The sequence below is a fragment of the Diuraphis noxia genome, unplaced genomic scaffold (assembly GCF_037042655.1).
Source record: "Diuraphis noxia isolate RWA-SAM2 unplaced genomic scaffold, SU_Dnox_SAM2 contig0004, whole genome shotgun sequence".
Classification (NCBI taxonomy): domain Eukaryota; kingdom Metazoa; phylum Arthropoda; class Insecta; order Hemiptera; family Aphididae; genus Diuraphis; species Diuraphis noxia.
Genome location: NW_028301714.1, coordinates 76,148,841 through 76,220,929, shown reverse-complemented (window position 1 = coordinate 76,220,929; position 72,089 = coordinate 76,148,841).

Below are 72,089 nucleotides of genomic sequence, written 5' to 3'. Positions count from 1 at the left end.
TAAAATTATATGAACTAAACGATAAAAATATAAAATGTATGATTAGTTCTATATAAATGACTTTAAACGATATTTAGCGGAATTATCACCTGTTTTTCAAAATTTTTTTACCACCTTTTATATTAACCCAAATGTATTGTAAAGACGTGTTTTAGATGTAAAATTATGTGAACTTAACGTTTAAAATATAAAAAGTATGATTAGTTTAATAGAAATGACTTAAGACGATATTTAGCGGATTCATCACCTGTTTTTCAAAATTTTTTTACGACCTTTTATATTCACCCAAATGTATTGTAAAGACGTGTTTTAGATGTAAAATTATGTGAACTTAACGATAAAAATATAAAAAGTATGATTAGTTTAATAGAAATAACTTTAAACGATATTTAGCGGAATTATCACCATTTTTTACCAAATTTTTTCCCAAATTTTTTTTCTATTTTTTGTATTCACCCAAATGTATTGTAAATACGTGTTTTAGATGTAAAATAATGTGAAATTAACGTTAAAAATATAAAAAAGTATGATTAGTTTAATAGAAATGACTTAAGACGATATTTAGCGGATTCATCACCTGTTTTTTAAAATTTTTTTATGACCTTTTATATTCACCCAAATGTAATGTAAAGACGTGTTTTAGATGTAAAATAATGTGAACTTAACGTTAAAAATATAAAAAGTATGATTAGTTTAATAGAAATGACTTAAGACGATATTTAGCGGATTCATCACCTGCTTTCAAAATTTTTTTACGACCTTTTATATTCACCCAAATGTAATGTAAAGACGTGTTTTAGATGTAAAATTATGTGAACTTAACGATAAAAATATAAAAAGTATGATTAGTTTAATAGAAATGACTTTAAACGATATTTAGCGGAATTATCACCATTTTTTACCAAATTTTTTCCCAAATATTTTTTCTATTTTTTGTATTCACCCAAATGTATTGTAAATACAAGTTTTAGATGTAAAATAATGTGAACTTAACGTTAAAAATATAAAAAGTATGATAAGTTTAATAGAAATGACTTAAGACGATATTTAGCGGATTCATCATCTGTTTTTCAAAATTTTTTTACGACCTTTTATATTCACCCAAATGTATTGTAAAGACGTGTTTTAGATGTAAAATTATATGAACTAAACGATAAAAATATAAAATGTATGATTAGTTCTATATAAATGACTTTAAACGATATTTAGCGGAATTATCACCTGTTTTTCAAAATTTTTTTACCACCTTTTATATTAACCCAAATGTATTGTAAAGACGTGTTTTAGATGTAAAATTATGTGAACTTAACGTTTAAAATATAAAAAGTATGATTAGTTTAATAGAAATGACTTAAGACGATATTTAGCGGATTCATCACCTGTTTTTCAAAATTTTTTTACGACCTTTTATATTCACCCAAATGTATTGTAAAGACGTGTTTTAGATGTAAAATTATGTGAACTTAACGATAAAAATATAAAAAGTATGATTAGTTTAATAGAAATAACTTTAAACGATATTTAGCGGAATTATCACCATTTTTTACCAAATTTTTTCCCAAATTTTTTTTCTATTTTTTGTATTCACCCAAATGTATTGTAAATACGTGTTTTAGATGTAAAATAATGTGAAATTAACGTTAAAAATATAAAAAAGTATGATTAGTTTAATAGAAATGACTTAAGACGATATTTAGCGGATTCATCACCTGTTTTTTAAAATTTTTTTATGACCTTTTATATTCACCCAAATGTAATGTAAAGACGTGTTTTAGATGTAAAATAATGTGAACTTAACGTTAAAAATATAAAAAGTATGATTAGTTTAATAGAAATGACTTAAGACGATATTTAGCGGATTCATCACCTGCTTTCAAAATTTTTTTACGACCTTTTATATTCACCCAAATGTAATGTAAAGACGTGTTTTAGATGTAAAATTATGTGAACTTAACGATAAAAATATAAAAAGTATGATTAGTTTAATAGAAATGACTTTAAACGATATTTAGCGGAATTATCACCATTTTTTACCAAATTTTTTCCCAAATATTTTTTCTATTTTTTGTATTCACCCAAATGTATTGTAAATACAAGTTTTAGATGTAAAATAATGTGAACTTAACGTTAAAAATATAAAAAGTATGATAAACTTAATAGAAATGACTTAAGACGATATTTAGCGGATTCATCATCTGTTTTTCAAAATTTTTTTACGACCTTTTATATTCACCCAAATGTATTGTAAAGACGTGTTTTAGATGTAAAATATTGTGAACTTAACGTTAAAAATATTTAAAGTATGATTAGTTTAATAGAAATGACTTAAGACGATATTTAGCGTATTCATCACCTGTTATTCAAAATTTTTTTACGACCTTTTATATTCACCCAAATGTATTGTAAAGACGTGTTTTAGATGTAAAATTATGTGAACTTAACGTTAAAAATATTTAAAGTATGATTAGTTTAATAGAAATGACTTAAGACGATATTTAGCGTATTCATCACCTGTTATTCAAAATTTTTTTACGACCTTTTATATTCACCCAAATGTATTGTAAAGACGTGTTTTTGATGTAAAATTATGTGAACTTAACGTTAAAAATATTTAAAGTATGATTAGTTTAATAGAAATGACTTAAGACGATATTTAGCGTATTCATCACCTGTTTTTCAAAATTTTTTTACGACCTTTTATATTCACCTAAATGTATTGTAAAGAAGTGTTTTAGATGTAAAATTATGTGAACTTAACGTTAAAAATATAAAAAGTATGATTAGTTTAATAGAAATGACTTAAGACGATATTTAGTGGAATTATCACCATTTTTTACCAAATTTTTTCCCAAATATTTTTTCTATTTTTTGTATTCACCCAAATGTATTGTAAATACAAGTTTTAGATGTAAAATAATGTGAACTTAACGTTAAAAATATTTAAAGTATGATTAGTTTAATAGAAATGACTTTAAACGATATTTAGCGGAATTATCACCATTTTTTACCTAATTTTTTCCCAAATTTTTTTTCTATTTTTTGTATTCACCCAAATGTATTGTAAATACGTGTTTTAGATGTAAAATAATGTGAACTTAACGTTAAAAATATAAAAAGTATGATTAGTTCAATACAAATGACTTTAATCGATATTTAGCGAAATTATCACCATTTTTTACCAAATTTTTTCCCAAATTTTTTTTCTATTTTTTGTATTCACCCAAAGTATTGTAAATACGTGTTTAAGATGTAAAATAATGTGAACTTAACGTTAAAAATATAAAAAGTATGATTAGTTTAATAGAAATGACTTAAGACGATATTTAGCGGATTCATCACCTGTATTTCAAAATTTTTTTACGACCTTTTATATTCACCCAAATGTATTGTAAAGACGTGTTTTAGATGTAAAATTATGTGAACTAAACGATAAAAATATAAAATGTATGATTAGTTCTATATAAATGACTTTAAACGATATTTAGCGGAATTATCACCTGTTTTTCAAAATTTTTTTACCACCTTTTATATTAAACCAAATGTATTGTAAAGACGTGTTTTAGATGTAAAATTATGTGAACTTAACGTTTAAAATATAAAAAGTATGATTAGTTTAATAGAAATGACTTAAGACGATATTTAGCGGATTCATCACCTGTTTTTCAAAATTTTTTTACGACCTTTTATATTCACCCAAATGTATTGTAAAGACGTGTTTTAGATGTAAAATTATGTGAACTTAACGATAAAAATATAAAAAATATGATTAGTTTAATAGAAATAACTTTAAACGATATTTAGCGGAATTATCACCATTTTTTACCAAATTTTTTCCCAAATTTTTTTTCTATTTTTTGTATTCACCCAAATGTATTGTAAATACGTGTATTAGATGTAAAATAATGTGAACTTAACGTTAAAAATATAAAAAAGTATGATTAGTTTAATAGAAATGACTTAAGACGATATTTAGCGGATTCATCACCTGTTTTTTAAAATTTTTTTATGACCTTTTATATTCACCCAAATGTAATGTAAAGACGTGTTTTAGATGTAAAATAATGTGAACTTAACGTTAAAAATATAAAAAGTATGATTAGTTTAATAGAAATGACTTAAGACGATATTTAGCGGATTCATCACCTGCTTTCAAAATTTTTTTACGACCTTTTATATTCACCCAAATGTAATGTAAAGACGTATTTTAGATGTAAAATTATGTGAACTTAACGATAAAAATATAAAAAGTATGATTAGTTTAATAGAAATGACTTTAAACGATATTTAGCGGAATTATCACCATTTTTTACCAAATTTTTTCCCAAATATTTTTTCTATTTTTTGTATTCACCCAAATGTATTGTAAATACAAGTTTTAGATGTAAAATAATGTGAACTTAACGTTAAAAATATAAAAAGTATGATAAGTTTAATAGAAATGACTTAAGACGATATTTAGCGGATTCATCATCTGTTTTTCAAAATTTTTTTACGACCTTTTATATTCACCCAAATGTATTGTAAAGACGTGTTTTAGATGTAAAATAATGTGAACTTAACGTTAAAAATATTTAAAGTATGATTAGTTTAATAGAAATGACTTAAGACGATATTTAGCGTATTCATCACCTGTTATTCAAAATTTTTTTACGACCTTTTATATTCACCCAAATGTATTGTAAAGACGTGTTTTAGATGTAAAATTATGTGAACTTAACGTTAAAAATATTTAAAGTATGATTAGTTTAATAGAAATGACTTAAGACGATATTTAGCGTATTCATCACCTGTTATTCAAAATTTTTTTACGACCTTTTATATTCACCCAAATGTATTGTAAAGACGTGTTTTAGATGTAAAATTATGTGAACTTAACGTTAAAAATATTTAAAGTATGATTAGTTTAATAGAAATGACTTAAGACGATATTTAGCGGAATTATCACCATTTTTTACCAAATTTTTTCCCAAATATTTTTTCTATTTTTTGTATTCACCCAAATGTATTGTAAATACGTGTTTTAGATGTAAAATAATGTGAACTTAACGTTAAAAATATAAAAAGTATGATTAGTTCAATACAAATGACTTTAATCGATATTTAGCGAAATTATCACCATTTTTTACCAAATTTTTTCCCAAATTTTTTTTCTATTTTTTGTATTCACCCAAAGTATTGTAAATACGTGTTTTAGATGTAAAATAATGTGAACTTAACGTTAAAAATATAAAAAGTATGATTAGTTTAATAGAAATGACTTAAGACGATATTTAGCGGATTCATCACCTGTTTTTCAAAATTTTTTTACGACCTTTTATATTCACCCAAATGTATTGTAAAGACGTGTATTAGATGTAAAATTATGTGAACTTAACGATAAAAATATAAAAAGTATGATTAGTTTAATAGAAATGACTTTAAACGATATTTAGCGGAATTATCACCATTTTTTACCAAATTTTTTCCCAAATATTTTTTCTATTTTTTGTATTCACCCAAATGTATTGTAAATACAAGTTTTAGATGTAAAATTATGTGAACTTAACGTTAAAAATATTTAAAGTATGATTAGTTTAATAGAAATGACTTAAGACGATATTTAGCGTATTCATCACCTGTTTTTCAAAATTTTTTTACGACCTTTTATATTCACCTAAATGTATTGTAAAGAAGTGTTTTAGATGTAAAATTATGTGAACTTAACGTTAAAAATATAAAAAGTATGATTAGTTTAATAGAAATGACTTAAGACGATATTTAGCGGAATTATCACCATTTTTTACCAAATTTTTTCCCAAATATTTTTTCTATTTTTTATATTCACCCAAATGTATTGTAAATACAAGTTTTAGATGTAAAATAATGTGAACTTAACGTTAAAAATATTTAAAGTATGATTAGTTTAATAGAAATGACTTAAGACGATATTTAGCGGATTCATCACCTGTATTTCAAAATTTTTTTACGACCTTTTATATTCACCCAAATGTATTGTAAAGACGTGTTTTAGATGTAAAATTATATGAACTAAACGATAAAAATATAAAATGTATGATTAGTTCTATATAAATGACTTTAAACGATATTTAGCGGAATTATCACCTGTTTTTCAAAATTTTTTTACCACCTTTTATATTAACCCAAATGTATTGTAAAGACGTGTTTTAGATGTAAAATTATGTGAACTTAACGTTTAAAATATAAAAAGTATGATTAGTTTAATAGAAATGACTTAAGACGATATTTAGCGGATTCATCACCTGTTTTTCAAAATTTTTTTACGACCTTTTATATTCACCCAAATGTATTGTAAAGACGTGTTTTAGATGTAAAATTATGTGAACTTAACGATAAAAATATAAAAAGTATGATTAGTTTAATAGAAATAACTTTAAACGATATTTAGCGGAATTATCACCATTTTTTACCAAATTTTTTCCCAAATTTTTTTTCTATTTTTTGTATTCACCCAAATGTATTGTAAATACGTGTTTTAGATGTAAAATAATGTGAAATTAACGTTAAAAATATAAAAAAGTATGATTAGTTTAATAGAAATGACTTAAGACGATATTTAGCGGATTCATCACCTGTTTTTTAAAATTTTTTTATGACCTTTTATATTCACCCAAATGTAATGTAAAGACGTGTTTTAGATGTAAAATAATGTGAACTTAACGTTAAAAATATAAAAAGTATGATTAGTTTAATAGAAATGACTTAAGACGATATTTAGCGGATTCATCACCTGCTTTCAAAATTTTTTTACGACCTTTTATATTCACCCAAATGTAATGTAAAGACGTGTTTTAGATGTAAAATTATGTGAACTTAACGATAAAAATATAAAAAGTATGATTAGTTTAATAGAAATGACTTTAAACGATATTTAGCGGAATTATCACCATTTTTTACCAAATTTTTTCCCAAATATTTTTTCTATTTTTTGTATTCACCCAAATGTATTGTAAATACAAGTTTTAGATGTAAAATAATGTGAACTTAACGTTAAAAATATAAAAAGTATGATAAGTTTAATAGAAATGACTTAAGACGATATTTAGCGGATTCATCATCTGTTTTTCAAAATTTTTTTACGACCTTTTATATTCACCCAAATGTATTGTAAAGACGTGTTTTAGATGTAAAATAATGTGAACTTAACGTTAAAAATATTTAAAGTATGATTAGTTTAATAGAAATGACTTAAGACGATATTTAGCGTATTCATCACCTGTTATTCAAAATTTTTTTACGACCTTTTATATTCACCCAAATGTATTGTAAAGACGTGTTTTAGATGTAAAATTATGTGAACTTAACGTTAAAAATATTTAAAGTATGATTAGTTTAATAGAAATGACTTAAGACGATATTTAGCGTATTCATCACCTGTTATTCAAAATTTTTTTACAACCTTTTATATTCACCCAAATGTATTGTAAAGACGTGTTTTTGATGTAAAATTATGTGAACTTAACGTTAAAAATATTTAAAGTATGATTAGTTTAATAGAAATGACTTAAGACGATATTTAGCGTATTCATCACCTGTTTTTCAAAATTTTTTTACGACTTTTTATATTCACCTAAATGTATTGTAAAGAAGTGTTTTAGATGTAAAATTATGTGAACTTAACGTTAAAAATATAAAAAGTATGATTAGTTTAATAGAAATGACTTAAGACGATATTTAGCGGAATTATCACCATTTTTTACCAAATTTTTTCCCAAATATTTTTTCTATTTTTTGTATTCACCCAAATGTATTGTAAATACAAGTTTTAGATGTAAAATAATGTGAACTTAACGTTAAAAATATTTAAAGTATGATTAGTTTAATAGAAATGACTTTAAACGATATTTAGCGGAATTATCACCATTTTTAACCTAATTTTTTCCCAAATTTTTTTTCTATTTTTTGTATTCACCCAAATGTATTGTAAATACGTGTTTTAGATGTAAAATAATGTGAACTTAACGTTAAAAATATAAAAAGTATGATTAGTTCAATACAAATGACTTTAATCGATATTTAGCGAAATTATCACCATTTTTTACCAAATTTTTTCCCAAATTTTTTTTCTATTTTTTGTATTCACCCAAAGTATTGTAAATACGTGTTTTAGATGTAAAATAATGTGAACTTAACGTTAAAAATATAAAAAGTATGATTAGTTTAATAGAAATGACTTAAGACGATATTTAGCGGATTCATCACCTGTATTTCAAAATTTTTTTACGACCTTTTATATTCACCCAAATGTATTGTAAAGACGTGTTTTAGATGTAAAATTATGTGAACTAAACGATAAAAATATAAAATGTATGATTAGTTCTATATAAATGACTTTAAACGATATTTAGCGGAATTATCACCTGTTTTTCAAAATTTTTTTACCACCTTTTATATTAACCCAAATGTATTGTAAAGACGTGTTTTAGATGTAAAATTATGTGAACTTAACGTTTAAAATATAAAAAGTATGATTAGTTTAATAGAAATGACTTAAGACGATATTTAGCGGATTCATCACCTGTTTTTCAAAATTTTTTTACGACCTTTTATATTCACCCAAATGTATTGTAAAGACGTGTTTTAGATGTAAAATTATGTGAACTTAACGATAAAAATATAAAAAGTATGATTAGTTTAATAGAAATAACTTTAAACGATATTTAGCGGAATTATCACCATTTTTTACCAAATTTTTTCCCAAATTTTTTTTCTATTTTTTGTATTCACCCAAATGTATTGTAAATACGTGTTTTAGATGTAAAATTATGTGAACTAAACGATAAAAATATAAAATGTATGATTAGTTCTATATAAATGACTTTAAACGATATTTAGCGGAATTATCACCTGTTTTTCAAAATTTTTTTACCACCTTTTATATTAACCCAAATGTATTGTAAAGACGTGTTTTAGATGTAAAATAATGTGAACTTAACGATAAAAATATAAAAAGTATGATTAGTTTAATAGAAATGACTTTAAACGATATTTAGCGGAATTATCACCATTTTTTACCAAATTTTTTCCCAAATATTTTTTCTATTTTTTGTATTCACCCAAATGTATTGTAAATACAAGTTTTAGATGTAAAATAATGTGAACTTAACGTTAAAAATATAAAAAGTATGATAAGTTTAATAGAAATGACTTAAGACGATATTTAGCGGATTCATCATCTGTTTTTCAAAATTTTTTTACGATCTTTTATATTCACCCAAATGTATTGTAAAGACGTGTTTTAGATGTAAAATTATATGAACTAAACGATAAAAATATAAAATGTATGATTAGTTCTATATAAATGACTTTAAACGATATTTAGCGGAATTATCACCTGTTTTTCAAAATTTTTTTACCACCTTTTATATTAACCCAAATGTATTGTAAAGACGTGTTTTAGATGTAAAATTATGTGAACTTAACGTTTAAAATATAAAAAGTATGATTAGTTTAATAGAAATGACTTAAGACGATATTTAGCGGATTCATCACCTGTTTTTCAAAATTTTTTTACGACCTTTTATATTCACCCAAATGTATTGTAAAGACGTGTTTTAGATGTAAAATTATGTGAACTTAACGATAAAAATATAAAAAGTATGATTAGTTTAATAGAAATAACTTTAAACGATATTTAGCGGAATTATCACCATTTTTTACCAAATTTTTTCCCAAATTTTTTTTCTATTTTTTGTATTCACCCAAATGTATTGTAAATACGTGTTTTAGATGTAAAATAATGTGAACTTAACGTTAAAAATATAAAAAAGTATGATTAGTTTAATAGAAATGACTTAAGACGATATTTAGCGGATTCATCACCTGTTTTTTAAAATTTTTTTATGACCTTTTATATTCACCCAAATGTATTGTAAAGACGTGTTTTAGATGTAAAATTATGTGAACTAAACGATAAAAATATAAAATGTATGATTAGTTCTATATAAATGACTTTAAACGATATTTAGCGGAATTATCACCTGTTTTTCAAAATTTTTTTACCACCTTTTATATTAACCCAAATGTATTGTAAAGACGTGTTTTAGATGTAAAATAATGTGAACTTAACGATAAAAATATAAAAAGTATGATTAGTTTAATAGAAATGACTTTAAACGATATTTAGCGGAATTATCACCATTTTTTACCAAATTTTTTCCCAAATATTTTTTCTATTTTTTGTATTCACCCAAATGTATTGTAAATACAAGTTTTAGATGTAAAATAATGTGAACTTAACGTTAAAAATATAAAAAGTATGATAAGTTTAATAGAAATGACTTAAGACGATATTTAGCGGATTCATCATCTGTTTTTCAAAATTTTTTTACGATCTTTTATATTCACCCAAATGTATTGTAAAGACGTGTTTTAGATGTAAAATTATATGAACTAAACGATAAAAATATAAAATGTATGATTAGTTCTATATAAATGACTTTAAACGATATTTAGCGGAATTATCACCTGTTTTTCAAAATTTTTTTACCACCTTTTATATTAACCCAAATGTATTGTAAAGACGTGTTTTAGATGTAAAATTATGTGAACTTAACGTTTAAAATATAAAAAGTATGATTAGTTTAATAGAAATGACTTAAGACGATATTTAGCGGATTCATCACCTGTTTTTCAAAATTTTTTTACGACCTTTTATATTCACCCAAATGTATTGTAAAGACGTGTTTTAGATGTAAAATTATGTGAACTTAACGATAAAAATATAAAAAGTATGATTAGTTTAATAGAAATAACTTTAAACGATATTTAGCGGAATTATCACCATTTTTTACCAAATTTTTTCCCAAATTTTTTTTCTATTTTTTGTATTCACCCAAATGTATTGTAAATACGTGTTTTAGATGTAAAATAATGTGAAATTAACGTTAAAAATATAAAAAAGTATGATTAGTTTAATAGAAATGACTTAAGACGATATTTAGCGGATTCATCACCTGTTTTTTAAAATTTTTTTATGACCTTTTATATTCACCCAAATGTAATGTAAAGACGTGTTTTAGATGTAAAATAATGTGAACTTAACGTTAAAAATATAAAAAGTATGATTAGTTTAATAGAAATGACTTAAGACGATATTTAGCGGATTCATCACCTGCTTTCAAAATTTTTTTACGACCTTTTATATTCACCCAAATGTAATGTAAAGACGTGTTTTAGATGTAAAATTATGTGAACTTAACGATAAAAATATAAAAAGTATGATTAGTTTAATAGAAATGACTTTAAACGATATTTAGCGGAATTATCACCATTTTTTACCAAATTTTTTCCCAAATATTTTTTCTATTTTTTGTATTCACCCAAATGTATTGTAAATACAAGTTTTAGATGTAAAATAATGTGAACTTAACGTTAAAAATATAAAAAGTATGATAAGTTTAATAGAAATGACTTAAGACGATATTTAGCGGATTCATCATCTGTTTTTCAAAATTTTTTTACGACCTTTTATATTCACCCAAATGTATTGTAAAGACGTGTTTTAGATGTAAAATTATATGAACTAAACGATAAAAATATAAAATGTATGATTAGTTCTATATAAATGACTTTAAACGATATTTAGCGGAATTATCACCTGTTTTTCAAAATTTTTTTACCACCTTTTATATTAACCCAAATGTATTGTAAAGACGTGTTTTAGATGTAAAATTATGTGAACTTAACGTTTAAAATATAAAAAGTATGATTAGTTTAATAGAAATGACTTAAGACGATATTTAGCGGATTCATCACCTGTTTTTCAAAATTTTTTTACGACCTTTTATATTCACCCAAATGTATTGTAAAGACGTGTTTTAGATGTAAAATTATGTGAACTTAACGATAAAAATATAAAAAGTATGATTAGTTTAATAGAAATAACTTTAAACGATATTTAGCGGAATTATCACCATTTTTTACCAAATTTTTTCCCAAATTTTTTTTCTATTTTTTGTATTCACCCAAATGTATTGTAAATACGTGTTTTAGATGTAAAATAATGTGAAATTAACGTTAAAAATATAAAAAAGTATGATTAGTTTAATAGAAATGACTTAAGACGATATTTAGCGGATTCATCACCTGTTTTTTAAAATTTTTTTATGACCTTTTATATTCACCCAAATGTAATGTAAAGACGTGTTTTAGATGTAAAATAATGTGAACTTAACGTTAAAAATATAAAAAGTATGATTAGTTTAATAGAAATGACTTAAGACGATATTTAGCGGATTCATCACCTGCTTTCAAAATTTTTTTACGACCTTTTATATTCACCCAAATGTAATGTAAAGACGTGTTTTAGATGTAAAATTATGTGAACTTAACGATAAAAATATAAAAAGTATGATTAGTTTAATAGAAATGACTTTAAACGATATTTAGCGGAATTATCACCATTTTTTACCAAATTTTTTCCCAAATATTTTTTCTATTTTTTGTATTCACCCAAATGTATTGTAAATACAAGTTTTAGATGTAAAATAATGTGAACTTAACGTTAAAAATATAAAAAGTATGATAAACTTAATAGAAATGACTTAAGACGATATTTAGCGGATTCATCATCTGTTTTTCAAAATTTTTTTACGACCTTTTATATTCACCCAAATGTATTGTAAAGACGTGTTTTAGATGTAAAATAATGTGAACTTAACGTTAAAAATATTTAAAGTATGATTAGTTTAATAGAAATGACTTAAGACGATATTTAGCGTATTCATCACCTGTTATTCAAAATTTTTTTACGACCTTTTATATTCACCCAAATGTATTGTAAAGACGTGTTTTAGATGTAAAATTATGTGAACTTAACGTTAAAAATATTTAAAGTATGATTAGTTTAATAGAAATGACTTAAGACGATATTTAGCGTATTCATCACCTGTTATTCAAAATTTTTTTACGACCTTTTATATTCACCCAAATGTATTGTAAAGACGTGTTTTTGATGTAAAATTATGTGAACTTAACGTTAAAAATATTTAAAGTATGATTAGTTTAATAGAAATGACTTAAGACGATATTTAGCGTATTCATCACCTGTTTTTCAAAATTTTTTTACGACCTTTTATATTCACCTAAATGTATTGTAAAGAAGTGTTTTAGATGTAAAATTATGTGAACTTAACGTTAAAAATATAAAAAGTATGATTAGTTTAATAGAAATGACTTAAGACGATATTTAGTGGAATTATCACCATTTTTTACCAAATTTTTTCCCAAATATTTTTTCTATTTTTTGTATTCACCCAAATGTATTGTAAATACAAGTTTTAGATGTAAAATAATGTGAACTTAACGTTAAAAATATTTAAAGTATGATTAGTTTAATAGAAATGACTTTAAACGATATTTAGCGGAATTATCACCATTTTTTACCTAATTTTTTCCCAAATTTTTTTTCTATTTTTTGTATTCACCCAAATGTATTGTAAATACGTGTTTTAGATGTAAAATAATGTGAACTTAACGTTAAAAATATAAAAAGTATGATTAGTTCAATACAAATGACTTTAATCGATATTTAGCGAAATTATCACCATTTTTTACCAAATTTTTTCCCAAATTTTTTTTCTATTTTTTGTATTCACCCAAAGTATTGTAAATACGTGTTTTAGATGTAAAATAATGTGAACTTAACGTTAAAAATATAAAAAGTATGATTAGTTTAATAGAAATGACTTAAGACGATATTTAGCGGATTCATCACCTGTATTTCAAAATTTTTTTACGACCTTTTATATTCACCCAAATGTATTGTAAAGACGTGTTTTAGATGTAAAATTATGTGAACTAAACGATAAAAATATAAAATGTATGATTAGTTCTATATAAATGACTTTAAACGATATTTAGCGGAATTATCACCTGTTTTTCAAAATTTTTTTACCACCTTTTATATTAACCCAAATGTATTGTAAAGACGTGTTTTAGATGTAAAATTATGTGAACTTAACGTTTAAAATATAAAAAGTATGATTAGTTTAATAGAAATGACTTAAGACGATATTTAGCGGATTCATCACCTGTTTTTCAAAATTTTTTTACGACCTTTTATATTCACCCAAATGTATTGTAAAGACGTGTTTTAGATGTAAAATTATGTGAACTTAACGATAAAAATATAAAAAGTATGATTAGTTTAATAGAAATAACTTTAAACGATATTTAGCGGAATTATCACCATTTTTTACCAAATTTTTTCCCAAATTTTTTTTCTATTTTTTGTATTCACCCAAATGTATTGTAAATACGTGTATTAGATGTAAAATAATGTGAACTTAACGTTAAAAATATAAAAAAGTATGATTAGTTTAATAGAAATGACTTAAGACGATATTTAGCGGATTCATCACCTGTTTTTTAAAATTTTTTTATGACCTTTTATATTCACCCAAATGTAATGTAAAGACGTGTTTTAGATGTAAAATAATGTGAACTTAACGTTAAAAATATAAAAAGTATGATTAGTTTAATAGAAATGACTTAAGACGATATTTAGCGGATTCATCACCTGCTTTCAAAATTTTTTTACGACCTTTTATATTCACCCAAATGTAATGTAAAGACGTATTTTAGATGTAAAATTATGTGAACTTAACGATAAAAATATAAAAAGTATGATTAGTTTAATAGAAATGACTTTAAACGATATTTAGCGGAATTATCACCATTTTTTACCAAATTTTTTCCCAAATATTTTTTCTATTTTTTGTATTCACCCAAATGTATTGTAAATACAAGTTTTAGATGTAAAATAATGTGAACTTAACGTTAAAAATATAAAAAGTATGATAAGTTTAATAGAAATGACTTAAGACGATATTTAGCGGATTCATCATCTGTTTTTCAAAATTTTTTTACGACCTTTTATATTCACCCAAATGTATTGTAAAGACGTGTTTTAGATGTAAAATAATGTGAACTTAACGTTAAAAATATTTAAAGTATGATTAGTTTAATAGAAATGACTTAAGACGATATTTAGCGTATTCATCACCTGTTATTCAAAATTTTTTTACGACCTTTTATATTCACCCAAATGTATTGTAAAGACGTGTTTTAGATGTAAAATTATGTGAACTTAACGTTAAAAATATTTAAAGTATGATTAGTTTAATAGAAATGACTTAAGACGATATTTAGCGTATTCATCACCTGTTATTCAAAATTTTTTTACGACCTTTTATATTCACCCAAATGTATTGTAAAGACGTGTTTTAGATGTAAAATTATGTGAACTTAACGTTAAAAATATTTAAAGTATGATTAGTTTAATAGAAATGACTTAAGACGATATTTAGCGGAATTATCACCATTTTTTACCAAATTTTTTCCCAAATATTTTTTCTATTTTTTGTATTCACCCAAATGTATTGTAAATACAAGTTTTAGATGTAAAATAATGTGAACTTAACGTTAAAAATATTTAAAGTATGATTAGTTTAATAGAAATGACTTTAAACGATATTTAGCGGAATTATCACCATTTTTTACCTAATTTTTTCCCAAATTTTTTTTCTATTTTTTGTATTCACCCAAATGTATTGTAAATACGTGTTTTAGATGTAAAATAATGTGAACTTAACGTTAAAAATATAAAAAGTATGATTAGTTCAATACAAATGACTTTAATCGATATTTAGCGAAATTATCACCATTTTTTACCAAATTTTTTCCCAAATTTTTTTTCTATTTTTTGTATTCACCCAAAGTATTGTAAATACGTGTTTTAGATGTAAAATAATGTGAACTTAACGTTAAAAATATAAAAAGTATGATTAGTTTAATAGAAATGACTTAAGACGATATTTAGCGGATTCATCACCTGTATTTCAAAATTTTTTTACGACCTTTTATATTCACCCAAATGTATTGTAAAGACGTGTTTTAGATGTAAAATTATGTGAACTTAACGATAAAAATATAAAAAGTATGATTAGTTTAATTGAAATGACTTAAGACGATATTTAGCGGATTCATCACCTGTATTTCAAAATTTTTTTACGACCTTTTATATTCACCCAAATGTATTGTAAAGACGTGTTTTAGATGTAAAATTATATGAACTAAACGATAAAAATATAAAATGTATGATTAGTTCTATATAAATGACTTTAAACGATATTTAGCGGAATTATCACCTGTTTTTCAAAATTTTTTTACCACCTTTTATATTAACCCAAATGTATTGTAAAGACGTGTTTTAGATGTAAAATTATGTGAACTTAACGTTTAAAATATAAAAAGTATGATTAGTTTAATAGAAATGACTTAAGACGATATTTAGCGGATTCATCACCTGTTTTTTAAAATTTTTTTATGACCTTTTATATTCACCCAAATGTAATGTAAAGACGTGTTTTAGATGTAAAATAATGTGAACTTAACGTTAAAAATATAAAAAGTATGATTAGTTTAATAGAAATGACTAAAGACGATATTTAGCGGATTCATCACCTGCTTTCAAAATTTTTTTACGACCTTTTATATTCACCCAAATGTAATGTAAAGACGTGTTTTAGATGAAAAATTATGTGAACTTAACGATAAAAATATAAAAAGTATGATTAGTTTAATAGAAATGACTTTAAACGATATTTAGCGGAATTATCACCATTTTTTACCAAATTTTTTCCCAAATATTTTTTCTATTTTTTGTATTCACCCAAATGTATTGTAAATACAAGTTTTAGATGTAAAATAATGTGAACTTAACGTTAAAAATATAAAAAGTATGATAAGTTTAATAGAAATGACTTAAGACGATATTTAGCGGATTCATCACCTGTTTTTCAAAATTTTTTTACGACCTTTTATATTCACCCAAATGTATTGTAAAGACGTGTTTTAGATGTAAAATAATGTGAACTTAACGTTAAAAATATTTAAAGTATGATTAGTTTAATAGAAATGACTTAAGACGATATTTAGCGTATTCATCACCTGTTATTCAAAATTTTTTTACGACCTTTTATATTCACCCAAATGTATTGTAAAGACGTGTTTTAGATGTAAAATTATGTGAACTAAACGATAAAAATATAAAATGTATGATTAGTTCTATACAAATGACTTTAAACGATATTTAGCGGAATTATCACCATTTTTTACCAAATTTTTTCCCAAATTTTTTTTCTATTTTTTGTATTCACCCAAACGTATTGTAAATACGTGTTTTAGATGTAAAATGATGTGAACTTAACGTTAAAAATATAAAAAGTATGGTTAGTTTAATAGAAATAACTTTAAACGATATTTAGCGGAATTATCACCATTTTTTACCAAATTTTTTCCCAAATTTTTTTTCTATTTTTTGTATTCACCCAAATGTATTGTAAATACGTGTTTTAGATGTAAAATAATGTGAACTTAACGTTAAAAATATAAAAAAGTATGATTAGTTTAATAAAAATGACTTAAGACGATATTTAGCGGATTCATCACCAGTTTTTCAAAATTTTTTTACGACCTTTTATATTCACCTAAATGTATTGTAAAGACGTGTTTTAGATGTAAAATAATGTGAACTTAACGTTAAAAATATAAAAAGTATGATTAGTTTAATAGAAATGACTTAAGACGATATTTAGCGGATTCATCATCTGTTTTTCAAAATTTTTTTACGACCTTTTATATTCACCCAAATGTATTGTAAAGACGTGTTTTAGATGTAAAATAATGTGAACTTAACGTTAAAAATATTTAAAGTATGATTAGTTTAATAGAAATGACTTAAGACGATATTTAGCGTATTCATCACCTGTTATTCAAAATTTTTTTACGACCTTTTATATTCACCCAAATGTATTGTAAAGACGTGTTTTAGATGTAAAATTATGTGAACTTAACGTTAAAAATATTTAAAGTATGATTAGTTTAATAGAAATGACTTAAGACGATATTTAGCGTATTCATCACCTGTTATTCAAAATTTTTTTACGACCTTTTATATTCACCCAAATGTATTGTAAAGACGTGTTTTTGATGTAAAATTATGTGAACTTAACGTTAAAAATATTTAAAGTATGATTAGTTTAATAGAAATGACTTAAGACGATATTTAGCGTATTCATCACCTGTTTTTCAAAATTTTTTTACGACCTTTTATATTCACCTAAATGTATTGTAAAGAAGTGTTTTAGATGTAAAATTATGTGAACTTAACGTTAAAAATATAAAAAGTATGATTAGTTTAATAGAAATGACTTAAGACGATATTTAGCGGAATTATCACCATTTTTTACCAAATTTTTTCCCAAATATTTTTTCTATTTTTTGTATTCACCCAAATGTATTGTAAATACAAGTTTTAGATGTAAAATAATGTGAACTTAACGTTAAAAATATTTAAAGTATGATTAGTTTAATAGAAATGACTTTAAACGATATTTAGCGGAATTATCACCATTTTTTACCTAATTTTTTCCCAAATTTTTTTTCTATTTTTTGTATTCACCCAAATGTATTGTAAATACGTGTTTTAGATGTAAAATAATGTGAACTTAACGTTAAAAATATAAAAAGTATGATTAGTTCAATACAAATGACTTTAATCGATATTTAGCGAAATTATCACCATTTTTTACCAAATTTTTTCCCAAATTTTTTTTCTATTTTTTGTATTCACCCAAAGTATTGTAAATACGTGTTTTAGATGTAAAATAATGTGAACTTAACGTTAAAAATATAAAAAGTATGATTAGTTTAATAGAAATGACTTAAGACGATATTTAGCGGATTCATCACCTGTATTTCAAAATTTTTTTACGACCTTTTATATTCACCCAAATGTATTGTAAAGACGTGTTTTAGATGTAAAATTATGTGAACTAAACGATAAAAATATAAAATGTATGATTAGTTCTATATAAATGACTTTAAACGATATTTAGCGGAATTATCACCTGTTTTTCAAAATTTTTTTACCACCTTTTATATTAACCCAAATGTATTGTAAAGACGTGTTTTAGATGTAAAATTATGTGAACTTAACGTTTAAAATATAAAAAGTATGATTAGTTTAATAGAAATGACTTAAGACGATATTTAGCGGATTCATCACCTGTTTTTCAAAATTTTTTTACGACCTTTTATATTCACCCAAATGTATTGTAAAGACGTGTTTTAGATGTAAAATTATGTGAACTTAACGATAAAAATATAAAAAGTATGATTAGTTTAATAGAAATAACTTTAAACGATATTTAGCGGAATTATCACCATTTTTTACCAAATTTTTTCCCAAATTTTTTTCCTATTTTTTGTATTCACCCAAATGTATTGTAAATACGTGTTTTAGATGTAAAATAATGTGAACTTAACGTTAAAAATATAAAAAAGTATGATTAGTTTAATAGAAATGACTTAAGACGATATTTAGCGGATTCATCACCTGTTTTTTAAAATTTTTTTATGACCTTTTATATTCACCCAAATGTAATGTAAAGACGTGTTTTAGATGTAAAATAATGTGAACTTAACGTTAAAAATATAAAAAGTATGATTAGTTTAATAGAAATGACTTAAGACGATATTTAGCGGATTCATCACCTGCTTTCAAAATTTTTTTACGACCTTTTATATTCACCCAAATGTAATGTAAAGACGTATTTTAGATGTAAAATTATGTGAACTTAACGATAAAAATATAAAAAGTATGATTAGTTTAATAGAAATGACTTTAAACGATATTTAGCGGAATTATCACCATTTTTTACCAAATTTTTTCCCAAATATTTTTTCTATTTTTTGTATTCACCCAAATGTATTGTAAATACAAGTTTTAGATGTAAAATAATGTGAACTTAACGTTAAAAATATAAAAAGTATGATAAGTTTAATAGAAATGACTTAAGACGATATTTAGCGGATTCATCATCTGTTTTTCAAAATTTTTTTACGACCTTTTATATTCACCCAAATGTATTGTAAAGACGTGTTTTAGATGTAAAATAATGTGAACTTAACGTTAAAAATATTTAAAGTATGATTAGTTTAATAGAAATGACTTAAGACGATATTTAGCGTATTCATCACCTGTTATTCAAAATTTTTTTACGACCTTTTATATTCACCCAAATGTATTGTAAAGACGTGTTTTAGATGTAAAATTATGTGAACTTAACGTTAAAAATATTTAAAGTATGATTAGTTTAATAGAAATGACTTAAGACGATATTTAGCGTATTCATCACCTGTTATTCAAAATTTTTTTACGACCTTTTATATTCACCCAAATGTATTGTAAAGACGTGTTTTAGATGTAAAATTATGTGAACTTAACGTTAAAAATATTTAAAGTATGATTAGTTTAATAGAAATGACTTAAGACGATATTTAGCGGAATTATCACCATTTTTTACCAAATTTTTTCCCAAATATTTTTTCTATTTTTTGTATTCACCCAAATGTATTGTAAATACAAGTTTTAGATGTAAAATAATGTGAACTTAACGTTAAAACTATTTAAAGTATGATTAGTTTAATAGAAATGACTTTAAACGATATTTAGCGGAATTATCACCATTTTTTACCTAATTTTTTCCCAAATTTTTTTTCTATTTTTTGTATTCACCCAAATGTATTGTAAATACGTGTTTTAGATGTAAAATAATGTGAACTTAACGTTAAAAATATAAAAAGTATGATTAGTTCAATACAAATGACTTTAATCGATATTTAGCGAAATTATCACCATTTTTTACCAAATTTTTTCCCAAATTTTTTTTCTATTTTTTGTATTCACCCAAAGTATTGTAAATACGTGTTTTAGATGTAAAATAATGTGAACTTAACGTTAAAAATATAAAAAGTATGATTAGTTCAATACAAATGACTTTAATCGATATTTAGCGAAATTATCACCATTTTTTACCAAATTTTTTCCCAAATTTTTTTTCTATTTTTTGTATTCACCCAAAGTATTGTAAATACGTGTTTTAGATGTAAAATAATGTGAACTTAACGTTAAAAATATAAAAAGTATGATTAGTTTAATAGAAATGACTTAAGACGATATTTAGCGGATTCATCACCTGTATTTCAAAATTTTTTTACGACCTTTTATATTCACCCAAATGTATTGTAAAGACGTGTTTTAGATGTAAAATTATGTGAACTTAACGTTTAAAATATAAAAAGTATGATTAGTTTAATAGAAATGACTTAAGACGATATTTAGCGGATTCATCACCTGTTTTTCAAAATTTTTTTACGACCTTTTATATTCACCCAAATGTATTGTAAAGACGTGTTTTAGATGTAAAATTATGTGAACTTAACGATAAAAATATAAAAAGTATGATTAGTTTAATAGAAATAACTTTAAACGATATTTAGCGGAATTATCACCATTTTTTACCAAATTTTTTCCCAAATTTTTTTTCTATTTTTTGTATTCACCCAAATGTATTGTAAATACGTGTTTTAGATGTAAAATAATGTGAACTTAACGTTAAAAATATAAAAAAGTATGATTAGTTTAATAGAAATGACTTAAGACGATATTTAGCGGATTCATCACCTGTTTTTTAAAATTTTTTTATGACCTTTTATATTCACCCAAATGTAATGTAAAGACGTGTTTTAGATGTAAAATAATGTGAACTTAACGTTAAAAATATAAAAAGTATGATTAGTTTAATAGAAATGACTTAAGACGATATTTAGCGGATTCATCACCTGCTTTCAAAATTTTTTTACGACCTTTTATATTCACCCAAATGTAATGTAAAGACGTATTTTAGATGTAAAATTATGTGAACTTAACGATAAAAATATAAAAAGTATGATTAGTTTAATAGAAATGACTTTAAACGATATTTAGCGGAATTATCACCATTTTTTACCAAATTTTTTCCCAAATATTTTTTCTATTTTTTGTATTCACCCAAATGTATTGTAAATACAAGTTTTAGATGTAAAATAATGTGAACTTAACGTTAAAAATATAAAAAGTATGATAAGTTTAATAGAAATGACTTAAGACGATATTTAGCGGATTCATCATCTGTTTTTCAAAATTTTTTTACGACCTTTTATATTCACCCAAATGTATTGTAAAGACGTGTTTTAGATGTAAAATAATGTGAACTTAACGTTAAAAATATTTAAAGTATGATTAGTTTAATAGAAATGACTTAAGACGATATTTAGCGTATTCATCACCTGTTATTCAAAATTTTTTTACGACCTTTTATATTCACCCAAATGTATTGTAAAGACGTGTTTTAGATGTAAAATTATGTGAACTTAACGTTAAAAATATTTAAAGTATGATTAGTTTAATAGAAATGACTTAAGACGATATTTAGCGTATTCATCACCTGTTATTCAAAATTTTTTTACGACCTTTTATATTCACCCAAATGTATTGTAAAGACGTGTTTTAGATGTAAAATTATGTGAACTTAACGTTAAAAATATTTAAAGTATGATTAGTTTAATAGAAATGACTTAAGACGATATTTAGCGGAATTATCACCATTTTTTACCAAATTTTTTCCCAAATATTTTTTCTATTTTTTGTATTCACCCAAATGTATTGTAAATACAAGTTTTAGATGTAAAATAATGTGAACTTAACGTTAAAAATATTTAAAGTATGATTAGTTTAATAGAAATGACTTTAAACGATATTTAGCGGAATTATCACCATTTTTTACCTAATTTTTTCCCAAATTTTTTTTCTATTTTTTGTATTCACCCAAATGTATTGTAAATACGTGTTTTAGATGTAAAATAATGTGAACTTAACGTTAAAAATATAAAAAGTATGATTAGTTCAATACAAATGACTTTAATCGATATTTAGCGAAATTATCACCATTTTTTACCAAATTTTTTCCCAAATTTTTTTTCTATTTTTTGTATTCACCCAAAGTATTGTAAATACGTGTTTTAGATGTAAAATAATGTGAACTTAACGTTAAAAATATAAAAAGTATGATTAGTTTAATAGAAATGACTTAAGACGATATTTAGCGGATTCATCACCTGTATTTCAAAATTTTTTTACGACCTTTTATATTCACCCAAATGTATTGTAAAGACGTGTTTTAGATGTAAAATTATGTGAACTTAACGATAAAAATATAAAAAGTATGATTAGTTTAATAGAAATGACTTAAGACGATATTTAGCGGATTCATCACCTGTATTTCAAAATTTTTTTACGACCTTTTATATTCACCCAAATGTATTGTAAAGACGTGTTTTAGATGTAAAATTATATGAACTAAACGATAAAAATATAAAATGTATGATTAGTTCTATATAAATGACTTTAAACGATATTTAGCGGAATTATCACCTGTTTTTCAAAATTTTTTTACCACCTTTTATATTAACCCAAATGTATTGTAAAGACGTGTTTTAGATGTAAAATTATGTGAACTTAACGTTTAAAATATAAAAAGTATGATTAGTTTAATAGAAATGACTTAAGACGATATTTAGCGGATTCATCACCTGTTTTTTAAAATTTTTTTATGACCTTTTATATTCACCCAAATGTAATGTAAAGACGTGTTTTAGATGTAAAATAATGTGAACTTAACGTTAAAAATATAAAAAGTATGATTAGTTTAATAGAAATGACTAAAGACGATATTTAGCGGATTCATCACCTGCTTTCAAAATTTTTTTACGACCTTTTATATTCACCCAAATGTAATGTAAAGACGTGTTTTAGATGAAAAATTATGTGAACTTAACGATAAAAATATAAAAAGTATGATTAGTTTAATAGAAATGACTTTAAACGATATTTAGCGGAATTATCACCATTTTTTACCAAATTTTTTCCCAAATATTTTTTCTATTTTTTGTATTCACCCAAATGTATTGTAAATACAAGTTTTAGATGTAAAATAATGTGAACTTAACGTTAAAAATATAAAAAGTATGATAAGTTTAATAGAAATGACTTAAGACGATATTTAGCGGATTCATCACCTGTTTTTCAAAATTTTTTTACGACCTTTTATATTCACCCAAATGTATTGTAAAGACGTGTTTTAGATGTAAAATAATGTGAACTTAACGTTAAAAATATTTAAAGTATGATTAGTTTAATAGAAATGACTTAAGACGATATTTAGCGTATTCATCACCTGTTATTCAAAATTTTTTTACGACCTTTTATATTCACCCAAATGTATTGTAAAGACGTGTTTTAGATGTAAAATTATGTGAACTAAACGATAAAAATATAAAATGTATGATTAGTTCTATACAAATGACTTTAAACGATATTTAGCGGAATTATCACCATTTTTTACCAAATTTTTTCCCAAATTTTTTTTCTATTTTTTGTATTCACCCAAACGTATTGTAAATACGTGTTTTAGATGTAAAATGATGTGAACTTAACGTTAAAAATATAAAAAGTATGGTTAGTTTAATAGAAATAACTTTAAACGATATTTAGCGGAATTATCACCATTTTTTACCAAATTTTTTCCCAAATTTTTTTTCTATTTTTTGTATTCACCCAAATGTATTGTAAAGACGTGTTTTAGATGTAAAATTATGTGAACTTAACGTTAAAAATATAAAAAGTATGATTAGTTTAATAGAAATGACTTAAGACGATATTTAGCGGATTCATCACCTGCTTTTCAAAATTTTTTTACGACCTTTTATATTCACCCAAATGTATTGTAAAGACGTGTTTTAGATGTAAAATTATGTGAACTTAACGTTAAAAATATAAAAAGTATGATTAGTTTAATAGAAATGACTTTAAACGATATTTAGCGGAATTATCACCCTTTTTTACCTAATTTTTTCCCAAATTTTTTTTCTATTTTTTGTACTCACCCAAATGTATTGTAAATACGTGTTTTAGATGTAAAATAATGTGAACTTAACGATAAAAATATAAAAAGTATGATTAGTTCAATACAAATGACTTTAAACGATATTTAGCGGAATTATCACCATTTTTTACCAAATTTTTTCCCAAATTTTTTTTCTATTTTTTGTATTCACCCAAATGTATTGTAAATACGTGTTTTAGATGTAAAATAATGTGAACTTAACGTTAAAAATATAAAAAGTATGATTAGTTCAATACAAATGACTTTAATCGATATTTAGCGAAATTATCACCATTTTTTACCAAATTTTTTCCCAAATTTTTTTTCTATTTTTTGTATTCACCCAAAGTATTGTAAATACGTGTTTTAGATGTAAAATAATGTGAACTTAACGTTAAAAATATAAAAAGTATGATTAGTTTAATAGAAATGACTTAAGACGATATTTAGCGGATTCATCACCTGTATTTCAAATTTTTTTTACGACCTTTTATATTCACCCAAATGTATTGTAAAGACGTGTTTTAGATGTAAAATTATGTGAACTAAACGATAAAAATATAAAATGTATGATTAGTTCTATACAAATGACTTTAAACGATATTTAGCGGAATTATCACCATTTTTACCAAATTTTTTCCCAAATTTTTTTTCTATTTTTTGTATTCACCCAAATGTATTGTAAATACGTGTTTTAGATGTAAAATAATGTGAACTTAACGTTAAAAATATAAAAAAGTATGATTAGTTTAATAGAAATGACTTAAGACGATATTTAGCGGATTCATCACCTGTTTTTTAAAATTTTTTTATGACCTTTTATATTCACCCAAATGTAATGTAAAGACGTTTTTTAGATGTAAAATAATGTGAACTTAACGTTAAAAATATAAAAAGTATGATTAGTTTAATAGAAATGACTTAAGACGATATTTAGCGGATTCATCACCTGCTTTTCAAAATTTTTTTACGACCTTTTATATTCACCCAAATGTATTGTAAAGACGTGTTTTAGATGTAAAATTATGTGAACTTAACGATAAAAATATAAAAAGTATGATTAGTTTAATAGAAATGACTTTAAACGATATTTAGCGGAATTATCACCATTTTTTACCTAATTTTTTCCCAAATTTTTTTTCTATTTTTTGTACTCACCCAAATGTATTGTAAATACGTGTTTTAGATGTAAAATAATGTGAACTTAACGATAAAAATATAAAAAGTATGATTAGTTCAATACAAATGACTTTAATCGATATTTAGCGAAATTATCACCATTTTTTACCAAATTTTTTCCCAAATGTTTTTTCTATTTTTGTATTCACCCAAAGTATTGTAAATACGTGTTTTAGATGTAAAATAATGTGAACTTAACGTTAAAAATATAAAAAGTATGATTAGTTTAATAGAAATGACTTAAGACGATATTTAGCGGATTCATCACCTGCTTTTCAAAATTTTTTTACGACCTTTTATATTCACCCAAATGTAATGTAAAGACGTGTTTTAGATGTAAAATTATGTGAACTAAACGATAAAAATATAAAATGTATGATTAGTTCTATACAAATGACTTTAAACGATATTTAGCGGAATTATCACCTGTTTTTCAAAATTTTTTTACCACCTTTTATATTAACCCAAATGTATTGTAAAGACGTGTTTTAGATGTAAAATTATGTGAACTTAACGTTTAAAATATAAAAAGTATGATTAGTTTAATAGAAATGACTTAAGACGATATTTAGCGGATTCAACACCTGTTTTTCAAAATTTTTTTACGACCTTTTATATTCACCCAAATGTATTGTAAAGACGTGTTTTAGATGTAAAATTATGTGAACTTAACGATAAAAATATAAAATGTATGATTAGTTTAATAGAAATAACTTTAAACGATATTTAGCGGAATTATCACCATTTTTTACCAAATTTTTTCCCAAATTTTTTTTCTATTTTTTGTATTCACCCAAATGTATTGTAAATACGTGTTTTAGATGTAAAATAATGTGAACTTAACGTTAAAAATATAAAAAAGTATGATTAGTTTAATAGAAATGACTTAAGACGATATTTAGCGGATTCATAACCTGTTTTTTAAAATTTTTTTATGACCTTTTATATTCACCCAAATGTAATGTAAAGACGTGTTTTAGATGTAAAATAATGTGAACTTTACGTTAAAAATATAAAAAGTATGATTAGTTTAATAGAAATGACTTAAGACGATAATTAGCGGATTCATCACCTGCTTTTCAAAAATTTTTTACGACCTTTTATATTCACCCAAATGTATTGTAAAGACGTGTTTTAGATGTAAAATTATGTGAACTTAACGATAAAAATATAAAATGTATGATTAGTTCTATACAAAAGACTTTAAACGATATTTAGCGGAATTATCACCATTTTTTACCAAATTTTTTTTCTATTTTTTGTATTCACCCAAATGTATTGTAAATACGTGTTTTAGATGTAAAATAATGTGAACTTAACGTTAAAAATATAAAAAGTATGATAAGTTTAATAGAAATGACTTAAGACGATATTTAGCGGATTCATCACCTGTTTTTCAAAATTTTTTTACGACCTTTTATATTCACCCAAATGTATTGTAAATACGTGTTTTAGATGTAAAATAATGTGAACTTAACGTTAAAAATATAAAAAGTATGATTAGTTTAATAGAAATGACTTTAAACGATATTTAGCGGAATTATCACCATTTTTTCCCAAATTTTTTCCCTAATTTTTTTTCTATTTTTTTTATTCACCCAAATGTGTTGTAAATACGTGTTTTAGATGTAAAATAATGTGAACTTAACGATAAAAATATAAAAAGTATGATTAGTTCAGTACAAATGACTTTAATCGATATTTAGCGAAATTATCACCATTTTTTACCAAATTTTTTTTCTATTTTTTGTATTCACCCAAATGTATTGTAAATACGTGTTTTAGATGTAAAATAATGTGAACTTAACGATAAAAATATAAAAAGTATGATTAGTTCAATACAAATGACTTTAAACGATATTTAGCGGAATTATCACCATTTTTTACCAAATTTTTTTTCTATTTTTTGTATTCACCCAAATGTATTGTAAATACGTGTTTTAGATGTAAAATAATGTGAACTTAACGTTAAAAATATAAAAAGTATGATAAGTTTAATAGAAATGACTTAAGACGATATTTAGCGGATTCATCACCTGTTTTTCAAAATTTTTTTACGACCTTTTATATTCACCCAAATGTATTGTAAAGACGTGTTTTAGATGTAAAATTATGTGAACTAAACGATAAAAATATAAAATGTATGATTAGTTCTATACAAATGAGTTTAAACTATATTTAGCGGAATTATCACCATTTTTTACCAAATTTTTTCCCAAATTTTTTTTCTATTTTTTGTATTCACCCAAATGTATTGTAAATACGTGTTTTAGATGTAAAATAATGTGAACTTATCGTTAAAAATATAAAAAAGTATGATTAGTTGAATAAAAATGACTTAAGACGATATTTAGCGGATTCATCACCTGTTTTTCAAAATTTTTTTACGACCTTTTATATTCACCTAAATGTATTGTAAAGACGTGTTTTAGATGTAAAATTATGTGAACTTAACGTTAAAAATATAAAAAGTATGATTAGTTTAATAGAAATGACTTAAGACGATATTTAGCGGATTCATCACCTGCTTTTCAAAATTTTTTTACGACCTTTTATATTCACCCAAATGTATTGTAAATACGTGTTTTAGATGTAAAATAATGTGAACTTAACGATAAAAATATAAAAAGTATGATTAGTTCAATACAAATGACTTTAAACGATATTTAGCGGAATTATCACCATTTTTTCCCAAATTTTTTCCCTAATTTTTTTTCTATTTTTTTTTATTTACCCAAATGTGTTGTAAATACGTGTTTTAGATGTAAAATAATGTGAACTTAACGATAAAAATATAAAAAGTATGATTAGTTCAGTACAAATGACTTTAATCGATATTTAGCGAAATTATCACCATTTTTTCCCAAATTTTTTTTCTATTTTTTGTATTCACCCAAATGTATTGTAAATACGTGTTTTAGATGTAAAATAATGTGAACTTAACGTTAAAAATATAAAAAAGTATGATTAGTTTAATAGAAATGACTTAAGACGATATTTAGCGGATTCATAACCTGTTTTTTAAAATTTTTTTATGACCTTTTATATTCACCCAAATGTAATGTAAAGACGTGTTTTAGATGTAAAATAATGTGAACTTTACGTTAAAAATATAAAAAGTATGATTAGTTTAATAGAAATGACTTAAGACGATAATTAGCGGATTCATCACCTGCTTTTCAAAAATTTTTTACGACCTTTTATATTCACCCAAATGTATTGTAAAGACGTGTTTTAGATGTAAAATTATGTGAACTTAACGATAAAAATATAAAATGTATGATTAGTTCTATACAAAAGACTTTAAACGATATTTAGCGGAATTATCACCATTTTTTACCAAATTTTTTTTCTATTTTTTGTATTCACCCAAATGTATTGTAAATACGTGTTTTAGATGTAAAATAATGTGAACTTAACGTTAAAAATATAAAAAGTATGATAAGTTTAATAGAAATGACTTAAGACGATATTTAGCGGATTCATCACCTGTTTTTCAAAATTTTTTTACGACCTTTTATATTCACCCAAATGTATTGTAAATACGTGTTTTAGATGTAAAATAATGTGAACTTAACGTTAAAAATATAAAAAGTATGATTAGTTTAATAGAAATGACTTTAAACGATATTTAGCGGAATTATCACCATTTTTTCCCAAATTTTTTCCCTAATTTTTTTTCTATTTTTTTTATTCACCCAAATGTGTTGTAAATACGTGTTTTAGATGTAAAATAATGTGAACTTAACGATAAAAATATAAAAAGTATGATTAGTTCAGTACAAATGACTTTAATCGATATTTAGCGAAATTATCACCATTTTTTACCAAATTTTTTTTCTATTTTTTGTATTCACCCAAATGTATTGTAAATACGTGTTTTAGATGTAAAATAATGTGAACTTAACGATAAAAATATAAAAAGTATGATTAGTTCAATACAAATGACTTTAAACGATATTTAGCGGAATTATCACCATTTTTTACCAAATTTTTTTTCTATTTTTTGTATTCACCCAAATGTATTGTAAATACGTGTTTTAGATGTAAAATAATGTGAACTTAACGTTAAAAATATAAAAAGTATGATAAGTTTAATAGAAATGACTTAAGACGATATTTAGCGGATTCATCACCTGTTTTTCAAAATTTTTTTACGACCTTTTATATTCACCCAAATGTATTGTAAAGACGTGTTTTAGATGTAAAATTATGTGAACTAAACGATAAAAATATAAAATGTATGATTAGTTCTATACAAATGAGTTTAAACTATATTTAGCGGAATTATCACCATTTTTTACCAAATTTTTTCCCAAATTTTTTTTCTATTTTTTGTATTCACCCAAATGTATTGTAAATACGTGTTTTAGATGTAAAATAATGTGAACTTATCGTTAAAAATATAAAAAAGTATGATTAGTTGAATAAAAATGACTTAAGACGATATTTAGCGGATTCATCACCTGTTTTTCAAAATTTTTTTACGACCTTTTATATTCACCTAAATGTATTGTAAAGACGTGTTTTAGATGTAAAATTATGTGAACTTAACGTTAAAAATATAAAAAGTATGATTAGTTTAATAGAAATGACTTAAGACGATATTTAGCGGATTCATCACCTGCTTTTCAAAATTTTTTTACGACCTTTTATATTCACCCAAATGTATTGTAAATACGTGTTTTAGATGTAAAATAATGTGAACTTAACGATAAAAATATAAAAAGTATGATTAGTTCAATACAAATGACTTTAAACGATATTTAGCGGAATTATCACCATTTTTTCCCAAATTTTTTCCCTAATTTTTTTTCTATTTTTTTTTATTTACCCAAATGTGTTGTAAATACGTGTTTTAGATGTAAAATAATGTGAACTTAACGATAAAAATATAAAAAGTATGATTAGTTCAGTACAAATGACTTTAATCGATATTTAGCGAAATTATCACCATTTTTTACCAAATTTTTTTTCTATTTTTTGTATTCACCCAAATGTATTGTAAATACGTGTTTTAGATATAAAATAATGTGAACTTAACGTTAAAAATATAAAAAGTATGATTAGTTTAATAGAAATGACTTAAGACGATATTTAGCGGATTCATCACCTGCTTTTCAAAATTTTTTTACGACCTTTTATATTCACCCAAATGTATTGTAAAGACGTGTTTTAGATGTAAAATTATGTGAACTTAACGATAAAAATATAAAAAGTATGATTAGTTTAATAGAAATGACTTTAAACGATATTTAGCGGAATTATCACCATTTTTTACCTAATTTTTTCCCAAATTTTTTTTCTATTTTTTGTACTCACCCAAATGTATTGTAAATACGTGTTTTTGATGTAAAATTATGTGAACTTAACGATAAAAATATAAAAAGTATGATTAGTTCAATACAAATGACTTTAAACGATATTTAGCGGAATTATCACCATTTTTTACCCAATTTTTTCCCAAATTTTTTTTCTATTTTTTTTATTCACCCAAATGTATTGTAAATACGTGTTTTAGATGTAAAATAATGTGAACTTAACGATAAAAATATAAAAAGTATGATTAGTTCAATACAAATGACTTTAAACGATATTTAGCGGAATTATCACCATTTTTTACCAAATTTTTTTTCTATTTTTTGTATTCACCCAAATGTATTGTAAATACGTGTTTTAGATGTAAAATAATTTGAACTTAACGTTAAAATTATAAAAAGTATGATTAATTTAATAGAAATGACTTAAGACGATATTTAGCGGATTCATCACCTGTATTTCAAAATTTTTTTACGACCTTTTATATTCACCCAAATGTATTGTAAAGACGTGTTTTAGATGTAAAATTATGTGAACTTAACGATAAAAATATAAAATTATGATTAGTTCAATACAAATGACTTTAAACTATATTTAGCGGAATTATCACCATTTTTTACCCAATTTTTTCCCAAATTTTTTTTCTATTTTTTGTATTCACCCAAATGTGTTGTAAATACGTGTTTTAGATGTAAAATAATGTGAACTTAACGTTAAAAATATAAAAAGTATGATTAGTTTAATAGAAATGACTTAAGACGATATTTAGCGGATTCATCACCTGTATTTCAAAATTTTTTTACGACCTTTTATATTCACCCAAATGTATTGTAAAGACGTGTTTTAGATGTAAAATAATGTGAACTTAACGATAAAAATATAAAAAGTATGATTAGTTCAATACAAATGACTTTAAACGATATTTAGCGGAATTATCTCCATTTTTTACCCAATTTTTTCCCAAATTTTTTTTCTATTTTTTGTATTCACCCAAATGTATTGTAAATACGTGTTTTAAATGTAAAATAATGTGAACTTAACGATAAAAATATAAAAAGTATGATTAGTTCAATACAAATGACTTTAATCGATATTTAGCGAAATAATCACCATTTTTTACCAAATTTTTTTTCTATTTTTTGTATTCACCCAAATGTATTGTAAACACGTGTTTTAGATGTAAAATAATGTGAACTTAACGTTAAAAATATAAAAAGTATGATTAGATTAATAGAAATGACTTAAGACGATATTTAGCGGATTCATCACCTGTATTTCAAAATTTTATTACCTTCTTTTATATTCACCCAAATGTATTGTAAATACGTGTTTTAGATGTAAAATAATGTGAACTTAACGATAAAAATATAAAAAGTATGATTAGTTCAATACAAATGACTTTAAACGATATTTAGCGGAATTATCACCATTTTTTACCCAATTTTTTCCCAAATTTTTTTTCTATTTTTTTTATTCACCCAAATGTATTGTAAATACGTGTTTTAGATGTAAACTAATATGAACTTAACGTTAAAAATATAAAAAGTATAATTAGTTTAATACAAATGACTTTAATCGATATTTAGCGAAATTATCACCATTTTTTACCAAATTTTTTTTCTATTTTTTGTATTCACCCAAATGTATTGTAAACACGTGTTTTAGATGTAAAATAATTTGAACTTAACGTTAAAATTATAAAAAGTATGATTAATTTAATAGAAATGACTTAAGACGATATTTAGCGGATTCATCACCTGTATTTCAAAATTTTTTTACGACCTTTTATATTCACCCAAATGTATTGTAAAGACGTGTTTTAGATGTAAAATTATGTGAACTTAACGATAAAAATATAAAATTATGATTAGTTCAATACAAATGACTTTAAACTATATTTAGCGGAATTATCACCATTTTTTACCCAATTTTTTCCCAAATTTTTTTTCTATTTTTTGTATTCACCCAAATGTGTTGTAAATACGTGTTTTAGATGTAAAATAATGTGAACTTAACGTTAAAAATATAAAAAGTATGATTAGTTTAATAGAAATGACTTAAGACGATATTTAGCGGATTCATCACCTGTATTTCAATATTTTTTTACGACCTTTTGTATTCACCCAAATGTATTGTAAAGACGTGTTTTAGATGTAAAATTATGTGAACTAAACGATAAAAATATAAAATGTATGATTAGTTCAATACAAATGACTTTAAACGATATTTAGCGGAATTATCACCATTTTTTACCCAATTTTTTCCCAAATTTTTTTTCTATTTTTTTTATTCACCCAAATGTATTGTAAATACGTGTTTTAGATGTAAACTAATATGAACTTAACGTTAAAAATATAAAAAGTATAATTAGTTTAATACAAATGACTTTAATCGATATTTAGCGAAATTATCACCATTTTTTACCAAATTTTTTTTCTATTTTTTGTATTCACCCAAATGTATTGTAAACACGTGTTTTAGATGTAAAATAATTTGAACTTAACGTTAAAATTATAAAAAGTATGATTAATTTAATAGAAATGACTTAAGACGATATTTAGCGGATTCATCACCTGTATTTCAAAATTTTTTTACGACCTTTTATATTCACCCAAATGTATTGTAAAGACGTGTTTTAGATGTAAAATTATGTGAACTTAACGATAAAAATATAAAATTATGATTAGTTCAATACAAATGACTTTAAACTATATTTAGCGGAATTATCACCATTTTTTACCCAATTTTTTCCCAAATTTTTTTTCTATTTTTTGTATTCACCCAAATGTGTTGTAAATACGTGTTTTAGATGTAAAATAATGTGAACTTAACGTTAAAAATATAAAAAGTATGATTAGTTTAATAGAAATGACTTAAGACGATATTTAGCGGATTCATCACCTGTATTTCAAAATTTTTTTACGACCTTTTATATTCACCCAAATGTATTGTAAAGACGTGTTTTAGATGTAAAATAATGTGAACTTAACGATAAAAATATAAAAAGTATGATTAGTTCAATACAAATGACTTTAAACGATATTTAGCGGAATTATCTCCATTTTTTACCCAATTTTTTCCCAAATTTTTTTTCTATTTTTTGTATTCACCCAAATGTATTGTAAATACGTGTTTTAAATGTAAAATAATGTGAACTTAACGATAAAAATATAAAAAGTATGATTAGTTCAATACAAATGACTTTAATCGATATTTAGCGAAATAATCACCATTTTTTACCAAATTTTTTTTCTATTTTTTGTATTCACCCAAATGTATTGTAAACACGTGTTTTAGATGTAAAATAATGTGAACTTAACGTTAAAAATATAAAAAGTATGATTAGATTAATAGAAATGACTTAAGACGATATTTAGCGGATTCATCACCTGTATTTCAAAATTTTATTACCTTCTTTTATATTCACCCAAATGTATTGTAAATACGTGTTTTAGATGTAAAATAATGTGAACTTAACGATAAAAATATAAAAAGTATGATTAGTTCAATACAAATTACTTTAAACGATATTTAGCGGAATTATCACAATTTTTTACCCAATTTTTTCCCAAATTTTTTTTCTAGTTTTTGTATTCACCCAAATGTATTGTAAATACGTGTTTTAGATGTAAAATAATGTGAACTTAACGATAAAAATATAAAAAGTATGATTAGTGCAATACAAATGACTTTAATCGATATTTAGCGAAATTATCACCATTTATTACCAAATTTTTTCCCAAATTTTTTTTCTATTTTTTGTATTCACCCAAATGTATTGTAAATACGTGTTTTAGATATTAAATAATGTGAACTTAACGTTAAAAATATAAAAAGTATGATTAGTTTAATAGAAATGACTTAGGACGATATTTAGCGGATTCATCACCTGTAATTCAATATTTTTTTACGACCTTTTGTATTCACCCAAATGTATTGTAAAGACGTGTTTTAGATGTAAAATAATGTGAACTTAACGATAAAAATATAAAATGTATGATTAGTTCAATACAAATGACTTTAAACGATATTTAGCGGAATTATCACCATTTTTTACCCAATTTTTTCCCAAATTTTTTTTCTATTTTTTTTATTCACCCAAATGTATTGTAAATACGTGTTTTAGATGTAAACTAATATGAACTAAACGTTAAAAATATAAAAAGTATAATTAGTTTAATACAAATGACTTTAATCGATATTTAGCGAAATTATCACCATTTTTTACCAAATTTTTTTTCTATTTTTTGTATTCACCCAAATGTATTGTAAACACGTGTTTTAGATGTAAAATAATTTGAACTTAACGTTAAAATTATAAAAAGTATGATTAATTTAATAGAAATGACTTAAGACGATATTTAGCGGATTCATCACCTGTATTTCAAAATTTTTTTACGACCTTTTATATTCACCCAAATGTATTGTAAAGACGTGTTTTAGATGTAAAATTATGTGAACTTAACGATAAAAATATAAAATTATGATTAGTTCAATACAAATGACTTTAAACTATATTTAGCGGAATTATCACCATTTTTTACCCAATTTTTTCCCAAATTTTTTTTCTATTTTTTGTATTCACCCAAATGTGTTGTAAATACGTGTTTTAGATGTAAAATAATGTGAACTTAACGTTAAAAATATAAAAAGTATGATTAGTTTAATAGAAATGACTTAAGACGATATTTAGCGGATTCATCACCTGTATTTCAAAATTTTTTTACGACCTTTTATATTCACCCAAATGTATTGTAAAGACGTGTTTTAGATGTAAAATAATGTGAACTTAACGATAAAAATATAAAAAGTATGATTAGTTCAATACAAATGACTTTAAACGATATTTAGCGGAATTATCTCCATTTTTTACCCGATTTTTTCCCAAATTTTTTTTCTATTTTTTGTATTCACCCAAATGTATTGTAAATACGTGTTTTAAATGTAAAATAATGTGAACTTAACGATAAAAATATAAAAAGTATGATTAGTTCAATACAAATGACTTTAATCGATATTTAGCGAAATAATCACCATTTTTTACCAAATTTTTTTTCTATTTTTTGTATTCACCCAAATGTATTGTAAACACGTGTTTTAGATGTAAAATAATGTGAACTTAACGTTAAAAATATAAAAAGTATGATTAGATTAATAGAAATGACTTAAGACGATATTTAGCGGATTCATCACCTGTATTTCAAAATTTTATTACCTTCTTTTATATTCACCCAAATGTATTGTAAATACGTGTTTTAGATGTAAAATAATGTGAACTTAACGATAAAAATATAAAAAGTATGATTAGTTCAATACAAATTACTTTAAACGATATTTAGCGGAATTATCACAATTTTTTACCCAATTTTTTCCCAAATTTTTTTTCTAGTTTTTGTATTCACCCAAATGTATTGTAAATACGTGTTTTAGATGTAAAATAATGTGAACTTAACGATAAAAATATAAAAAGTATGATTAGTGCAATACAAATGACTTTAATCGATATTTAGCGAAATTATCACCATTTATTACCAAATTTTTTCCCAAATTTTTTTTCTATTTTTTGTATTCACCCAAATGTATTGTAAATACGTGTTTTAGATATTAAATAATGTGAACTTAACGTTAAAAATATAAAAAGTATGATTAGTTTAATAGAAATGACTTAGGACGATATTTAGCGGATTCATCACCTGTATTTCAATATTTTTTTACGACCTTTTGTATTCACCCAAATGTATTGTAAAGACGTGTTTTAGATGTAAAATAATGTGAACTTAACGATAAAAATATAAAATGTATGATTAGTTCAATACAAATGACTTTAAACGATATTTAGCGGAATTATCACCATTTTTTACCAAATTTTTTCCCAAATTTTTTTTCTATTTTTTGTATTCACCCAAATGTATTGTAAAGACGTTTTTTAGATGTAAAATAATGTGAACTTAACGTTAAAAATATAAAAAGTATGATTAGATTAATAGAAATGACTTAAGACGATATTTAGCGGATTCATCACCATTTTTTACCCAATTTTTTCCCAAATTTTTTTTCTATTTTTTGTATTCACCCAAATGTATTGTAAATACGTGTTTTAGATGTAAAATAATGTGAACTTAACGGTAAAAATATAAAAAGTATTATTAGTTCAATACAAATGACTTAAATCGATATTTAGCGAAATTATCACCATTTTTTACCAAATTTTTTCCCAAATTTTTTTTCTATTTTTTGTATTCACCCAAATGTATTGTAAACACGTGTTTTAGATGTAAAATTATGTTAACTTAACGATAAAAATATAAAAAGTATGATTAATTCAATACAAATGACTTTAAACGATATTTAGCGGAATTATCACCATTTTTTACCCAATTTTTTTTCTATTTTTTGTATTCACCCAAATGTATTGTAAATACGTGTTTTAGATGTAAAATAATGTGAACTTAACGATAAAAATATAAAAAGTATGATTAGTTTAATAGAAATAACTTTAAACGATATTTAGCGGAATTATCACCATTTTTTACCAAATTTTTTCCCAAATTTTTTTTCTATTTTTTGTATTCACCCAAATGTATTGTAAATACGTGTTTTAGATGTAAAATAATGTGAACTTAACGTTAAAAATATAAAAAAGTATGATTAGTTTAATAGAAATGACTTAAGACGATATTTAGCGGATTCATCACCTGTTTTTTAAAATTTTTTTATGACCTTTTATATTCACCCAAATGTAATGTAAAGACGTGTTTTAGATGTAAAATAATGTGAACTTAACGTTAAAAATATAAAAAGTATGATTAGTTTAATAGAAATGACTTAAGACGATATTTAGCGGATTCATCACCTGCTTTTCAAAATTTTTTTACGACCTTTTATATTCACCCAAATGTATTGTAAAGACGTGTTTTAGATGTAAAATTATGTGAACTTAACGATAAAAATATAAAAAGTATGATTAGTTTAATAGAAATGACTTTAAACGATATTTAGCGGAATTATCACAATTTTTTACCTAATTTTTTCCCAAATTTTTTTTCTATTTTTTGTATTCGCCCAAATGTGTTGTAAATACGTGTTTTAGATGTAAAATAATGTGAACTTAACGTTAAAAATATAAAAAGTATGATTAGTTCAATACAAATGACTTTAATCGATATTTAGCGAAATTATCACCATTTTTTACCAAATTTTTTTGCTATTTTTTGTATTCACCCAAATGTATTGTAAATACGTGTTTTAGATATAAAATAATGTGAACTTAACGTTAAAAATATAAAAAGTATGATTAGTTTAATAGAAATGACTTAAGACGATATTTAGCGGATTCATCACCTGCTTTTCAAAATTTTTTTACGACCTTTTATATTCACCCAAATGTATTGTAAAGACGTGTTTTAGATGTAAAATTATGTGAACTTAACGATAAAAATATAAAAAGTATGATTAGTTTAATAGAAATGACTTTAAACGATATTTAGCGGAATTATCACCATTTTTTACCCAATTTTTTCCCAAATTTTTTTTCTATTTTTTTTATTCACCCGAATGTATTGTAAAGTCGTGTTTTAGATGTAAAATAATGTGAACTTAACGTTAAAAATATTTAAAGTATGATTAGTTTAATAGAAATGACTTAAGACGATATTTAGCGTATTCATCACCTGTTATTCAAAATTTTTTTACGACCTTTTATATTCACCCAAATGTATTGTAAAGACGTGTTTTAGATGTAAAATTATGTGAACTAAACGATAAAAATATAAAATGTATGATTAGTTCTATACAAATGACTTTAAACGATATTTAGCGGAATTATCACCATTTTTTACCAAATTTTTTCCCAAATTTTTTTTCTATTTTTTGTATTCACCCAAATGTATTGTAAATACGTGTTTTAGATGTAAAATAATGTGAACTTAACGTTAAAAATATAAAAAAGTATGATTAGTTTAATAAAAATGACTTAAGACGATATTTAGCGGATTCATCACCTGTTTTTCAAAATTTTTTTACGACCTTTTATATTCACCTAAATGTATTGTAAAGACGTGTTTTAGATGTAAAATTATGTGAACTTAACGTTAAAAATATAAAAAGTATGATTAGTTTAATAGAAATGACTTAAGACGATATTTAGCGGATTCATCACCTGTTTTTTAAAATTTTTTTATGACCTTTTATATTCACCCAAATGTAATGTAGAGACGTTTTTTAGATGTAAAATAATGTGAACTTAACGGTAAAAATATAAAAAGTATGATTAGTTTAATAGAAATGACTTAAGACGATATTTAGCGGATTCATCACCTGCTTTTCAAAATTTTTTTACGACCTTTTATATTCACCCAAATGTATTGTAAAGACGTGTTTTAGATGTAAAATTATGTGAACTAAACGATAAAAATATAAAATGTATGATTAGTTCAATACAAATGACTTTAATCGATATTTAGCGAAATTATCACCATTTTTTACCAAATTTTTTTGCTATTTTTTGTATTCACCCAAATGTATTGTAAATACGTGTTTTAGATATAAAATAATGTGAACTTAACATTAAAAATATAAAAAGTATGATTAGTTTAATAGAAATGACTTAAGACGATATTTAGCGGATTCATCACCTGCTTTTCAAAATTTTTTTACGACCTTTTATATTCACCCAAATGTATTGTAAAGACGTGTTTTAGATGTAAAATTATGTGAACTTAACGATAAAAATATAAAAAGTATGATTAGTTTAATAGAAATGACATTAAACGATATTTAGCGGAATTATCACCATTTTTTACCTAATTTTTTCCCAAATTTTTTTTCTATTTTTTGTATTCGCCCAAATGTGTTGTAAATACGTGTTTTAGATGTAAAATAATGTGAACTTAACGTTAAAAATATAAAAAGTATGATTAGTTCAATACAAATGACTTTAATCGATATTTAGCGAAATTATCACCATTTTTTACCAAATTTTTTTGCTATTTTTTGTATTCACCCAAATGTATTGTAAATACGTGTTTTAGATATAAAATAATGTGAACTTAACGTTAAAAATATAAAAAGTATGATTAGTTTAATAGAAATGACTTAAGACGATATTTAGCGGATTCATCACCTGCTTTTCAAAATTTTTTTACGACCTTTTATATTCACCCAAATGTATTGTAAAGACGTGTTTTAGATGTAAAATTATGTGAACTTAACGATAAAAATATAAAAAGTATGATTAGTTTAATAGAAATGACTTTAAACGATATTTAGCGGAATTATCACAATTTTTTACCTAATTTTTTCCCAAATTTTTTTTCTATTTTTTGTATTCGCCCAAATGTGTTGTAAATACGTGTTTTAGATGTAAAATAATGTGAACTTAACGTTAAAAATATAAAAAGTATGATTAGTTCAATACAAATGACTTTAATCGATATTTAGCGAAATTATCACCATTTTTTACCAAATTTTTTTGCTATTTTTTGTATTCACCCAAATGTATTGTAAATACGTGTTTTAGATATAAAATAATGTGAACTTAACGTTAAAAATATAAAAAGTATGATTAGTTTAATAGAAATGACTTAAGACGATATTTAGCGGATTCATCACCTGCTTTTCAAAATTTTTTTACGACCTTTTATATTCACCCAAATGTATTGTAAAGACGTGTTTTAGATGTAAAATTATGTGAACTTAACGATAAAAATATAAAAAGTATGATTAGTTTAATAGAAATGACTTTAAACGATATTTAGCGGAATTATCACCATTTTTTACCCAATTTTTTCCCAAATTTTTTTTCTATTTTTTTTATTCACCCGAATGTATTGTAAAGTCGTGTTTTAGATGTAAAATAATGTGAACTTAACGTTAAAAATATTTAAAGTATGATTAGTTTAATAGAAATGACTTAAGACGATATTTAGCGTATTCATCACCTGTTATTCAAAATTTTTTTACGACCTTTTATATTCACCCAAATGTATTGTAAAGACGTGTTTTAGATGTAAAATTATGTGAACTAAACGATAAAAATATAAAATGTATGATTAGTTCTATACAAATGACTTTAAACGATATTTAGCGGAATTATCACCATTTTTTACCAAATTTTTTCCCAAATTTTTTTTCTATTTTTTGTATTCACCCAAATGTATTGTAAATACGTGTTTTAGATGTAAAATAATGTGAACTTAACGTTAAAAATATAAAAAAGTATGATTAGTTTAATAAAAATGACTTAAGACGATATTTAGCGGATTCATCACCTGTTTTTCAAAATTTTTTTACGACCTTTTATATTCACCTAAATGTATTGTAAAGACGTGTTTTAGATGTAAAATTATGTGAACTAAACGATAAAAATATAAAATGTATGATTAGTTCAATACAAATGACTTTAATCGATATTTAGCGAAATTATCACCATTTTTTACCAAATTTTTTTGCTATTTTTTGTATTCACCCAAATGTATTGTAAATACGTGTTTTAGATATAAAATAATGTGAACTTAACATTAAAAATATAAAAAGTATGATTAGTTTAATAGAAATGACTTAAGACGATATTTAGCGGATTCATCACCTGCTTTTCAAAATTTTTTTACGACCTTTTATATTCACCCAAATGTATTGTAAAGACGTGTTTTAGATGTAAAATAATGTGAACTTAACGTTAAAAATATAAAAAGTATGATTAGTTTAATAGAAATGACTTAAGACGATATTTAGCGGATTCATCACCTGCTTTTCAAAATTTTTTTACGACCTTATATATTCACCCAAATGTATTGTAAAGACGTGTTTTAGATGTAAAATTATGTGAACTTAACGATAAAAATATAAAAAGTATGATTAGTTTAATAGAAATGACTTTAAACGATATTTAGCGGAATTATCACCATTTTTTACCTAATTTTTTCCCAAATTTTTTTTCTATTTTTTGTATTCGCCCAAATGTGTTGTAAATACGTGTTTTAGATGTAAAATAATGTGAACTTAACGTTAAAAATATAAAAAGTATGATTAGTTCAATACAAATGACTTTAATCGATATTTAGCGAAATTATCACCATTTTTTACCAAATTTTTTTGCTATTTTTTGTATTCACCCAAATGTATTGTAAATACGTGTTTTAGATATAAAAGAATGTGAACTTAACGTTAAAAATATAAAAAGTATGATTTGTTTAATAGAAATGACTTAAGACGATATTTAGCGGATTCATCACCTGCTTTTCAAAATTTTTTTACGACCTTTTATATTCACCCAAATGTATTGTAAAGACGTGTTTTAGATGTAAAATAATTTGAACTTAACGTTAAAATAATAAAAAGTATGATTAATTTAATAGAAATGACTTAAGACGATATTTAGCGGATTCATCACCTGTATTTCAAAATTTTTTTACGACCTTTTATATTCACCCAAATGTATTGTAAAGACGTGTATTAGATGTAAAATAATGCGAACTTAACGATAAAAATATAAAAAGTATGATTAGTTCAATACAAATGACTTTAAACGATATTTAGCGGAATTATCACGATTTTTTACCAAATTTTTTCCCAAATTTTTTTTCTATTTTTTGTATTCACCCAAATGTATTGTAAATACGTGTTTTAGATATTAAATAATGTGAACTTAACGTTAAAAATATAAAAAGTATGATTAGTTTAATAGAAATGACTTAGGACGATATTTAGCGGATTCATCACCTGTATTTCAAAATTTTTTTACGACCTTTTGTATTCACCCAAATGTATTGTAAAGACGTGTTTTAGATGTAAAATAATGTGAACTTAACGATAAAAATATAAAATGTATGATTAGTTCAATACAAATGACATTAAACGATATTTAGCGGAATTATCACCATTTTTTACCAAATTTTTTCCCAAATTTTTTTTCTATTTTTTGTATTCACCCAAATGTATTGTAAATACGTGTTTTAGATGTAAAATAATGTGAACTTAACGATAAAAATATAAAAAGTATGATTAGTTCAATACAAATGACTTTAAACGATATTTAGCGGAATTATCACCATTTTTTACCAAATTTTTTTTCTATTTTTTGTATTCACCCAAATGTATTGTAAAGACGTTTTTTAGATGTAAAATAATGTGAACTTAACGATAAAAATATAAAAAGTATGATTAGTTTAATACAAATGACTTAAGACGATATTTAGCGGATTCATCACCTGTTTTTTAAAATTTTTTTAAGACCTTTTATATTCACCCAAATGTAATGTAAAGACGTGTTTTAGATGTAAAATAATGTGAACTTAACGTTAAAAATATAAAAAGTATGATTAGTTTAATAGAAATGACTTAAGACGATATTTAGCGGATTCATCACCTGCTTTTCAAAATTTTTTTACGACCTTTTATATTCACCCAAATGTATTGTAAAGACGTGTTTTAGATGTAAAAATATGTGAACTTAACGATAAAAATATAAAAAGTATGATTAGTTTAATAGAAATGACTTTAAACGATATTTAGCGGAATTATCACCATTTTTTACCAAATTTTTTTTCTATTTTTTGTATTCACCCAAATGTATTGTAAACACGTGTTTTAGATGTAACATAATGTGAACTTAACGATAAAAATATAAAAAGTATGATTAGTTCAATACAAATGACTTTAAACGATATTTAGCGGAATTATCACCCGTATTTCAAAATTTTTTTACGACCTTTTATATTCACCCAAATGTATTGTAAAGACGTGTTTTAGATTTAAAATAATGTGAACTTAACGATAAAAATATAAAAAGTATGATTAGTTCAATACAAATGACTTTAAACGATATTTAGCGGAATTATCACCATTTTTTACCAAATTTTTTCCCAAATTTTATTTCTATTTTTTGTATTCACCCAAATGTATTGTAAAGACGTGTTTTAGATGTAAAATTATGTGAACGTAACGATAAAAATATAAAAAGTATGATTAGTTCAATACAAATGACTTTAAACGATATTTAGCGGATTCATCACCCGTATTTCAAAATTTTTTTACGACCTTTTATATTCACCCAAATGTATTGTAAAGACGTGTTTTAGATGTAAAATAATGTGAACTTAACGATAAAAATATAAAAAGTATGATTAGTTCAATACAAATGACTTTAAACGATATTTAGTGGAATTATCAACATTTTTTACCAAATTTTTTTTCTATTTTTTGTATTCACCCAAATGTATTGTAAACACGTGTTTTAGATGTAAAATAATGTGAACTTAACGATAAAAATATAAAAAGTATGATTAGTTTAATAAAAATGACTTAAGACGATATTTAGCGGATTCATCACCTGTATTTCAAAATTTTTTTACGACCTTTTATATTCACCCAAATGTATTGTAAAGACGTGTTTTAGATGTAAAATTATGTGAACTTAACGATAAAAATATAAAAAGTATGGTTAGTTCAATACAAATGTCTTTAAACGATATTTAGCGGAATTATCACCATTTTTTACCCAATTTTTTCCCAAATTTTTTTTCTATTTTTTGTATTCACCCAAATGTATTGTAAATACGTGTTTTAGATGTAAAATAATGTGAACTTAACGATAAAAATATAAAAAGTATGATTAGTTTAATAGAAATGACTTAAGACGATATTTAGCGGATTCATCACCTGTATTTCAAAATTTTTTTACGACCTTTTATATTCACCCAAATGTATTGTAAAGACGTGTTTTAGATGTAAAATTATGTGAACTTAACGATAAAAATATAAAAAGTATGGTTAGTTCAATACAAATGTCTTTAAACGATATTTAGCGGAATTATCACCATTTTTTACCCAATTTTTTTTCTATTTTTTGTATTCACTCAAATGTATTGTAAATACGTGTTTTAGATGTAAAATAATGTGAACTTAACGATAAAAATATAAAAAGTATGATTAGTTCAATACAAATGACTTTAAACGATATTTAGCGGAATTATCACAATTTTTTACCAAATTTTTTTTCTATTTTTTGTATTCATCCAAATGTATTGTAAACACGTGTTTTAGATGTAAAATAATGTGAACTTAACGTTAAAAATATAAAAAGTATGATTAGTTTAATAGAAATGACTTAAGACGATATTTAGCGGATTCATCACCTGCTTTTCAAAATTTTTTTACGACCTTTTATATTCACCCAAATGTATTGTAAAGACGTGTTTTAGATGTAAAATTATGTGAACTTAACGATAAAAATATAAAAAGTATGATTAGTTTAATAGAAATGACTTTAAACGATATTTAGCGGAATTATAACCATTTTTTACCTAATTTTTTCCCAAATTTTTTTTCTATTTTTTGTATTCGCCCAAATGTGTTGTAAATACGTGTTTTAGATGTAAAATAATGTGAACTTAACGTTAAAAATATAAAAAGTATGATTAGTTCAATACAAATGACTTTAATCGATATTTAGCGAAATTATCACCATTTTTTACCAAATTTTTTTGCTATTTTTTGTATTCACCCAAATGTATTGTAAATACGTGTTTTAGATATAAAATAATGTGAACTTAACGTTAAAAATATAAAAAGTATGATTAGTTTAATAGAAATGACTTAAGACGATAATTAGCGGATTCATCACCTGCTTTTCAAAATTTTTTTACGACCTTTTATATTCACCCAAATGTATTGTAAAGACGTGTATTAGATGTAAAATTATGTGAACTTAACGATAAAAATATAAAAAGTATGATTAGTTTAATAGAAATGACTTTAAACGATATTTAGCGGAATTATCACCATTTTTTACCTAATTTTTTCCCAAATTTTTTTTCTATTTTTTGTACTCACCCAAATGTATTGTAAATACGTGTTTTAGATGTAAAATTATGTGAACTTAACGATAAAAATATAAAAAGTATGATTAGTTCAATACAAATGACTTTAAACGATATTTAGCGGAATTATCACCATTTTTTACCCAATTTTTTCCCAAATTTTTTTTCTATTTTTTTTATTCACCCAAATGTATTGTAAATACGTGTTTTAGATGTAAACTAATATGAACTTAACGTTAAAAATATAAAAAGTATAATTAGTTTAATACAAATGACTTAATCGATATTTAGCGAAATTATCACCATTTTTTACCAAATTTTTTTTCTATTTTTTGTATTCACCCAAATGTATTGTAAACACGTGTTTTAGATGTAAAATAATTTGAACTTAACGTTAAAATAATAAAAAGTATGATTAATTTAATAGAAATGACTTAAGACGATATTTAGCGGATTCATCACCTGTATTTCAAAATTTTTTTACGACCTTTTATATTCACCCAAATGTATTGTAAAGACGTGTTTTAGATGTAAAATAATGCGAACTTAACGATAAAAATATAAAAAGTATGATTAGTTCAATACAAATGACTTTAAACGATATTTAGCGGAATTATCACGATTTTTTACCAAATTTTTTCCCAAATTTTTTTTCTATTTTTTGTATTCACCCAAATGTATTGTAAATACGTGTTTTAGATATTAAATAATGTGAACTTAACGTTAAAAATATAAAAAGTATGATTAGTTTAATAGAAATGACTTAGGACGATATTTAGCGGATTCATCACCTGTATTTCAAAATTTTTTTACGACCTTTTGTATTCAACCAAATGTATTGTAAAGACGTGTTTTAGATGTAAAATAATGTGAACTTAACGATAAAAATATAAAATGTATGATTAGTTCAATACAAATGACTTTAAACGATATTTAGCGGAATTATCACCATTTTTTACCAAATTTTTTCCCAAATTTTTTTTCTATTTTTTGTATTCACCCAAATGTATTGTAAATACGTGTTTTAGATGTAAAATAATGTGAACTTAACGATAAAAATATAAAAAGTATGATTAGTTCAATACAAATGACTTTAAACGATATTTAGCGGAATTATCACCATTTTTTACCAAATTTTTTTTCTATTTTTTGTATTCACCCAAATGTATTGTAAAGACGTTTTTTAGATGTAAAATAATGTGAACTTAACGATAAAAATATAAAAAGTATGATTAGTTTAATACAAATGACTTAAGACGATATTTAGCGGATTCATCACCTGTTTTTTAAAATTTTTTTAAGACCTTTTATATTCACCCAAATGTAATGTAAAGACGTGTTTTAGATGTAAAATAATGTGAACTTAACGTTAAAAATATAAAAAGTATGATTAGTTTAATAGAAATGACTTAAGACGATATTTAGCGGATTCATCACCTGCTTTTCAAAATTTTTTTACGACCTTTTATATTCACCCAAATGTATTGTAAAGACGTGTTTTAGATGTAAAAATATGTGAACTTAACGATAAAAATATAAAAAGTATGATTAGTTTAATAGAAATGACTTTAAACGATATTTAGCGGAATTATCACCATTTTTTACCAAATTTTTTTTCTATTTTTTGTATTCACCCAAATGTATTGTAAACACGTGTTTTAGATGTAACATAATGTGAACTTAACGATAAAAATATAAAAAGTATGATTAGTTCAATACAAATGACTTTAAACGATATTTAGCGGAATTATCACCCGTATTTCAAAATTTTTTTACGACCTTTTATATTCACCCAAATGTATTGTAAAGACGTGTTTTAGATGTAAAATAATGTGAACTTAACGATAAAAATATAAAAAGTATGATTAGTTCAATACAAATGACTTTAAACGATATTTAGCGGAATTATCACCATTTTTTAACAAATTTTTTCCCAAATTTTTTTTCTATTTTTTGTATTCACCCAAATGTATTGTAAATACGTGTTTTAGATGTAAAATAATGTGAACTTAACGATAAAAATATAAAAAGTATGATTAGTTCAATACAAATGACTTTAAACGATATTTAGCGGAATTATCACCATTTTTTACCAAATTTTTTTTCTATTTTTTGTATTCACCCAAATGTATTGTAAAGACGTGTTTTAGATGTAAAATAATGTGAACTGAACGTTAAAAATATAAAAAGTATGATTAGTTTAATAGAAATGACTTAAGACGATATTTAGCGGATTCATCACCTGTATTTCAAAATTTTTTTACGACCTTTTATATTCACCCAAATGTATTGTAAAGACGTGTTTTAGATGTAAAATTATGTGAACGTAACGATAAAAATATAAAAAGTATGATTAGTTCAATACAAATGACTTTAAACGATATTTAGCGGAATTATCACCATTTTTTACCAAATTTTTTCCCAAATTTTTTTTCTATTTTTTGTATTCACCCAAATGTATTGTAAATACGTGTTTTAGATGTAAAATAATGTGAACTTAACGATAAAAATATAAAAAGTATGATTAGTTCAATACAAATGACTTTAAACGATATTTAGCGGAATTATCACCATTTTTTACCAAATTTTTTTTCTATTTTTTGTATTCACCCAAATGTATTGTAAAGACGTTTTTTAGATGTAAAATAATGTGAACTTAACGATAAAAATATAAAAAGTATGATTAGTTTAATAGAAATGACTTTAAACGATATTTAGCGGAATTATCACCATTTTTTACCAATTTTTTTTTCTATTTTTTGTATTCACCCAAATGTATTGTAAACACGTGTTTTAGATGTAACATAATGTGAACTTAACGATAAAAATATAAAAAGTATGATTAGTTCAATACAAATGACTTTAAACGATATTTAGCGGAATTATCACCCGTATTTCAAAATTTTTTTACGACCTTTTATATTCACCCAAATGTATTGTAAAGACGTGTTTTAGATGTAAAATAATGTGAACTTAACGATAAAAATATAAAAAGTATGATTAGTTCAATACAAATGACTTTAAACGATATTTAGCGGAATTATCACCATTTTTTACCAAATTTTTTCCCAAATTTTATTTCTATTTTTTGTATTCACCCAAATGTATTGTAAAGACGTGTTTTAGATGTAAAATTATGTGAACGTAACGATAAAAATATAAAAAGTATGATTAGTTCAATACAAATGACTTTAAACGATATTTAGCGGATTCATCACCCGTATTTCAAAATTTTTTTACGACCTTTTATATTCACCCAAATGTATTGTAAAGACGTGTTTTAGATGTAAAATAATGTGAACTTAACGATAAAAATATAAAAAGTATGATTAGTTCAATACAAATGACTTTAAACGATATTTAGCGGAATTATCACCATTTTTTACCCAATTTTTTCCCAAATTTTTTTTCTATTTTTTTTATTCACCCAAATGTATTGTAAATACGTGTTTTAGATGTAAACTAATATGAACTTAACGTTAAAAATATAAAAAGTATAATTAGTTTAATACAAATGACTTTAATCGATATTTAGCGAAATTATCACCATTTTTTACCAAATTTTTTTTCTATTTTTTGTATTCACCCAAATGTATTGTAAACACGTGTTTTAGATGTAAAATAATTTGAACTTAACGTTAAAATTATAAAAAGTATGATTAATTTAATAGAAATGACTTAAGACGATATTTAGCGGATTCATCACCTGTATTTCAAAATTTTTTTACGACCTTTTATATTCACCCAAATGTATTGTAAAGACGTGTTTTAGATGTAAAATAATGTGAACTTAACGATAAAAATATAAAATGTATGATTAGTTCAATACAAATGACTTTAAACGATATTTAGCGGAATTATCACCATTTTTTACCCAATTTTTTCCCAAATTTTTTTTCTATTTTTTGTATTCACCCAAATGTATTGTAAATACAAGTTTTAGATGTAAAATAATGTGAACTTAACGGTAATAATATAAAAAGTATTATTAGTTCAATACAAATGACTTAAATCGATATTTAGCAAAATTATCACCATTTTTTACCAAATTTTTTCCCAAATTTTTTTTCTATTTTTTGTATTCACCCAAATGTATTGTAAACACGTGTTTTAGATGTAAAATTATGTTAACTTAACGATAAAAATATAAAAAGTATGATTAGTTTAATAGAAATGACTTTAAACGATATTTTTTTTTTCTATTTTTTGTATTCACCCAAATGTATTGTAAATACGTGTTTTAGATGTAAAATAATGTGAACTTAACGTTAAAAATATAAAAAAGTATGATTAGTTTAATACAAATGACTTTAATCGATATTTAGCGAAATTATCACCATTTTTTACCAAATTTTTTTTCTATTTTTTTTATTCACCCAAATGTATTGTAAACACGTGTTTTAGATGTAAAATAATTTGAACTTAACGTTAAAATTATAAAAAGTATGATTAATTTAATAGAAATGACTTAAGACGATATTTAGCGGATTCATCACCTGTATTTCAAAATTTTTTTACGACCTTTTATATTCACCCAAATGTATTGTAAAGACGTGTTTTAGATGTAAAATTATGTGAACTTAACGATAAAAATATAAAATTATGATTAGTTCAATACAAATGACTTTAAACGATATTTAGCGGAATTATCACAATTTTTTACCCAATTTTTTCCCAAATTTTTTTTCTAGTTTTTGTATTCACCCAAATGTATTGTAAATACGTGTTTTAGATGTAAAATAATGTGAACTTAACGATAAAAATATAAAAAGTATGATTAGTGCAATACAAATGACTTTAATCGATATTTAGCGAAATTATCACCATTTTTTACCAAATTTTTTCCCAAATTTTTTTTCTATTTTTTGTATTCACCCAAATGTATTGTAAATACGTGTTTTAGATATTAAATAATGTGTACTTAACGTTAAAAATATAAAAAGTATGATTAGTTTAATAGAAATGACTTAGGACGATATTTAGCGGATTCATCACCTGTATTTCAAAATTTTTTTACGACCTTTTGTATTCACCCAAATGTATTGTAAAGACGTGTTTTAGATGTAAAATAATGTGAACTTAACGATAAAAATATAAAATGTATGATTAGTTCAATACAAATGACTTTAAACGATATTTAGCGGAATTATCACCATTTTTTACCCAATTTTTTCCCAAATTTTTTTTCTATTTTTTGTATTCACCCAAATGTATTGTAAATACAAGTTTTAGATGTAAAATAATGTGAACTTAACGGTAATAATATAAAAAGTATTATTAGTTCAATACAAATGACTTAAATCGATATTTAGCGAAATTATCACCATTTTTTACCAAATTTTTTCCCAAATTTTTTTTCTATTTTTTGTATTCACCCAAATGTATTGTAAACACGTGTTTTAGATGTAAAATTATGTTAACTTAACGATAAAAATATAAAAAGTATGATTAGTTTAATAGAAATGACTTTAAACGATATTTTTTTTTTCTATTTTTTGTATTCACCCAAATGTATTGTAAATACGTGTTTTAGATGTAAAATAATGTGAACTTAACGTTAAAAATATAAAAAAGTATGATTAGTTTAATAGAAATGACTTAAGACGATATTTAGCGTATTCATCACCTGTTATTCAAAATTTTTTTACGACCTTTTATATTCACCCAAATGTATTGTAAAGACGTTTTTTAGATGTAAAATTATGTGAACTAAACGATAAAAATATAAAATGTATGATTAGTTCTATACAAATGAGTTTAAACGATATTTAGCGGAATTATCACCATTTTTTACCAAATTTTTTCCCAAATTTTTTTTCTATTTTTTGTATTCACCCAAATGTATTGTAAATACGTGTTTTAGATGTAAAATTATGTGAACTTAACGATAAAAATATAAAATGTATGATTAGTTCAATACAAATGACTTTAAACGATATTTAGCGGAATTATCACCATTTTTTACCCAATTTTTTCCCAAATTTTTTTTCTATTTTTTTTATTCACCCAAATGTATTGTAAATACGTGTTTTAGATGTAAACTAATATGAACTTAACGTTAAAAATATAAAAAGTATAATTAGTTTAATACAAATGACTTTAATCGATATTTAGCGAAATTATCACCATTTTTTACCAAATTTTTTTTCTATTTTTTGTATTCACCCAAATGTATTGTAAACACGTGTTTTAGATGTAAAATAATTTGAACTTAACGTTAAAATTATAAAAAGTATGATTAATTTAATAGAAATGACTTAAGACGATATTTAGCGGATTCATCACCTGTATTTCAAAATTTTTTTACGACCTTTTATATTCACCCAAATGTATTGTAAAGACGTGTTTTAGATGTAAAATAATGTGAACTTAACGATAAAAATATAAAATGTATGATTAGTTCAATACAAATGACTTTAAACGATATTTAGCGGAATTATCACCATTTTTTACCCAATTTTTTCCCAAATTTTTTTTCTATTTTTTGTATTCACCCAAATGTATTGTAAATACAAGTTTTAGATGTAAAATAATGTGAACTTAACGGTAATAATATAAAAAGTATTATTAGTTCAATACAAATGACTTAAATCGATATTTAGCGAAATTATCACCATTTTTTACCAAATTTTTTCCCAAATTTTTTTTCTATTTTTTGTATTCACCCAAATGTATTGTAAACACGTGTTTTAGATGTAAAATTATGTGAACTTAACGATAAAAATATAAAAAGTATGATTAGTTCTATACAAATGACTTTAAACGATATTTAGCGGAATTATCACCATTTTTTACCAAATTTTTTCCCAAATTTTTTTTCTATTTTTTGTATTCACCCAAATGTATTGTAAATACGTGTTTTAGATGTAAAATAATGTGAACTTAACGTTAAAAATATAAAAAAGTATGATTAGTTTAATAAAAATGACTTAAGACGATATTTAGCGGATTCATCACCTGTTTTTCAAAATTTTTTTACGACCTTTTATATTCACCTAAATGTATTGTAAAGACGTGTTTTAGATGTAAAATTATGTGAACTTAACGTTAAAAATATAAAAAGTATGATTAGTTTAATAGAAATGACTTAAGACGATATTTAGCGGATTCATCACCTGTTTTTTAAAATTTTTTTATGACCTTTTATATTCACCCAAATGTAATGTAGAGACGTTTTTTAGATGTAAAATAATGTGAACTTAACGTTAAAAATATAAAAAGTATGATTAGTTTAATAGAAATGACTTAAGACGATATTTAGCGGATTCATCACCTGCTTTTCAAAATTTTTTTACGACCTTTTATATTCACCCAAATGTATTGTAAATACGTGTTTTAGATGTAAAATTATGTGAACTTAACGATAAAAATATAAAAAGTATGATTAGTTCAATACAAATGACTTTAAACGATATTTAGCGGAATTATCACCATTTTTTACCCAATTTTTTCCCAAATTTTTTTTCTATTTTTTTTATTCACCCAAATGTATTGTAAACACGTGTTTTAGATGTAAAATAATTTGAACTTAACGTTAAAATTATAAAAAGTATGATTAATTTAATAGAAATGACTTAAGACGATATTTAGCGGATTCATCACCTGTATTTCAAAATTTTTTTACGACCTTTTATATTCACCCAAATGTATTGTAAAGACGTGTTTTAGATGTAAAATAATGTGAACTTAACGATAAAAATATAAAATGTATGATTAGTTCAATACAAATGACTTTAAACGATATTTAGCGGAATTATCACCATTTTTTACCCAATTTTTTCCCAAATTTTTGTATTCACCCAAATGTATTGTAAATACAAGTTTTAGATGTAAAATAATGTGAACTTAACGGTAATAATATAAAAAGTATTATTAGTTCAATACAAATGACTTAAATCGATATTTAGCAAAATTATCACCATTTTTTACCAAATTTTTTCCCAAATTTTTTTTCTATTTTTTGTATTCACCCAAATGTATTGTAAACACGTGTTTTAGATGTAAAATTATGTTAACTTAACGATAAAAATATAAAAAGTATGATTAGTTTAATAGAAATGACTTTAAACGATATTTTTTTTTTCTATTTTTTGTATTCACCCAAATGTATTGTAAATACGTGTTTTAGATGTAAAATAATGTGAACTTAACGTTAAAAATATAAAAAAGTATGATTAGTTTAATACAAATGACTTTAATCGATATTTAGCGAAATTATCACCATTTTTTACCAAATTTTTTTTCTATTTTTTGTATTCACCCAAATGTATTGTAAACACGTGTTTTAGATGTAAAATAATTTGAACTTAACGTTAAAATTATAAAAAGTATGATTAATTTAATAGAAATGACTTAAGACGATATTTAGCGGATTCATCACCTGTATTTCAAAATTTTTTTACGACCTTTTATATTCACCCAAATGTATTGTAAAGACGTGTTTTAGATGTAAAATTATGTGAACTTAACGATAAAAATATAAAATTATGATTAGTTCAATACAAATGACTTTAAACGATATTTAGCGGAATTATCACAATTTTTTACCCAATTTTTTCCCAAATTTTTTTTCTAGTTTTTGTATTCACCCAAATGTATTGTAAATACGTGTTTTAGATGTAAAATAATGTGAACTTAACGATAAAAATATAAAAAGTATGATTAGTGCAATACAAATGACTTTAATCGATATTTAGCGAAATTATCACCATTTTTTACCAAATTTTTTCCCAAATTTTTTTTCTATTTTTTGTATTCACCCAAATGTATTGTAAATACGTGTTTTAGATATTAAATAATGTGTACTTAACGTTAAAAATATAAAAAGTATGATTAGTTTAATAGAAATGACTTAGGACGATATTTAGCGGATTCATCACCTGTATTTCAAAATTTTTTTACGACCTTTTGTATTCACCCAAATGTATTGTAAAGACGTGTTTTAGATGTAAAATAATGTGAACTTAACGATAAAAATATAAAATGTATGATTAGTTCAATACAAATGACTTTAAACGATATTTAGCGGAATTATCACCATTTTTTACCCAATTTTTTCCCAAATTTTTTTTCTATTTTTTGTATTCACCCAAATGTATTGTAAATACAAGTTTTAGATGTAAAATAATGTGAACTTAACGGTAATAATATAAAAAGTATTATTAGTTCAATACAAATGACTTAAATCGATATTTAGCGAAATTATCACCATTTTTTACCAAATTTTTTCCCAAATTTTTTTTCTATTTTTTGTATTCACCCAAATGTATTGTAAACACGTGTTTTAGATGTAAAATTATGTTAACTTAACGATAAAAATATAAAAAGTATGATTAGTTTAATAGAAATGACTTTAAACGATATTTTTTTTTTCTATTTTTTGTATTCACCCAAATGTATTGTAAATACGTGTTTTAGATGTAAAATAATGTGAACTTAACGTTAAAAATATAAAAAAGTATGATTAGTTTAATAGAAATGACTTAAGACGATATTTAGCGTATTCATCACCTGTTATTCAAAATTTTTTTACGACCTTTTATATTCACCCAAATGTATTGTAAAGACGTTTTTTAGATGTAAAATTATGTGAACTAAACGATAAAAATATAAAATGTATGATTAGTTCTATACAAATGAGTTTAAACGATATTTAGCGGAATTATCACCATTTTTTACCAAATTTTTTCCCAAATTTTTTTTCTATTTTTTGTATTCACCCAAATGTATTGTAAATACGTGTTTTAGATGTAAAATTATGTGAACTTAACGATAAAAATATAAAATGTATGATTAGTTCAATACAAATGACTTTAAACGATATTTAGCGGAATTATCACCATTTTTTACCCAATTTTTTCCCAAATTTTTTTTCTATTTTTTTTATTCACCCAAATGTATTGTAAATACGTGTTTTAGATGTAAACTAATATGAACTTAACGTTAAAAATATAAAAAGTATAATTAGTTTAATACAAATGACTTTAATCGATATTTAGCGAAATTATCACCATTTTTTACCAAATTTTTTTTCTATTTTTTGTATTCACCCAAATGTATTGTAAACACGTGTTTTAGATGTAAAATAATTTGAACTTAACGTTAAAATTATAAAAAGTATGATTAATTTAATAGAAATGACTTAAGACGATATTTAGCGGATTCATCACCTGTATTTCAAAATTTTTTTACGACCTTTTATATTCACCCAAATGTATTGTAAAGACGTGTTTTAGATGTAAAATAATGTGAACTTAACGGTAAAAATATAAAAAGTATTATTAGTTCAATACAAATGACTTTAAACGATATTTAGCGGAATTATCACCATTTTTTACCAAATTTTTTCCCAAATTTTATTTCTATTTTTTGTATTCACCCAAATGTATTGTAAAGACGTGTTTTAGATGTAAAATTATGTGAACGTAACGATAAAAATATAAAAAGTATGATTAGTTCAATACAAATGACTTTAAACGATATTTAGCGGATTCATCACCCGTATTTCAAAATTTTTTTACGACCTTTTATATTCACCCAAATGTATTGTAAAGACGTGTTTTAGATGTAAAATAATGTGAACTTAACGATAAAAATATAAAAAGTATGATTAGTTCAATACAAATGACTTTAAACGATATTTAGTGGAATTATCAACATTTTTTACCAAATTTTTTTTCTATTTTTTGTATTCACCCAAATGTATTGTAAACACGTGTTTTAGATGTAAAATAATGTGAACTTAACGATAAAAATATAAAAAGTATGATTAGTTTAATAAAAATGACTTAAGACGATATTTAGCGGATTCATCACCTGTATTTCAAAATTTTTTTACGACCTTTTATATTCACCCAAATGTATTGTAAAGACGTGTTTTAGATGTAAAATTATGTGAACTTAACGATAAAAATATAAAAAGTATGGTAAGTTCAATACAAATGTCTTTAAACGATATTTAGCGGAATTATCACCATTTTTTACCCAATTTTTTCCCAAATTTTTTTTCTATTTTTTGTATTCACCCAAATGTATTGTAAATACGTGTTTTAGATGTAAAATAATGTGAACTTAACGATAAAAATATAAAAAGTATGATTAGTTTAATAGAAATGGCTTAAGACGATATTTAGCGGATTCATCACCTGTATTTCAAAATTTTTTTACGACCTTTTATATTCACCCAAATGTATTGTAAAGACGTGTTTTAGATGTAAAATTATGTGAACTTAACGATAAAAATATAAAAAGTATGATTAGTTAAATACAAATGTCTTTAAACGATAATTAGCGGAATTATCACCATTTTTTACCCAATTTCTTCCCAAATTTTTTTTCTATTTTTTGTATTCACCCAAATGTATTGTAAATACGTGTTTTAGATGTAAAATAATGTGAACTTAACGATAAAAATATAAAAAGTATGATTAGTTCAATACAAATGACTTTAAACGATATTTAGTGGAATTATCACCATTTTTTACCAAATTTTTTTTCTATTTTTTGTATTCACCCAAATGTTTTGTAAACACGTGTTTTAGAAGTAAAATAATGTGAACTTAACGATAAAAATATAAAAAGTATGATTAGTTCAATACAAATGTCTTTAAACGATATTTAGCGGAATTATCACCATTTTTTACCCAATTTTTTCCCAAATTTTTTTTCTATTTTTTGTATTCACCCAAATGTATTGTAAATACGTATTTTAGATGTAAAATAATGTGAACTTAACGATAAAAATATAAAAAGTATGATTAGTTTAATAGAAATGACTTAAGACGATATTTAGCGGATTCATCACCTGTATTTCAAAATTTTTTTACGACCTTTTATATTCACCCAAATGTATTGTAAAGACGTGTTTTAGATATAAAATTATGTGAACTTAACGATAAAAATATAAAAAGTATGATTAGTTCAATACAAATGTCTTTAAACGATATTTAGCGGAATTATCACCATTTTTTACCCAATTTTTTCCCAAATTTTTTTTCTATTTTTTGTATTCACCCAAATGTATTGTAAATACGTGTTTTAGATGTAAAATTATGTGAACGTAACGATAAAAATATAAAAAGTATGATTAGTTCAATACAAATGACTTTAAACGATATTTAGCGGAATTATCACCATTTTTTACCAAATTTTTTTTCTATTTTTTGTATTCACCCAAATGTTTTGTAAACACGTGTTTTAGAAGTAAAATAATGTGAACTTAACGATAAAAATATAAAAAGTATGATTAGTTCAATACAAATGTCTTTAAACGATATTTAGCGGAATTATCACCATTTTTTACCCAATTTTTTCCCAAATTTTTTTTCTATTTTTTGTATTCACCCAAATGTATTGTAAATACGTATTTTAGATGTAAAATAATGTGAACTTAACGATAAAAATATAAAAAGTATGATTAGTTTAATAGAAATGACTTAAGACGATATTTAGCGGATTCATCACCTGTATTTCAAAATTTTTTTACGACCTTTTATATTCACCCAAATGTATTGTAAAGACGTGTTTTAGATGTAAAATTATGTGAACTTAACGATAAAAATATAAAAAGTATGATTAGTTCAATACAAATGACTTTAAACGATATTTAGCGGAATTATCACCATTTTTTACCCAATTTTTTCCCAAATTTTTTTTCTATTTTTTGTATTCACCCAAATGTATTGTAAACACGTGTTTTAGATGTAAAATAATGTGAACTTAACGTTAAAAATATAAAAAGTATGATTAGTTTAATAGAAATGTCTTAAGACGATATTTAGCGGATTCATCACCTGTATTTCAAAATTTTTTTACGACCTTTTATATTCACCCAAATGTATTGTAAAGACGTGTTTTAGATGTAAAATTATGTGAACGTAACGATAAAAATATAAAAAGTATGATTAGTTCAATACAAATGACTTTAAACGATATTTAGCGGATTCATCACCCGTATTTCAAAATTTTTTTACGACCTTTTATATTCACCCAAATGTATTGTAAAGACGTGTTTTAGATGTAAAATAATGTGAACTTAACGATAAAAATATAAAAAGTATGATTAGTTCAATACAAATGACTTTAAACGATATTTAGTGGAATTATCAACATTTTTTACCAAATTTTTTTTCTATTTTTTGTATTCACCCAAATGTATTGTAAACACGTGTTTTAGATGTAAAATAATGTGAACTTAACGATAAAAATATAAAAAGTATGATTAGTTTAATAAAAATGACTTAAGACGATATTTAGCGGATTCATCTCCTGTATTTCAAAATTTTTTTACGACCTTTTATATTCACCCAAATGTATTGTAAAGACGTGTTTTAGATGTAAAATTATGTGAACTTAACGATAAAAATATAAAAAGTATGGTTAGTTCAATACAAATGTCTTTAAACGATATTTAGCGGAATTATCACCATTTTTTACCCAATTTTTTCCCAAATTTTTTTTCTATTTTTTGTATTCACCCAAATGTATTGTAAATACGTGTTTTAGATGTAAAATAATGTGAACTTAACGATAAAAATATAAAAAGTATGATTAGTTTAATAGAAATGACTTAAGACGATATTTAGCGGATTCATCACCTGTATTTCAAAATTTTTTTACGACCTTTTATATTCACCCAAATGTATTGTAAAGACGTGTTTTAGATGTAAAATTATGTGAACTTAACGATAAAAATATAAAAAGTATGGTTAGTTCAATACAAATGTCTTTAAACGATATTTAGCGGAATTATCACCATTTTTTACCCAATTTTTTCCCAAATTTTTTTTCTATTTTTTGTATTCACCCAAATGTATTGTAAATACGTGTTTTAGATGTAAAATAATGTGAACTTAACGATAAAAATATAAAAAGTATGATTAGTTCAATACAAATGACTTTAAACGATATTTAGCGGAATTATCACAATTTTTTACCAAATTTTTTTTCTATTTTTTGTATTCATCCAAATGTATTGTAAACACGTGTTTTAGATGTAAAATAATGTGAACTTAACGTTAAAAATATAAAAAGTATGATTAGTTTAATAGAAATGGCTTAAGACGATATTTAGCGGATTCATCACCTGTATTTCAAAATTTTTTTACGACCTTTTATATTCACCCAAATGTATTGTAAAGACGTGTTTTAGATGTAAAATTATGTGAACTTAACGATAAAAATATAAAAAGTATGATTAGTTCAATACAAATGTCTTTAAACGATATTTAGCGGAATTATCACCATTTTTTACCCAATTTTTTCCCAAATTTTTTTTCTATTTTTTGTATTCACCCAAATGTATTGTAAATACGTGTTTTAGATGTAAAATAATGTGAACTTAGCGATAAAAATATAAAAAGTATGATTAGTTCAATACAAATGACTTTAAACGATATTTAGTGGAATTATCACCATTTTTTACCAAATTTTTTTTCTATTTTTTGTATTCACCCAAATGTTTTGTAAACACGTGTTTTAGAAGTAAAATAATGTGAACTTAACGATAAAAATATAAAAAGTATGATTAGTTCAATACAAATGTCTTTAAACGATATTTAGCGGAATTGTCACCATTTTTTACCCAATTTTTTCCCAAATTTTTTTTCTATTTTTTGTATTCACCCAAATGTATTGTAAATACGTATTTTAGATGTAAAATAATGTGAACTTAACGATAAAAATATAAAAAGTATGATTAGTTTAATAGAAATGACTTAAGACGATATTTAGCGGATTCATCACCTGTATTTCAAAATTTTTTTACGACCTTTTATATTCACCCAAATGTATTGTAAAGACGTGTTTTAGATATAAAATTATGTGAACTTAACGATAAAAATATAAAAAGTATGATTAGTTCAATACAAATGTCTTTAAACGATATTTAGCGGAATTATCACCATTTTTTACCCAATTTTTTCCCAAATTTTTTTTCTATTTTTTGTATTCACCCAAATGTATTGTAAATACGTGTTTTAGATGTAAAATAATGTGAACTTAACGATAAAAATATAAAAAGTATGATTAGTTCAATACAAATGACTTTAAACGATATTTAGTGGAATTATCACCATTTTTTACCAAATTTTTTTTCTATTTTTTGTATTCACCCAAATGTTTTGTAAACACGTGTTTTAGAAGTAAAATAATGTGAACTTAACGATAAAAATATAAAAAGTATGATTAGTTCAATACAAATGTCTTTAAACGATATTTAGCGGAATTATCACCATTTTTTACCCAATTTTTTCCCAAATTTTTTTTCTATTTTTTGTATTCACCCAAATGTATTGTAAATACGTATTTTAGATGTAAAATAATGTGAACTTAACGATAAAAATATAAAAAGTATGATTAGTTTAATAGAAATGACTTAAGACGATATTTAGCGGATTCATCACCTGTATTTCAAAATTTTTTTACGACCTTTTATATTCACCCAAATGTATTGTAAAGACGTGTTTTAGATGTAAAATTATGTGAACTTAACGATAAAAATATAAAAAGTATGATTAGTTCAATACAAATGACTTTAAACGATATTTAGTGGAATTATAAACATTTTTTACCAAATTTTTTTTCTATTTTTTGTATTCACCCAAATGTATTGTAAACACGTGTTTTAGATGTAAAATAATGTGAACTTAACGATAAAAATATAAAAAGTATGATTAGTTCAATACAAATGTCTTTAAACGATATTTAGCGGAATTATCACCATTTTTTACCCAATTTTTTCCCAAATTTTTTTTCTATTTTTTGTATTCACCCAAATGTATTGTAAATACGTATTTTAGATGTAAAATAATGTGAACTTAACGATAAAAATATAAAAAGTATGATTAGTTTAATAGAAATGACTTAAGACGATATTTAGCGGATTCATCACCTGTATTTCAAAATTTTTTTACGACCTTTTATATTCACCCAAATGTATTGTAAAGACGTGTTTTAGATGTAAAATTATGTGAACTTAACGATAAAAATATAAAAAGTATGATTAGTTCAATACAAATGACTTTAAACGATATTTAGCGGAATTATCACCATTTTTTACCCAATTTTTTCCCAAATTTTTTTTCTATTTTTTGTATTCACCCAAATGTATTGTAAACACGTGTTTTAGATGTAAAATAATGTGAACATAACGTTAAAAATATAAAAAGTATGATTAGTTTAATAGAAATGTCTTAAGACGATATTTAGCGGATTCATCACCTGTATTTCAAAATTTTTTTACGACCTTTTATATTCACCCAAATGTATTGTAAAGACGTGTTTTAGATGTAAAATTATGTGAACTTAACGATAAAAATATAAAAAGTATGATTAGTTCAATACAAATGTCTTTAAACGATATTTAGCGGAATTATCACCATTTTTTACCCAATTTTTTCCCAAATTTTTTTTCTATTTTTTGTATTCACCCAAATGTATTGTAAATACGTGTTTTAGATGTAAAATAATGTGAACTTAACGATAAAAATATAAAAAGTATTATTAGTTCAATACAAATGACTTTAAACGATATTTAGTGGAATTATCACCATTTTTTACCAAATTTTTTTTCTATTTTTTGTATTCACCCAAATGTATTGTAAACACGTGTTTTAGATGTAACATAATGTGAACTTAACGTTAAAAATATAAAAAGTATGATTAGTTTAATAGAAATGACTTAAGACGTTATTTAGCGGATTCATCACCCGTATTTCAAAATTTTTTTACGACCTTTTATATTCACCCAAATGTATTGTAAAGACGTGTTTTAGATGTAAAATAATGTGAACTTAACGATAAAAATATAAAAAGTATGATTAGTTCAATACAAATGACTTTAAACGATATTTAGCGGAATTATCACCATTTTTTACCAAATTTTTTCCCAAATTTTTTTTCTATTTTTTGTATTCACCCAAATGTATTGTAAAGACGTGTTTTAGATGTAAAATTATGTGAACGTAACGATAAAAATATAAAAAGTATGATTAGTTCAATACAAATGACTTTAAACGATATTTAGCGGAATTATCACCATTTTTTACCAAATTTTTTTTCTATTTTTTGTATTCACCCAAATGTTTTGTAAACACGTGTTTTAGAAGTAAAATAATGTGAACTTAACGATAAAAATATAAAATGTATGATTAGTTCAATACAAATGACTTTAAACGATATTTAGCGGAATTATCACCATTTTTTACCCAATTTTTTCCCAAATTTTTGTATTCACCCAAATGTATTGTAAAGACGTGTTTTAGTAGTAAAATAGTGTGAACTTAACGATAAAAATATAAAAAGTATGATTAGTTCAATACAAATGACTTTAAACGATATTTAGTGGAATTATCACCATTTTTTACCAAATTTTTTTTCTATTTTTTGTATTCACCCAAATGTATTGTAAACACGTGTTTTAGATGTAAAATAATGTGAACTTAACGTTAAAAATATAAAAAGTATGATTAGTTTAATAGAAATGACTAAAGACGATATTTAGCGGATTCATCACCTGTATTTCAAAATTTTTTTACGACCTTTTGTATTCACCCAAATGTATTGTAAATACGTGTTTTAGATGTAAAATAATGTGAACTTAGCGATAAAAATATAAAAAGTATGATTAGTTCAATACAAATAACTTTAAACGATATTTAGTGGAATTATCACCATTTTTTACCAAATTTTTTTTCTATTTTTTGTATTCACCCAAATGTTTTGTAAACACGTGTTTTAGAAGTAAAATAATGTGAACTTAACGATAAAAATATAAAAAGTATGATTAGTTCAATACAAATGTCTTTAAACGATATTTAGCGGAATTATCACCATTTTTTACCCAATTTTTTCCCAAATTTTTTTTCTATTTTTTGTATTCACCCAAATGTATTGTAAATACGTATTTTAGATGTAAAATAATGTGAACTTAACGATAAAAATATAAAAAGTATGATTAGTTTAATAGAAATGACTTAAGACGATATTTAGCGGATTCATCACCTGTATTTCAAAATTTTTTTACGACCTTTTATATTCACCCAAATGTATTGTAAAGACGTGTTTTAGATATAAAATTATGTGAACTTAACGATAAAAATATAAAAAGTATGATTAGTTCAATACAAATGTCTTTAAACGATATTTAGCGGAATTATCACCATTTTTTACCCAATTTTTTCCCAAATTTTTTTTCTATTTTTTGTATTCACCCAAATGTATTGTAAATACGTGTTTTAGATGTAAAATAATGTGAACTTAACGATAAAAATATAAAAAGTATGATTAGTTCAATACAAATGACTTTAAACGATATTTAGTGGAATTATCACCATTTTTTACCAAATTTTTTTTCTATTTTTTGTATTCACCCAAATGTTTTGTAAACACGTGTTTTAGAAGTAAAATAATGTGAACTTAACGATAAAAATATAAAAAGTATGATTAGTTCAATACAAATGTCTTTAAACGATATTTAGCGGAATTATCACCATTTTTTACCCAATTTTTTCCCAAATTTTTTTTCTATTTTTTGTATTCACCCAAATGTATTGTAAATACGTATTTTAGATGTAAAATAATGTGAACTTAACGATAAAAATATAAAAAGTATGATTAGTTTAATAGAAATGACTTAAGACGATATTTAGCGGATTCATCACCTGTATTTCAAAATTTTTTTACGACCTTTTATATTCACCCAAATGTATTGTAAAGACGTGTTTTAGATGTAAAATAATGTGAACTTAACGTTAAAAATATAAAAAGTATGATTAGTTTAATAGAAATGGCTTAAGACGATATTTAGCGGATTCATCACCTGTATTTCAAAATTTTTTTACGACCTTTTATATTCACCCAAATGTATTGTAAAGACGTGTTTTAGATGTAAAATTATGTGAACTTAACGATAAAAATATAAAAAGTATGATTAGTTCAATACAAATGTCTTTAAACGATATTTAGCGGAATTATCACCATTTTTTACCCAATTTTTTCCCAAATTTTTTTTCTATTTTTTGTATTCACCCAAATGTATTGTAAATACGTGTTTTAGATGTAAAATAATGTGAACTTAGCGATAAAAATATAAAAAGTATGATTAGTTCAATACAAATGACTTTAAACGATATTTAGTGGAATTATCACCATTTTTTACCAAATTTTTTTTCTATTTTTTGTATTCACCCAAATGTTTTGTAAACACGTGTTTTAGAAGTAAAATAATGTGAACTTAACGATAAAAATATAAAAAGTATGATTAGTTCAATACAAATGTCTTTAAACGATATTTAGCGGAATTGTCACCATTTTTTACCCAATTTTTTCCCAAATTTTTTTTCTATTTTTTGTATTCACCCAAATGTATTGTAAATACGTATTTTAGATGTAAAATAATGTGAACTTAACGATAAAAATATAAAAAGTATGATTAGTTTAATAGAAATGACTTAAGACGATATTTAGCGGATTCATCACCTGTATTTCAAAATTTTTTTACGACCTTTTATATTCACCCAAATGTATTGTAAAGACGTGTTTTAGATATAAAATTATGTGAACTTAACGATAAAAATATAAAAAGTATGATTAGTTCAATACAAATGTCTTTAAACGATATTTAGCGGAATTATCACCATTTTTTACCCAATTTTTTCCCAAATTTTTTTTCTATTTTTTGTATTCACCCAAATGTATTGTAAATACGTGTTTTAGATGTAAAATAATGTGAACTTAACGATAAAAATATAAAAAGTATGATTAGTTCAATACAAATGACTTTAAACGATATTTAGTGGAATTATCACCATTTTTTACCAAATTTTTTTTCTATTTTTTGTATTCACCCAAATGTTTTGTAAACACGTGTTTTAGAAGTAAAATAATGTGAACTTAACGATAAAAATATAAAAAGTATGATTAGTTCAATACAAATGTCTTTAAACGATATTTAGCGGAATTATCACCATTTTTTACCCAATTTTTTCCCAAATTTTTTTTCTATTTTTTGTATTCACCCAAATGTATTGTAAATACGTATTTTAGATGTAAAATAATGTGAACTTAACGATAAAAATATAAAAAGTATGATTAGTTTAATAGAAATGACTTAAGACGATATTTAGCGGATTCATCACCTGTATTTCAAAATTTTTTTACGACCTTTTATATTCACCCAAATGTATTGTAAAGACGTGTTTTAGATGTAAAATTATGTGAACTTAACGATAAAAATATAAAAAGTATGATTAGTTCAATACAAATGACTTTAAACGATATTTAGTGGAATTATCAACATTTTTTACCAAATTTTTTTTCTATTTTTTGTATTCACCCAAATGTATTGTAAACACGTGTTTTAGATGTAAAATAATGTGAACTTAACGATAAAAATATAAAAAGTATGATTAGTTCAATACAAATGTCTTTAAACGATATTTAGCGGAATTATCACCATTTTTTACCCAATTTTTTCCCAAATTTTTTTTCTATTTTTTGTATTCACCCAAATGTATTGTAAATACGTATTTTAGATGTAAAATAATGTGAACTTAACGATAAAAATATAAAAAGTATGATTAGTTTAATAGAAATGACTTAAGACGATATTTAGCGGATTCATCACCTGTATTTCAAAATTTTTTTACGACCTTTTATATTCACCCAAATGTATTGTAAAGACGTGTTTTAGATGTAAAATTATGTGAACTTAACGATAAAAATATAAAAAGTATGATTAGTTCAATACAAATGACTTTAAACGATATTTAGCGGAATTATCACCATTTTTTACCCAATTTTTTCCCAAATTTTTTTTCTATTTTTTGTATTCACCCAAATGTATTGTAAACACGTGTTTTAGATGTAAAATAATGTGAACATAACGTTAAAAATATAAAAAGTATGATTAGTTTAATAGAAATGTCTTAAGACGATATTTAGCGGATTCATCACCTGTATTTCAAAATTTTTTTACGACCTTTTATATTCACCCAAATGTATTGTAAAGACGTGTTTTAGATGTAAAATTATGTGAACTTAACGATAAAAATATAAAAAGTATGATTAGTTCAATACAAATGTCTTTAAACGATATTTAGCGGAATTATCACCATTTTTTACCCAATTTTTTCCCAAATTTTTTTTCTATTTTTTGTATTCACCCAAATGTATTGTAAATACGTGTTTTAGATGTAAAATAATGTGAACTTAACGATAAAAATATAAAAAGTATTATTAGTTCAATACAAATGACTTTAAACGATATTTAGTGGAATTATCACCATTTTTTACCAAATTTTTTTTCTATTTTTTGTATTCACCCAAATGTATTGTAAACACGTGTTTTAGATGTAACATAATGTGAACTTAACGTTAAAAATATAAAAAGTATGATTAGTTTAATAGAAATGACTTAAGACGATATTTAGCGGATTCATCACCCGTATTTCAAAATTTTTTTACGACCTTTTATATTCACCCAAATGTATTGTAAAGACGTGTTTTAGATGTAAAATAATGTGAACTTAACGATAAAAATATAAAAAGTATGATTAGTTCAATACAAATGACTTTAAACGATATTTAGCGGAATTATCACCATTTTTTACCAAATTTTTTCCCAAATTTTTTTTCTATTTTTTGTATTCACCCAAATGTATTGTAAAGACGTGTTTTAGATGTAAAATTATGTGAACGTAACGATAAAAATATAAAAAGTATGATTAGTTCAATACAAATGACTTTAAACGATATTTAGCGGAATTATCACCATTTTTTACCAAATTTTTTTTCTATTTTTTGTATTCACCCAAATGTTTTGTAAACACGTGTTTTAGAAGTAAAATAATGTGAACTTAACGATAAAAATATAAAAAGTATGATTAGTTCAATACAAATGTCTTTAAACGATATTTAGCGGAATTATCACCATTTTTTACCCAATTTTTTCCCAAATTTTTTTTCTATTTTTTGTATTCACCCAAATGTATTGTAAATACGTGTTTTAGATGTAAAATAATGTGAACTTAACGATAAAAATATAAAATGTATGATTAGTTCAATACAAATGACTTTAAACGATATTTAGCGGAATTATCACCATTTTTTACCCAATTTTTTCCCAAATTTTTTTTCTATTTTTTGTATTCACCCAAATGTATTGTAAATACGTGTTTTAGATGTAAAATAATGTGAACTTAACGATAAAAATATAAAAAGTATGATTAGTTCAATACAAATGACTTTAAACGATATTTAGCGGAATTATCACCATTTTTTACCAAATTTTTTTTCTATTTTTTGTATTCACCCAAATGTATTGTAAAGACGTGTTTTAGTAGTAAAATAGTGTGAACTTAACGATAAAAATATAAAAAGTATGATTAGTTCAATACAAATGACTTTAAACGATATTTAGTGGAATTATCACCATTTTTTACCAAATTTTTTTTCTATTTTTTGTATTCACCCAAATGTATTGTAAACACGTGTTTTAGATGTAAAATAATGTGAACTTAACGTTAAAAATATAAAAAGTATGATTAGTTTAATAGAAATGACTAAAGACGATATTTAGCGGATTCATCACCTGTATTTCAAAATTTTTTTACGACCTTTTGTATTCACCCAAATGTATTGTAAATACGTGTTTTAGATGTAAAATAATGTGAACTTAGCGATAAAAATATAAAAAGTATGATTAGTTCAATACAAATAACTTTAAACGATATTTAGTGGAATTATCACCATTTTTTACCAAATTTTTTTTCTATTTTTTGTATTCACCCAAATGTTTTGTAAACACGTGTTTTAGAAGTAAAATAATGTGAACTTAACGATAAAAATATAAAAAGTATGATTAGTTCAATACAAATGTCTTTAAACGATATTTAGCGGAATTATCACCATTTTTTACCCAATTTTTTCCCAAATTTTTTTTCTATTTTTTGTATTCACCCAAATGTATTGTAAATACGTATTTTAGATGTAAAATAATGTGAACTTAACGATAAAAATATAAAAAGTATGATTAGTTTAATAGAAATGACTTAAGACGATATTTAGCGGATTCATCACCTGTATTTCAAAATTTTTTTACGACCTTTTATATTCACCCAAATGTATTGTAAAGACGTGTTTTAGATATAAAATTATGTGAACTTAACGATAAAAATATAAAAAGTATGATTAGTTCAATACAAATGTCTTTAAACGATATTTAGCGGAATTATCACCATTTTTTACCCAATTTTTTCCCAAATTTTTTTTCTATTTTTTGTATTCACCCAAATGTATTGTAAATACGTGTTTTAGATGTAAAATAATGTGAACTTAACGATAAAAATATAAAAAGTATGATTAGTTCAATACAAATGACTTTAAACGATATTTAGTGGAATTATCACCATTTTTTACCAAATTTTTTTTCTATTTTTTGTATTCACCCAAATGTTTTGTAAACACGTGTTTTAGAAGTAAAATAATGTGAACTTAACGATAAAAATATAAAAAGTATGATTAGTTCAATACAAATGTCTTTAAACGATATTTAGCGGAATTATCACCATTTTTTACCCAATTTTTTCCCAAATTTTTTTTCTATTTTTTGTATTCACCCAAATGTATTGTAAATACGTATTTTAGATGTAAAATAATGTGAACTTAACGATAAAAATATAAAAAGTATGATTAGTTTAATAGAAATGACTTAAGACGATATTTAGCGGATTCATCACCTGTATTTCAAAATTTTTTTACGACCTTTTATATTCACCCAAATGTATTGTAAAGACGTGTTTTAGATGTAAAATTATGTGAACTTAACGATAAAAATATAAAAAGTATGATTAGTTCAATACAAATGACTTTAAACGATATTTAGCGGAATTATCACCATTTTTTACCCAATTTTTTCCCAAATTTTTTTTCTATTTTTTGTATTCACCCAAATGTATTGTAAACACGTGTTTTAGATGTAAAATAATGTGAACTTAACGTTAAAAATATAAAAAGTATGATTAGTTTAATAGAAATGTCTTAAGACGATATTTAGCGGATTCATCACCTGTATTTCAAAATTTTTTTACGACCTTTTATATTCACCCAAATGTATTGTAAAGACGTGTTTTAGATGTAAAATTATGTGAACTTAACGATAAAAATATAAAAAGTATGATTAGTTCAATACAAATGTCTTTAAACGATATTTAGCGGAATTATCACCATTTTTTACCCAATTTTTTCCCAAATTTTTTTTCTATTTTTTGTATTCACCCAAATGTATTGTAAATACGTGTTTTAGATGTAAAATAATGTGAACTTAACGATAAAAATATAAAAAGTATTATTAGTTCAATACAAATGACTTTAAACGATATTTAGTGGAATTATCACCATTTTTTACCAAATTTTTTTTCTATTTTTTGTATTCACCCAAATGTATTGTAAACACGTGTTTTAGATGTAACATAATGTGAACTTAACGTTAAAAATATAAAAAGTATGATTAGTTTAATAGAAATGACTTAAGACGATATTTAGCGGATTCATCACCCGTATTTCAAAATTTTTTTACGACCTTTTATATTCACCCAAATGTATTGTAAAGACGTGTTTTAGATGTAAAATAATGTGAACTTAACGATAAAAATATAAAAAGTATGATTAGTTCAATACAAATGACTTTAAACGATATTTAGCGGAATTATCACCATTTTTTACCAAATTTTTTCCCAAATTTTTTTTCTATTTTTTGTATTCACCCAAATGTATTGTAAAGACGTGTTTTAGATGTAAAATTATGTGAACGTAACGATAAAAATATAAAAAGTATGATTAGTTCAATACAAATGACTTTAAACGATATTTAGCGGAATTATCACCATTTTTTACCCAATTTTTTCCCAAATTTTTTTTCTATTTTTTGTATTCACCCAAATGTATTGTAAATACGTGTTTTAGATGTAAAATAATGTGAACTTAACGATAAAAATATAAAATGTATGATTAGTTCAATACAAATGACTTTAAACGATATTTAGCGGAATTATCACCATTTTTTACCCAATTTTTTCCCAAATTTTTTTTCTATTTTTTGTATTTACCCAAATGTATTGTAAATACGTGTTTTAGATGTAAAATAATGTGAACTTAACGATAAAAATATAAAAAGTATGATTAGTTCAATACAAATGACTTTAAACGATATTTAGCGGAATTATCACCATTTTTTACCCAATTTTTTTTATATTTTTTGTATTCACCCAAATGTATTGTAAACACGTGTTTTAGATGTAAAATAATGTGAACTTAACGTTAAAAATATAAAAAGTATGATTAGTTTAATAGAAATGACTAAAGACGATATTTAGCGGATTCATCACCTGTATTTCAAAATTTTTTTACGACCTTTTATATTCACCCAAATGTATTGTAAAGACGTGTTTTAGATGTAAAATTATGTGAACTTAACGATAAAAATATAAAAAGTATGATTAGTTCAATACAAATGACTTTAAACGATATTTAGCGGAATTATCACCATTTTTTACCCAATTTTTTCCCAAATTTTTTTTCTATTTTTTGTATTCACCCAAATGTATTGTAAACACGTGTTTTAGATGTAAAATAATGTGAACTTAACGTTAAAAATATAAAAAGTATGATTAGTTTAATAGAAATGTCTTAAGACGATATTTAGCGGATTCATCACCTGTATTTCAAAATTTTTTTACGACCTTTTATATTCACCCAAATGTATTGTAAAGACGTGTTTTAGATGTAAAATTATGTGAACTTAACGATAAAAATATAAAAAGTATGATTAGTTCAATACAAATGTCTTTTAACGATATTTAGCGGAATTATCACCATTTTTTACCCAATTTTTTCCCAAATTTTTTTTCTATTTTTTGTATTCACCCAAATG